Source organism: Triticum aestivum, chromosome 6D (genome assembly GCF_018294505.1).
Source record: "Triticum aestivum cultivar Chinese Spring chromosome 6D, IWGSC CS RefSeq v2.1, whole genome shotgun sequence".
NCBI classification, from domain to species: domain Eukaryota; kingdom Viridiplantae; phylum Streptophyta; class Magnoliopsida; order Poales; family Poaceae; genus Triticum; species Triticum aestivum.
The window spans coordinates 8,792,991-8,865,079 of record NC_057811.1 but is presented as its reverse complement, the minus strand read 5'-3'; the positions used below and the strand labels follow the sequence as shown (position 1 = coordinate 8,865,079).

At 47.6% G+C, this 72,089-nt stretch overlaps 2 protein-coding genes and 1 long non-coding RNA gene across 3 annotated transcripts; 1 reads left to right on the top strand and 2 right to left on the bottom strand.

Annotated features, from left to right (window-relative positions):
- Window positions 1–25,899: 25,899 nt before the first annotated feature.
- Window positions 25,900–27,431, bottom strand: LOC123142999 (transcription termination factor MTERF5, chloroplastic). Its single transcript, XM_044561737.1, has one exon. The coding sequence runs from the start codon at window positions 27,316–27,318 to the stop codon at window positions 26,161–26,163; it is 1,158 nt and encodes a 385-aa protein (XP_044417672.1). The 5' UTR covers window positions 27,319–27,431; the 3' UTR covers window positions 25,900–26,160.
- An 8,123-nt stretch (window positions 27,432–35,554) lies between these two features.
- On the top strand, window positions 35,555–36,657 carry LOC123142998 (uncharacterized). The gene is made up of 3 exons (XR_006470664.1): window positions 35,555–35,856; window positions 36,265–36,394; window positions 36,482–36,657. It is a non-coding gene; the product is annotated as an uncharacterized lncRNA (long non-coding RNA).
- A 4,588-nt stretch (window positions 36,658–41,245) lies between these two features.
- LOC123142997 (uncharacterized) lies at window positions 41,246–42,860 on the bottom strand. Its single transcript, XM_044561736.1, has one exon. The coding sequence runs from the start codon at window positions 42,756–42,758 to the stop codon at window positions 41,604–41,606; it is 1,155 nt and encodes a 384-aa protein (XP_044417671.1). The 5' UTR covers window positions 42,759–42,860; the 3' UTR covers window positions 41,246–41,603.
- Between the last annotated feature and the right edge of the window lie 29,229 nt (window positions 42,861–72,089).

Sequence of the window (72,089 nt, the reverse complement as noted above, 5' to 3'; positions counted from 1 at the left end):
CACAATAAATCATATGTGTTTTTAGTTTTACTAGATATCATATTGTTACTTATAATTATTCAGTTTGCATACATTAAAATTGCCTTTGAAATGTATGGCCAGTATCATCTACCGCGCGGGAAAAATCCCGCCCTTTCCTGTTTAATCGGGTTTGTATCGATGGATCGTGCGAAACAGCAAAACTATAGTACTATACAGTACTACAAGTGACAGTTCACTGGGCCGTCGTGTCGTCTACTCCTCCGTCGTAAGAGTGGAGCGCTCGCTTTCATAAATCTTCTAGTCCCTTTCGCCGACATGTGGGACATCAAGCTACCGGGTCCACGTGCCATACCGGAATACAGTGCAGAGCAGCCGGGGTGAAGCACCCCAGTCATGGCGCCGGCGTAGTAATGAGCAATGAGGCGTCAAATCACAAAGCTGCACCTTTCCCGCAGTTAAGTTGGAGGGACGAAGCAACCATCATTTCACTCGTTGCTGAATCCGCTTCTCCCTCATCTTCTTCAACTTAACCACGTGTTGCTTCTGCCGTTGTTCTGCCTCATGTGGGACGCGGATCGGCTTGGTAAAGCACTGACACGTGGGACCGCATGTTAGCAAACCGCCAGGACAACGTCCTCCGAAAATAAGAAGCCTAATCCTAGACTTACAAAGGGCTACGTAGCTGCTACGTATACTTTCCATCTAATCTATATATGCCCCCCTGATTTTCAGGTGGGGTGGGCCTAATCCTCTCCTTTAATCCAATCAAATAGTCCCACATCACATCAGTTCGTAACTTTACGTAAACCATTACGTGGATGTAGCATTGCTCAAATAAGAAACCTCCCCCGCCATCCGCGCGGCAAAATCACCTCCTTTTTACTAATCTTGATTCTATAATTTTTTAGATCAATATAATTGAGATTTGTATAGATAGCACACAGGAGCAAAACCAAGTGGTACGGTTAAGGGCATCCACAATGTGTAGCCAAATGTGAAAATAGCTTTTGGCATCGTGGGAACCATTGTGGACGGTGTTGCCAAAGCCAAAAAGATGGAACCGAAGCTCCCTGATTGATTGATTGAAGGAATAGAAAAATGCAACGTCTCTCCTCTTTCTCCCATGCTTGGACGCATGTAGTACAGTATAGAGCACAGAGTCTACTCCCCTGTCCCTTCTATCACAAATCACAAAGCAGTGAGGCGTCAAATCACAAAAGCACGGACGAAGCAACCATCATTTCACTCTTCGCTGACTCCGCTTCTCCATCGTCTTCTTCGAGAAACCATCTCACCGCACTAGTACTCCTAGTAGTACTAGTAAAGGACTTCCTGGATGCAAATAAGGCGGTTGTCTCGGCTTGCAGGCGGCACTTGCGAACGACTTACCGTGGTCTCCCTCAATGGTGTTCTCCGTCGAACGCACTTCGCCAAACCACCAAAAAAAGATATCGTCGACGTCACCGCAATGGGGAAGGAAGTCAAATATAGTTACTACCTCCATTTTTTTGTACACAAGGCCAGTATATCAAAATTACAATTTGCAAAGGGCCACTAACACTAATCGAGGCAAAATTGATGGGGTTAGCAACCAAGGACATTAATATCCCCTGCATGCATGCGGAAGTGAGAAGGTTGGTTTGCATGGCGCTGCATTAATCAAGCGATGAGGAGTGAGATGGTTAGCTCTTTGGTCTTTGGAGAAAAAATACGCATTAATTGACACGTGAAACGAGGATTTGTATCGATTAAATCCCGCGAAGGAAAACCCCGCCTTTCTTTTTTAACACTAGTACTCCTAGTACGTACGTACTTATCCTGTTTGGGTCTAGGCCTTGCATTGCCAAACTTCGCCACACATTTTTGCCAAGCTTGCCTAAAGTTTTCAAAATGAGAAGGAGGTACACTTGCGCACGGCTGTCGCGGTCGCACCGCACCCTCACACGGTCGCTCCTGCACGCCGCGGTCGCACCGCACCCTCACACAGTCGCTCCTGCACGCCGCAAACCCAACCAAGGGAACGCACCCTCACTGACACGTGCTGTCGCATGTGAACAAACCAAACTCAGCCATCCTATCGCTGACACATAATTTTCGTTCATAGAGTATGTTTATCCAACCGCATGTTGGGGAGTATCCGTACGGCCCGTGCGGTGGTCTGTTGGGGAAGAAGAAGAGGTGAGGAAGAAGGAAAGAAGGGTTAGGAGACGTAGGATATTCATCCAACCGCCTGAAATGGTAGACTGACCCAAGTCAGGCGACTTGCATAACAAATATATGTTTTTACACAGCAAAAGATCCATAAAAACAACAACATAAAGAAAAACTATCACTGCTCGCGGAAAGAGACGGCCTCGTCGTCTTTGGCTGCCGGCGCGAACCAGCCGTCGCTGCCGACGTGTGTCTCCGCACCGTGGTTGTCCTCGGCCTCCAGCTACTCGTTCAAGCGGAGCGTGCGGGCGCTCTGCACGGACGAGAGCACAGCCCGGTTCAAGTCGAGGACGTCCGGTTCCGCCTGCAGGAGGGCCTCGATGGCAGCGGCATCCGCGCGCTCCGCGTCGAGTCGAGCCTCCGCCGCCCGGTTCAAGTCCAGGACGTCCGGTTCCGCCTGCAGGAGGGCGTCGATGAGAGCGGCATCCGCGCGCTCTGCGTCGAGTCGAGCCTCTGCCGCCCGGTTCAAGTCCAGGACGTCCGGTTCCGCCTGCAGGAGGGCCTCGATGGCAGCGGCATCCGCGCGCTCCGCCTCAAGTTGAGCCTCCGCCGCCCGGTTCACATCCACGACATCCGGTTCCGCCTGCAGGAGAGCCTCGATGGCAGCGGCATGCGCGCGCTCCGCGTCGAGTTGAGCCTCTGCCTCCCGGTCCTCCTTTAGTATCGCCATGTTGAACCGCTGGTCCGCCTGCACCATGGGGGACTCGGACGCCGGCACGAAGTCGACGTCCATCGTCTCATACCCATCGGGGGCCTTCTGCGCCGCGACCTCCGCCATGAACATTGGATCGGCTTCCTCCTCCTCGTAGCTTGGCTCCAGAGAACTCGGGGATTGGCCCGCCGCAAAGCGAGCTTGGGAACGGAGGTCTGTGGCGCCGACCGCCGCCGCGATTTCTGCGCGGCGCTCCGGCGTCAGCATCTTGTAGTAAGTGATCTTGCGGCGCACCATGGCTTTCCGGCGAACTAGGGGACGCTTGATGCGGGCTAGGGGATCGAAAGGTGGGGGAATGGGCTGGAGATTTGGTGTGGTTTTAGGGCAGTGGCTGGCGTAGGCCGAGCAGCGAAGGTTCTGGTGTGAATAGTGGTTCCGGTGACGACCGGTCAATCGGTTTTGACTGTACATCGCTCTTGTCGCGTTCGCGTTGCAGCCCGGCACGCTGGACCCTCCACGTCGCTCACCGAATGGAACGCGCTTCGTCTTGCGTTTTCGCTCGCTTGTGGGACCGCAGTTGAGAGCAAACCGACGTCCCTCCCCCTCCCCCGCCCGCGTCATTTATTATACCACCACTCCCTCCGTTTTATGCGGAGTAAATAAAAACAGAGGGAGTATACTACGGATGAGGATCCCCTGACGTGGCCGAACCCATTGAGTAACTGACATGCGGGGCCTAGCAAGCATGGGGTCCGCCAGTAAGTGACCGAAAGGGAGGGTAAGGCAGGGATACCTACGTCAGAGGATCCACTTCCACTATACTACTTTGACCAAATGTTAGAGTAATAATATATGACATGCAACTTACACAATGTTAGAGTAATAATATATGACATGCAACTTACACAAAGCATACAGGGTCTAATGCGTTTTTCGAGGCTAACTTTGACCAAATGTTAGAGTAATAATATATGACATGCAACTTACACAAAGCATACGGTCAAATTCGTATGTGAAAGGAGTTTCCAATGATATAATTTTCACATTATACATCTCATGTACTATTAATCTTGTCAATAGTCAAATTGGAAACCATCTCGAGTACAAATCTAGGAGTACGTACGAATCTAACAATATTGATTGGGCGTTGTTGAATGTTGATACCTTTTTGATCAAAGTAGAGATACTTTGACTACACATAAAACTTATATGTAAACTAGAAAGGATAGGAGGGAGTATATTGTACGTTCAAAAACGAAACGAACATTGAATACCCTTTATATATGATTTGCGGATGCTATGATCACCGGTTCAAAATTTTGAATCCGCCTTAGGTATCACGTGCCCCCACTCGTTCCCTCTCGATTTCATCTCGGGGTCCGGAGATCTATTGAAAGAGGACTAGGGTGGGTACATGCGAATGATACTCGGCGGAATGTTCAAATGAGGCATGCGGGAGGATGGACTCGACTGGAGGGCGACATGATCGATGGAGAAGAGGGTTGGAGAGGAATGAGAAATAAGCAAACGCCACATGATTATACTTGAACGGCTCAAATAAACAATAAGTTGTCTCGCTTGGCCTACATAGTGAAAGGCCTAATGCGCAACGCGGAGCACTGACGCTCGAATATGGCCGGGAAAACAGGGAAACCGACATGTGGGGCACACCCGTCGGGACGACGTAGCGCAGACTAGTCCAATGGAGGAGCTGGCCCACGACCTCCTCGCCACCGACAACCGTTCATGTGGGTCGTTGGGGCCAACAACGGGGCGCAGCTCCAGCACCGCCTCTGGACACGGCGACCGCGGTGAGCGACACGCTCATATCGTCGCTAGACACGGTCGGTTTCAGTGTGCCGAGGGTGGCGTTAGTGCTGTGGCACGACCAACGGTATGTTTGGTTTGTGCCCAAGGTTGCCCCATCAAAGCATTGGGTAGCCAAAATTTTGGTTGAGGTATTGGTTGCCCATGATTTGGCCGACATTGGCAAGAAAAATGAACTAGAGTTGGCTAGAGTTCATTGGCATGCCAAAGAAATGGCAACCATCCAAACAAAGACCAATCTTTGGGTCATGACCAAAATTTTGGTTGAGGTATTGGTTGCCCATGATTTGGCCGACATTGGCAAGAAAAATGAACTAGAGTTGGCTAGAGTTCATTGGCATGCCAAAAAAATGGCAACCATCCAAACAAAGACCAATCTTTGGGTCATGACCAAAATTTTGGTAAGGTGCACTTTGGCCACAATCCAAACACACCCCAACACCCGGCTCGTCGAGGATGCACGGGGCGCCGCGACGCGTCCGCGGAGTGGTGTAGCGCGGCCAACTGCATCCTCTGGACCTGAGACCATGCCGGGTCGTCTTGCTTTTTCAATGACATGCGGGGATCGCATGTGAGCAAAGGGCATCTCCAACGTTGCCACGACCGCAGCTGACTACCCTGGCACACCAAAACCCTCGTCCCTCGCGCCGTCGCGCGGTGCGTTCCCAGCCGGCGCCAGCTGCCCGCATTCATGCCGTCCGTTCGTATGTCGTCGTTAAGAGGCTCGGTGCCCGAGGAACCAACTCCGGCGACTTAATGACGCACCCGGACGCTTGGCCTCACCGGAATGCGCTACTTAAAGCGGCAACGCCCAGCTAACCTCCACACCATAGCGCATCGTCCTCCTACCTGGCACCACATCCGCCATGACCGCAAGTGCGAACGCTCTGCGGGAGAGCTTGTCTTCGGGGATGAAGCTCGAGGTCGCCGCCCTCGCTCAAGTCGCCTCTCGCGACGCAATAGCGGCGTAGCCGGACGCGGACGCGACCGCACAAGCGGTGGCCACGCTGGCGGCCGACGACGGGAGCACCGTCAGCCACGCGTCCTACTTGCCGCCGTCCAACGTCCGGCACCGCCGAGGTCGGGGACTCCTCCGAGGATGAGTAGGGCATGGGAGGCGGCAGGGCATGGTGTGCCAACTGGCCGGTCCGTATCCCGTGTTCTACTCTTCCTCGCCGGAGACCGCACCTTCACTTCACGGGTCTTGAACCCCGCCCCCGTACATAGAGATCGCAGATGGAGGACGTCGGTCGCCGCCGTAGAATAGGTTTAGGGTCGGGTTTCTTTTATTTTTCTGTCCTATAAAAGTTCGAAATGTAATGAAAATCTGCCGTGTTTGCATTAATCTCGGCCGGTGTATATGAACTTTCACAATAATATACATATTGTAGGAGTACTAGCAAGATGCCCGTGCGTTGCACGGAAGATCAAGATCTTGTGGGAGAAAAGGATGAACGAGGGAAAGCCTTATCTGCAAATGTGGAGAGGAGTGCGGGTAAATTGTCATAGTTTCCTTCCTATCCGTTAGATATAGATCGGACGGCCTATATTGCAGGATGACAGGCACACCATCATCACCAACTCTGCTTTTTATTGAACCGAGACAAATCTAACATGCGAAGTAAAATAAACACATAGGGTCTATACATACACAAATTATCTTAGGCACTCCAATAGTACGTCCACTACACATTCACGCATTTCACATCTTTCTACATCTACGGGAACCTACGAAAGGGTTAACGTAAATTGCCTCTCTCTCTCCTCCCCTGATTTTCATGGTGGTGGGCCCCTCCCTCCCCCCAATCTACAATCAACAGCTCACACGTTTCACATTACGTTAATTACGTAACTGGGATTACGTAGGTGTAGCATTACTCGTCCTAAAAAACCCAACTAAGCCAACCTCCCAGCATATCGCGCGGGAAAAGACCCGGCCGCGCCGTTTTAGTCGGGATTACCGGATTACTAGTAGTAGTATCGATGGATCGCGCGAAGCAACAATTTTTTTTGAGGGGGCGAAGCACCTAGTTTAAAAGGAAAAAAGGCGGTACACTCACAACACTCCTGTCGCGGTCGCATTGCACCCCACACACGTTCGGTCCTGCACACGGCTCACGCAAACGGAACGCGCTTCGGCTTGCCTCTTCACTGACACGTGGGACTGCACTTGGAGAAACCGACCATGCGCCAAACTCCCCCCGCCCACCGCGCGAAAATCCTCCCCCCCCACACCCAAAAATTCCCCCCAAATCCGATTCAACCGCCCTTCGGCCAACTAGCCAATAATATTCCCCAAACCCCCTCCCCCTGTCCCCCTCCACTCCATTCGCTCCGCCAAAGCCGCCCTCCCCGCCGCGCCGATACGTCGGCGCCGCGGTTCGGCGATCCTCTCGCTCCCACAGTACGCTCTCGTAGACTGCCGTCCTCTAGCCGCGCCGCCACCTCTGGCTACGTTCTTGTGGAGGCGCACGGCGGTCAGCGCCGCCACCGCTGGCGACGTTCGTGTGGAGACGCACGGCGGTCAGCTTCTCCCACGGTACGCGCATTCTAGACTGAGGCCCCGTTCATGTCGGTGTAGCGCTGAATGTTAGCTGATAGACGCTGTTAATCTCACTGTTTGCCGAAGTAGTTTACTGTCAATATGCTCTGCTTAAGAAGCTTCCTTGCCCTGTTCTGCACTCAATCTGCTTAGCTGAGATGGCATGCCAAGGCCGATTAGTTGCTAAAATATCCTGCCATATATTTATTGTGACGTAGATTGCCATGGTCTAGTAGCCAATCTGTTAGGTGAAATAGCTCTACACCGTTTTATACTCGATCTTTGTTGCTGCGATGGCCTTCGATAGTTCGATGGCTGTGTGCTCGGCCTCATTGACTGCTGAAACAGCCTGCCATAATTTGGCACTCAAATCTGTTTGCTGAATTAGCTTTACATATATTTCGTTACTTAGATCTGCTCGTCCAAATATCTTGCCATAGCTTTAGACATCGACCTAGGTATTTTTTTCTGGACTTCATAAAAAAGCATATATGTTTTTCCTGTAATATCTAGTAGAAGAACTAATTTGTATGTCTAACAGATGGACAGGACTTGGATAACTTCTGCTCGAAGATTCTCCGCTGCATATGTCGAGGGGGTTGAAAACTTCATGAACTTTATCAGAGCTGAGTACGGTGGTCCGAAATCAGATGTGCTCTGCCCGTGTAGCAGTTGTATGAATTCAGTTACAAGACCCCAGTCAACTGTGCAAAATCATCTACACTTGTATGGGATGTCGGTCACATATACTAGGTGGGTTCATCATGGTGAAGCTGTGAACGTCAATGTTATTGACTACGTGGAAGCAGCAGATCACCATCTTGATCTGCCTGATGCTCAGGTGGAAGAGGAGGAGGAGGTGGTGGTGGCGGAGCCAGTGAGTTTGACCAACATTGAAACAATGCTACGAAATGCTCGTGCATTCCGTGAACTTTCACCTGCAGAAGAAAAACGGTGGGCCCGCATGTTGGAACAATGCAACGTTGCTGTCACCCCAGGAAATAAGCTGTCAGTATTCTCAGCTATGGTCACCTTTCTTCAGGTGAAGACATCTGAGCGGATGACCAACAAATCATTCGATGCGATGTTGGCTGCTTTCCGCAAATCTTTCCCAGATGCGTCTGAGCTGCCACACACCTACAGTAAAATGAAGAATTTCCTTCGTGCAGTTGGAATTGGATATGATATGATCCATGTTTGTAAGAATAATTGTGTTCTGTTCCGGAAGGATTATGCCAACTTAAGTGAATGCCCGAAATGCAAATCATCAAGATGGAAAGATGGCGATGCTGTGAAGAGGATTCCTCATAATGTTCTGAGACATTTTCCAATTATACCAAGATTGCAGAGGTTGTTTCATGATGCTGAAACAAGAGAGGATGTACTGTGGCATTCTAGGAACCAGGAGTACAGAGATCAGAATGTAATGAGCCATCCATCTCATGGTAGTGAGTGGAAAAGCTTCAATGATAAACACAAAGAGTTTGCTGCTGACCCGAGACACATTAGACTTGGCTTAGCTTCAGATGGATTTAACCCATTTGGCCACCAGAGCGCCACATATAGCATGTGGCCAGTGCTTGTTATCCCTTACAACATGCCTCCAAATGTCTGCACCAAAGAATCAAACTACATGATGGCCTTGCTCATCCCAGGTCCAAAAAGTCCTGGAAAGGATTTTGATTTGTTCATGGAGCCTCTTGTGGAGGAACTTCAACAGCTATGGAAGGGTGTTCTCACTCGAGACCTATATAGCAGCCCACCAGCTGATTTCTTTCTGCGTGCTGTTATAATTTGGTGCATCCATGATTATCCGGCTTTGGGCACTATGTCAGGGCGAACGACACATGGTTACAATGCATGTGTTCGCTGTGACAGGAATCCGCTGTCATACGCAATACTTAGCAAGATCTGTTACATTGGACACCGCCGTTTCCTTGCCAAGGACAAGCCGCATCCTAGAAAATACCGAAGACATGTGTTCAATGCAAAGCATGAAAACCGTGATGCGCCAAAGAGGCTCACCGCCGATGAGTTGCAAGTGGAATTAGAGAAGGTCAGGCATATTACACCAGGAAACCATCCTGGTAATGGTAGCGGGAAAAGGAAGCGTGGCAGGGTAGAAGAGAGATTATTGTTTACCCGCAGGTCCACTTTGTGGGACTTGGAGTATTGGAAAGATTTGGATCTGCGGCATAATCTTGATGTGATGCACATCGAGAAAAATATATGTGACAGCATTATCGGCACACTTCTTAATATTGAAGGCAAGACGAAAGATACCTTAAAATCTAGGATTGATTTGACACACCTGGGTATCAGAAAGGATTTGCAGGTGCAAGATGAAGGTAAACCACGGGATATGGCACCAGCTGTGTACGTCTTGGACAAGGTAAAAAGAAAAGAATTCTGCGAGGTCCTGTCACGTGTGAGATTCCCACATGGATTTGCTTCCAACCCTGAAAGGAGAGTCAGTGCAGATGGAAACAAGGTACAAGGGTTGAAAACTCATGACTGCCACGTCCTACTTCAAAGGGTTTTACCTGTTATCCTTAGAGGATTGGGCCGCCCTGACTTATACAGAGCAGTTGCAGAGTTGGGACAATTCTTCAGGGAACTCTGCAGTAGGAATATCAGGATAGATGCTTTGGAGCGTCTTAGAGACAAGATACCAACTATCCTATGCGACCTTGAGAAGATATATCCTCCAGCCTTCTTTGATGTGATGGTGCATTTGGCTGTTCATCTACCTGATGAGGCACTACTTAGAGGTCCAGTACAGTATGGCTGGATGTACCCTATTGAAAGGCGGCTAGGCACTTTCAAGGGCTATGTTAGGAACAGAGCTAGACCCGAGGGTTCCATTGCAGAGGCCTACATTGCTACAGAAGCGTTGACATTCTGCTCAAAATACATTGAAACAGCTGATCAGCTTAGCAAAGAGGTGGGTGAAGACAATCCCGGGCTCAATGTTTTCGATTATTCTGTTCGAGTTACAGGGAAGAGTCGACAAGAGGACAAACCTAAAGATTTGGACAAAATGGTTTGGTATGTGTTGAATAACTGTCCTGAGATACTACCTTATATCAAGTAAGTGCAGTACTGCAGCTTATACATCGTAATCTACTAAACTTGCAGCACATTCTTATATATTTAGATGTTTGACGCGATCACTATGTTGTGCAGCATCTACAAAGAGGAGTTACTGCCGCAAAATCCAAGAAACATTGACAAACTGGTTATGGCAGGATTTGCGAAATGGTTCAAGAACCATGTAAGCTTTTGAAGTGCACTGTCAGTTTTTTTAATATATTGAGTACATAAGATGATCAGCTTGTCTATTTTCTAACCATAGGTTAAGAAGATGCGGGAGGATGGGCAGGCAGTTGATGATGCCCTTTACTCACTAGCAATGGGTCCTGATACTCGGGTAAGACATTATGAATCTTGCGTTGTTGGAGATGTGCGCTACAACACCCTTGCACGAGACGAAGGCAGGAAGACACAAAACAGTGCCATCATGAGCACGGATACGTATGACAAAGAGACAACTGAAATGTATGCTAACATAACAGACATTGTTCAGTTGCAGTATATCTCCAGTTTCGAGGATCATCGGTGTGTGGTTCTGTTGTGCTGTCGTTGGTATAACCTGTTTTCCAGGATCGCAAAACCCAGAGCTGATGATTATTTCAAATCCATCAATGTCAAGGCGGCGTACCAGACCAACGAGCCTTTTATTTTGGCAAATCAAGCAACACAGATATTTTTCTTGGAAGACACATTTGCACGTAGCGATGACTGGAGAGTATTGCAAAGGTTTGAGCAGAGGAATTCGTTTAATGAAGTTGCACAACAAGATGATGCTTACACTGCTCCTGATGTACAAGATAACACAGATGTTCCTAATATCTTTGAGAACCATCACGTCAATGACGCCGGCGAAAAGATTGCCTGTCGTGCTGTGGACATACAAGAGTTGATCAAGAAGAAGCCAACGTTCGAGGACGTTGAGGACGAAGAAGAAGATGACACCGTGGGGAATTACGATTCAGACTGATACACATGGCGAAGATGTTGACGCTGCTGCTGCGGATGATGATTACATTGCTTTTGTCGTATTTGCCTGTCAGAAGACGTTTTTTATCTACTATGTGAAATTGTGTTTGCTATGACAACTGAAACCTGATGAACATGTTGTTTAGTATTTTGCTGTGAGAACATCACTTGTTATGTATGCTGATTTGTGTTTGGTGATTGTATGACAACTAAAACATGATGACATTGTTGTTTAGTTGTACTCATATTTGGCTGTGAAACTTGAATTTGATGACATAGTTTGCTGTTGGACTGCAATTTGCTCGACGTCTTCGAATGAGAACAAAGCTGACCCGACAGGGCCTCTGCTATTTATTTATTTATATGAGCAAAAGGGGATACCCCCTGATTTCCGTTAATAGAAATCATTAGATGTTCACAACACTACGCCCAGCCTGCTACACAGGTTTCATTCATTACTAGTTTCAGCAAAGTGCTCATGTCGTAGCCACTGAATACATCACGAGTGCTACATACACTGCAAATAAAGAGACAATCATCCTACAGAGCACATCGATTTTGCCCATTATCTTCACAAGCTCTTTCATCTCCTCATTGTTGTCAAGGCCGTTCAGCAGCTGTTGCTTGGCCATGATCAGAGGAACTGCATCTTTAACCTTCTGCTCTGCATCTTCCTCTTCTGCCGTTCCTTCAGTTACTTGTCCAACACCCCAACCTGCTGGTATTGGGATTCCTCGGCTAACCAAATAATCAGCGTAGTTGCATTCCCCCACATCAGCAACTTCCCAGAAATACAAATCACACGAATCTTCCCTTTTCTGCACGAATCAAATTGGAAGATCATCAACCAAACTATTAAAAAAATCAGCAACTGAAAGCAGCAGAACAACACTTAAACATATTATTACCCCATGATTCGGGCATTTGTAGAAGACTCGGCCAGGGTTGCGGATTGTGGTTGAGACGCGACGGATGACTCTGCGTGATTTGCAGCAGTGGCACCACACCAACGGCAGCGGGTTGCGATGAGCAATCGGCTGCGGTGCGCGTGCCGGCGGGGGTGTGATGAGACCCACAGGCGATGGTACGGGTGGCGACTTGGCGCATATCTGGTTGTTGCGTGCTGAAGAGCAGGTGGACGAGCAGCCATCGGACATGGTTGCTGCGGCCAGAGCTTCTGATGCTAGGCAGAGTAAGTAGAGAAGAGGAGAAGCGAACGTTGGATATGTCAGTTTCATTACTTGCAGAGTAGCATAGCACCATATATAGTCATAGTCTAGGTTTGGATTCGAACCAGCTACAGGAGGGACCTCCTTGTTTTGCGAAAAAAAATATTTCTCCACCTGACAGCTGGGACCCATCGGCTGTATCTTCGCACGGAAGGAAGTGCCTCCTTGTTTTGCGAAAAAACATATTCATCCCGTTGACAGCTGGGACCCGTCAGATTTGGTGACTGACTTGTGGGCCTACTAAGCGGACGTGTACGCACGGTTTTGTCAACTTAATCAACAAATGATTCTAGCAGCTGGACCGTTGGATGTTAATCCAACAGCCGTGCTCCTTCTTCAACCTCTGTTCTTGCTCCTGTCTCCCGTGGGCGGCACCGCGGCTGTGCTGCCGCGCACCCGAACCAGTGAAGTTTCCCACTCCTCTCCATCTGTGACTCCACTGCCCCGTCTTCCCCATCTCCGGGTCGTTCCAGTCTGGGTGCGCTCGGCACGGTGTGGTCAACGTGGTCAACAACCAAGAGTCGTAGGAAGATGACTGTACGTGAGAGGCTGACAGTGGGGACGCACCACGCCCATGGACGCATGCATGCAACGGAACGCGGCGAGGTCAACGTGGTCAAGGAACGACTTCTATCAGAAGTATACTGTACGTGGAGAGTCTCAGCTGGGTCCATGGCCGCAGCAAGTAAGTGCCTCCTTATTACGCGGAAAATAATGATTCCTCCAACTGACAGTAGGGACCCACTGGACGGGCCACCGTATTTTGCGAAAAAAACGTTTGCCCCCTGACTACTGGGACCCACCTGATGGGCCACCGTATTTCGCGAAAAAAACGTTTCCCCCGCTATCAGCTCGGACCCAGCGGAAGTGCCTCCTTATTACAAACAAAAAAATGAATACTCCCCCGGCTAGCTGGGACCCACCTTGGTGGGAGGCTGACTTGTGGGCCTACTAAGTTGACGGGGACGAAGGGTTTTGTCAACTTAGTCAATATGAACGATTCTAGCTCCAGTGACCGTACGATGTCCATCCAACGGCCGTAGTGCTTCTTCAATGTCTGGTCTTCTTGCTCCAGCCGCCCAAAGCAGCGCCGGTCGTGCCGCATGCTCCTGCCTCCCATGGCCGGCTGTGCTGCCGCGGAGGCCTCACCTCCCCCCTACTATTCCCACCGCTGGCCAGGCCCTGCGGCGACGGCAGCCTCACACCGCAGCCGAACCAGTGAACCCTCGTACTCCTCTCCGCGCGGACTTCCACTGCCGCGTCTTCCCCGGCTCCGCGTCGTCCCCTTCCTAGGCATCGCCGTCGTCCACCGCCGTGGTGCTTTCCGCGTGGCGTGGTCAACATGGTCAAGGAACGACTTCCATCGGAAGAGTACTGTACGTGGAGAGGCTGACAGCTGGGTCCACGGCCACAGCCCAGTTTTTTTGTGATTTGCCAAGTAAGTCGCTTTGTCAGGCCTGTTGGGCTGCAAATCTTTCAAGACGAGGAGAGCTTTCATTCGGCTGGTCGAGAAAATGGCCCATCAGTAATGAGAAATGAGCTGTACATTTTTAAAACACATCAAACCGGCAATTAGTTTCAAATATCTTTTTTTTCATTTCGAGATTTTAAATTACATTAATTTTTATGCGTGGAGAATTTGTTGGATTTTATATTGATATACATTTATTTTGATGTCCATCCAACGGCCGTCGTGCTTCTTCAATCTCTGCTCTCCCTGCTCCAGCCGCTCAAACAAGTGCCGGTGGGACTGCCTGCTCCCTCCTCCCCCCGGCCGGCTCTGCTGCCGCGCAGGCCTCACCGCCCCACCGTACTCCCATCGTTGGCCTAGCCATCCCTCTACTCACCCACACCTGCTGTTATTCTCCGGCGACGGCAGACGAACCACTAAACCCTCGTACAGTCGTACTCCCCTCCGCGTGGGAAACAACTGCCGAGTCTTCCCTGCCTTCGTGTCGTTCCCTTCCTAGGCCTCCTCGTCGTCCACCGCCCTGGTGCTCTCGGCGCGGCCTGGTCAACGTGGTCAACGGTCAACGTGGTCAACGACCGACATGCATCTGAAGTGGACTGTACGTGGAGAGGCCGACAGCTGGGTCCATGGCCGCACGCAAGGAAATGCCTCCTTATTACGCGCAAAATAATTATTCCTCCACCTGACATCAGGGACCCACCGAAAGGGCCTCTGTATTTCGCGAAAAAAAACGTTACCGCCGATGACAGCTCGGACCCACCAGCTATATCTTCGCACGCAAGGAAGTGCCTCCTTATTACGCACAAAAAAATGAATACTCCCCCTGTTAGCTGGGACCCAGTATAGTGGCAGGCTGACTTGTGGGCCTACTAAGTTGACGGGGACGGAGGGCTTTGTCAACTTAGTCAATATGCACGATTCTAGCTCCAGTGACCGTACGATGTCCATCCAACGGCCGTAGTGCTTCTTCAACCTCTGGTCTTCTTGCTCCAGCCGCCCAAACCAGCACCGGCCATGCCTCGTGCTCCTGCCTCCCGTGGCCGGCTGCGATGCGGCGGAGGCCTCACCGCCCCCTACTACTCCCACCCCTGGCCAGGCCATCCCTCTACTCACCCACACCCCCTGTTATTCTGCGGCGACGGCAGCCTCACACCGCAGCGAACCAGTGAACCCTCGTACTCCTCTATGCGTGGGCATCCACTGCCGCGTCTTCCCCGGCTCCGTGTCGTCCCCTTCCTAGGCCTCACCGTCGTCCACCGCCCTGGTGCTCTCGGCACGGCGTGGTCAACATGGTCAAGGAACGGCTTCCATCATACGTGGACTGTACGTGGAGAGGTTGACAGCTGGGTCCACGGCCGCAGCAAGGAAGTGCCTCCTTATTACGTGCAAAATAATTATTCCTCCACCTGACAGCGGGGACCCACCGGACGGGCCACCGTATTTCGCGAAAAAAACGTTTCCCCCTAACTGCTGGGACCCACCAGCTACATCTTCGCACGCAAGGAAGTGCGTCCGGGCAAAAAAAATGATTCGCCCCCCTGACTGCTGGGACCCACCAGCTACATCTTCGCAGGCAAGGAAGTGCCTGACAGTCGGGACCCACCTGGTCGAAGCGTACGTAGCGTTGTCATTCTGGTCGCGAAGGTGTACGTACATATATACTGGTGGATGTAGAGGCGCGCACGTGTCGTAGTAGAGGCGCGTACGTGTGGTAGTAGAGGCGCGCACGTAGCATGTACACGTACGTACAGCGGCCAGGGTGCAGGAAAGAAAATACGGCCACGTATGTGTACATACGGGCGGGGTCTCGAACGCCTACTCGCGCATACGTACGTCCAGGGCTCGTGTACATGGCTGGGTCGGAACGGAGAAACAGCGTCGTCGTCGTGTTCATGGGGAGGCAACAGAATGCGTCGTGTTCATGGGGAGGCAACGGAATGCGTCATGTTCATGGGGAGGGGTGTGGCGTACCGCAAAACGGAGGAAACAGACCTCCTACAGTCGAAACGGGGGTCCTGTTGATCGGGAGGAGTGTGGCGTACCGCAAAACGGAGGAAACGGACCTCCTACGGTCGAAACGGGGGTCCTGTTGATCGGGAGGGGTGTGGCGTACCGCAAAACGGAGGAAACGGACCTCCTATGGTCGAAACGGGGGTCCTGTTGATTGGGAGGGGTGTGGCGTACCGCAAAACGGACGAATCGGACCTCCTACGGTCGAAACGGGGGTCCTATTGATCGGGAGGGGTGTGGCGTACCGCAAAACGGACGAAACGGACCTCCTACGGTCGAAACGGGGGTCATGTTCATCGGGAGGGGTGTGGCGTACCGTAAAACGGGACTCCACGGAATACTGTTCATCTCCACCGTCGACCTCCTCCAGCCTCCACGGGCTACCGTCGACCTCCTCCAGCCTCCACGGGCTCCTGTTCATCCAGCCTCCATCGCGCGCTACTCCACCGGCTACTATTCAACCACCCCTCCACGGGCACCCCTCCACCGTCTACTGTTCATCCAGCCCTCCACACCACGGGGTCCTGTTCAACCACCCCTCCACGGGCACCCCTCCACCGTCTACTGTTCATCCAGCCCTCCACCACACCACGGGGTCCTGTTCATCCAGAGGCAACGCCACCGCTCACTGTTCATCCAACCCCTCCCCCCCCCCCCCCGCAATGCTCACTGTTCATCCCAGAGGCAGCATCGATCGGCTTCAGTTAGCAGCAGTAGCGAAGGAATCGCTCGATCGGGTTCAGTTAACAGCCATCGATCGATCGCTCAGGTTCAGTAACGCGTAGCCTGCAGTGCAATCGCTCGGGTTCAGTTAGAGCCCAACGCCTCCCTCGGGTTCAGTTAGAGCCAACGCCTCGCACACACGCGCGTACGTGTACGAGAGAAACGCGCATCGCTCGGCCCCCGACCTCCCACCGTAACCGGGAACTCCCCGAAATTTTCCTCGCCCTTGCTTCTACCACGGTTTTTTCCGTCATGGACGGCCCAAAGAATGTCATGCAACTGCGTCTCCGGCCCGCCCAAGACGAAAAGCCCATTTTCTATCATGATTTTTTGTCATAGAAGTAGGAGCCCACCACATCTATGATGATACTGGGTTTTGTCACAATTATCGTCATAGAAGTGTCATATGTATGACAGAAAAAAAATTCGTTCGGCCCAAAATGTCACGGATGTGTCTTTTTTTTGTAGTGATTCCTTTAGTTCTGGCCCTCTAAACCCAGCATTTTAAAAAATTTGGTAAATATGTCTAAGGCAAAACCTTTGTGCGCAATTGGGGAATACTATGTTTATGAATTTTATCAGACCCTATATGAAAGAACTACAACTAAATGAAAATAAGTACAACTAAATGGCACATGCGTGTTAATAAGACTAGAGAAAGTTATTACCTTTTGCCTATCTGAAATGATTGTGTATTGTCCAACTTTGCCGGACTGCCCACCAATTGGTACCTTCAACTGGTATGGAAACCAGGTCCAGGAATCAGTGTCCTCCTTGTCTACAACTCCAAAAGCAATGGGAAAAATATTGTTGTTCCCATCTCTTCCAGTAGCAGTAAGAATTTGTCCAGTAGTGAGCTTTATGAAACATCCATCCAAACCTACAATATGAGCACAAATGATAAGTACTTGAAAGAGCATATAAGTAGCAGAAACAACAATACAAGGCAATTACTATGAATGGTCAGCAGCCACTGAGGAACCGTTCTTTGCATCCATTCAGTCAGATAAATAACCCATGAAACCTTGGGTTCTTGCTAGGATGCTCCTTAATATATTTTATTGTCACAATACAGAACATGGATTAGTATCTAGCACAGCCTGCAAATAATCCCTAATCCTGGTGTATTGGGCCTTCTGATCTCCTAAAACAACATTCTTTGCTGCCTTCCTAGCCCTGTAGGCCATGTGGGTTGATATCTCCACTCCATACTTGCTCTTTGCACTATTAATAATTGTTGTTATTGTTGTGCATGGGTCATTCCTAACTGCCTCCTCATAATGTTTTGCAACCCACTTGGCAGTGACTTTGGTGCTCTCTGACACAGAAGGGCATGTGTGCACCAAATACTGCTTCCTGATGGTAAATGTTTTCTCATGTGCAATCTGAGAAGCTGCTATATAAAAAGGGCATTGCTCATCTATGCACTGTGCTATAACTCTGTCATTGCAGTTTCTATGGTACTCAAAGTTCCTGTGCCGGGTTTGGAGTGCAGTTCTGAACTAGTACACATCAATGAAGCAAAGATGCTTCACAAATTGGTCCTGTGGGTGAGCTCTCTCCTCATCATACCATATCATTGGCTTCATCTTCTTTGCTATGCTCTTCCTACCATTGGGCAACACATATGCCATTGCCTGGGCACCATCATCATCTTCCAGACCCAAGTCTAGTGGTTGACTGTCCTCGTCAGATGATGGTATCCACTCCTCCTCAAACAAGTAATCTATACTTCCATGTGATCTACTTGTTGGCCCTTTTATGTGTCTCTTGGCTTTTTTCTTCTTCTGAACATGTTGTCCAACCTCTTGCTCCTCTTCATTGTGTTGCTCTTGTTGCTCCTCTTGCCCCTCTTCCTCCAATTTCGCCTCCTCTTGATCATCATCGTCCTCTTCTTCACCTGGTGGCTCATCAGTTCTTCCTCCCCATCTGTCTCCCACATTTCCTCAACATTTGTGTCCCCTCCAAAATGCATTAATGGATCATCCCTCAGTTTTTTCATTTCCTCAAGCCTAGCAAGGATATCACCATATTCTATCAAAATTTCATCATCACTGCCCTCTTCATCCATAACTGCAGATTTCCTATTCAAAGGAGTGGCCTTCTCTTTTTCTTTCTTATTCTTCCGAAACATTGGAATTTCCTTTCTCCTTGTCTCCTCCATAATTTTTTCTATTTGCATGCATTTGCTCATCTGAATTGTTTGTGCTCTGCTGTGTTTGAAACTGTATTGGGAGTGGTTGTTCTTCTGCTGCTGCATCTGAATTTTCTGCCATGAACAAAACTCCTTCTTCATCCACCTGATACAGTTGGGGCTCTACAATTTCCTGCAGAGGGATCTGCTGCTCAGTAACATTGGCACTGCTATTTATATCTGCAGGTTTGGGGGAATAGGCCCTAACAACTGTCACATTCAATATCTTCTGCTTCTGCATGACTATGTGGTCTAGAATTTCCTCTAGCTTGTCATCATCCTCTATTTCTTCCATTCCTTCTATCCCTAGGCCAGGATCCTTCACATAGTACATGTAATCCCTCAAACCATATCCTTCAGTCTCTGTAAGTGCTACTAGATTGAAACATGTGATGTATGACAACATCATAGTTCTCTCAAGATTGTCTTTGTCATGAAAATGCATCCTCAATTCCCAAACCTCATCATCCAGGATGCAAATTACAAAAGCAACATAGCAGTGATGTATAAGTGTACAATTATAACACTTATGAAAAAGCAGAACAACAATAAAACAAAGCAATACAAAACATTGAAAGCTTTGTTTACTTAAGAAAAAATGCATGCAGAGCAACAAAGTACAATAACCCTAGCTTTGGTTAATTAAGAAACAGTGCAATACAGAGCAACATAGTACAATAACCCTAACTATGGTTAATTAAGAAACAGTGCAATACAGAGCAAAACAACACAATAACCCTAGCTTTGGTCAATTAAACCTTTGGTACATTACAAAATAAAACACAGAGAAAAATTCTTTGTTAATTAAACAACAGCTTAACATTAACTTAGTTGACAAGCTGGGTAATTTCAACTAAATAAAACAAATACAAAACCCAATTTCAAATTAATCTACTAATTTCACAAACAAATCATCTCTTCCACAACCATAGGCCAACATTATGAAATACTTATCCTACACTAACCCTAGAAACAGATCGGTACGGGATTCAGAAAGTAATAGAGAAGGGGAAGGGATCTCACTATACGCCGCCGAAGGATGAAGCGATGTGGTGGCTTCCTGTCAGATTGGCCTTCACCACCGCGGCGAAGGTTCTAGCCACCGCGTATTCCAAGGAATACTACAGCTTCGCATTCGACGTTGCCCTGCTAGGGTTCGAGCTCCCGCAAAGCTCGCCTGGGTCGGGATCCGTGTCGCCTGCGCCACTTCAGGGGGGGCCTGCCGCCGCCACCACCGCCTGCTTTCGCCGGAGTAGCCATCTGCGCATGTACTATGACACGTGGGGGGAGAGCAGGCAGGAGCGGTCAGGGGGAAGAAAGGAAGGGGAACAACGGGGCAGCGGGCAGACAAAGACCAGAAGAGGGGGAGATGGATCGAACGGCGTCGTCTTACGCCGTCTAACGGCGGTCGGGACGGCCGACAATGCCACATACGCAAAAGTAGGGACCCACCTGTCATAAACTCACTTAACTGAGCCCAATCCGCCGATCAGTGTTTTTGTCATATCCCTCAAACCATATCCTTCAGTCTCTATAAGTGCTACTAGATTGAAAAATGTGATGTCTGACAATATCATAGTTCTCTCAAGATTGTCTTTGTCATGAAAATGCATCCTCAATTCCCAAACCTCATCATCCAGGCTGCAAATTACAAAAGCAACATAACAGTGATGTATAAGTGTACAATTATAACACCTATGAAAGAGCAGAACAACAATAAAACAAAGCAATACAAAACTTTGAAAGCTTTGTTTACTTAAGAAAAATGCATACAGAGCAACAAAGTACAATAACCCTAGCTTTGGTTAATTAAGAAACAGTGCAATATAGAGCAACAGAGTACAATAACCCTAACTATGGTTAATTAAGAAACATGCGATACAGAGCAAAAAAACATAATAACCCTAGCTTTGGTCAATTAAACCTTTGGTACATTACAAAACAAAACACAAAGAAAAATGCTTTGTTAATTAAACAACAGCTTAACATTAACTTAGATGACAAGCTGGGTAATTTCAACTAAATAAAACACATACAGAACCCAATTTCAAATTAATATGCTAATTTCACAAACAAATCATCTCTTCCACAACCATAGGCCAACATTATGCAATACTTATCCTACACTAACCCTAGAAACAGACCGGTACGGGATACAAAAAGTAATAGAGAAGGGGAAAGGATCTCACTATACGCTGCCGAAGGATGAAGCGGTGTGGTGGCTTCCCGTCAGATTGGCCTTCACCGCCGGGCGAAGGTTCTAGCCACCGCGTATTCCAAGGAATACTGCAGCTCCGCATTCGATGTCGCCCTGCTAGGGTTCGAGCTCCCGCAAAGCTCGCCTGGGTCGGGATCCGCGTCGCCTGCGCCACTACAGGGGGCCTGCCGCCGCCACCACCGCCTGCTTTCGCCAGAGTAGCCATCTGCGCCTATACTGCGACGCGTGGGGGGAGAGCAGGCAGGAGCGGTCAGGGGGAAGAAAGGAAGGGGAACAGCGGGGCAGCGGGTAGACGAAGAAGAGAAGAGTGGGAGATGGATCGAACGGCGTGGTCTCACGCCGTCTAACGGCAGTCGGGACGGCCGACAGTGCCACATGCGCAAAAGTAGGGACCCACCTGTCATAAACTCACTTAACCGAGCCCAATTCGCCGATCAGTGTTTTTTGCAAAAACATTACTAAAGACATGGTGTTTTCTGCAACGATTGTGTATTGTAGTGATTTTCGCAAACCAAACCCTCAAACTGGTGGTTTTCTGCAATTTACTCTATAAGGGCTAGTGGCGGAGCTTGCACCAAATAGTTGGGCAGGCCGGGCTGTAAGGATTGCTACTGGCTGGCATTTTGTGACCCACGAGCTGGTTATAATGGGAGGAGAAGCTCCAGAGCTGAGCGGACCATGGCCCATTTGGCCTTGCCTAAGCTCCGCGAGTGATAAGGGCCACACGTGGAATTCAGACGCTCTGTCCTGGCAACAAAATGGCAAAAGGTGAAGGGGCTCATGGATGATTCGTAAGGGGGAGGGGGATGCAACGCGTGCCACCATTGGGGGCCTAGATGGATCTATGGTTTCTCTCGGAGACTGATGGACAAGGGATAGTGTCACAATTTTAGCTTGGGGTTTGCTCGAACAAAGAGGAACAGCTTGGCCAGCCGGAACACGGCGGCTAGGGGGAAACCCTGATAGAATTCTAGATACCCACGCAGGGCTTAGGATCCAGGCTTTATAGCCATTACAACAGTGAAAGTAAAAAAAAGAAGAATAGAGCATGTGAGGCGAGCTGGCGATCAACAGCGATAGGCAATGATAACATAGCTATCCAATTGACGATCGACACACGAGTGTCAAGGCCAAAAGGCGCGAAGTGGTAAGTATCAAGGAGCGTCGTTGGTTGAAGATCTGATGGCGGAGTTTAAATTCCCGACTGAAACGGTAACCTTGTGACGATAACTGAAGGAGAGGAAGGTGTCAGATTTCTTCAGTTAAGGGGCCTGGCACCTTTGCGTTTGCAGCGGTTTAACCCGGTCCGACAGCAGCAGTGGCTTCGGTCCCTGGCATTTGTTTTGCTAGATCTCAAAGCATCATCATTTATTTTTCAAACCATGCAGATGCACAAGGATTGCATGTGAATCTTATAGATAGGAGAAAAAAAAAGGGGAACCCCTACAAAGTCCAAACGACCAAAACAAACCCCAAACCTAAACAACAAAGACCTCTAAATGTCTTGCAACATGGAAAAACTAAGTAACATGATGATGATAAGAAATTACATGCATTAGCTGCTGCTAAATCCAACTGCCAACTGAAAAGCAGCTTCATTGGTCAAGCGATAACCCGTTACACAACAGTGCTCACAAAGGTAGAGTAAAAATAAAGAATATTTATAACACCAGAAGTCTCTCTGTGTATAAATGAAAAGTCAGAGCATGAGTTTCTATTCCAGGGTCGGTGCAGAGAAAAAACTGTTCTAGAGTGAAAGTAAATTACCATGCAAGTATCAGGTTCAGTGCTGATACCTGCAACAAAAACTAACACCATTTAGCCTTTTTTAAGCAGATCTTCAAATTTTCACTGTATTTGACTCGATCTGCCATGTTAAACGACATTTGTTGATGCCCCTGATTTTGGCTGCAACTAAGATAGTTGTGTAAGTCCACTCATTGCTTATTTTGGATTTGCAATTCCCAGAATGAACCGGGTATATTATTCATCCTTTTTAGTACAAATTATAATATATATCAAGTTTAGTTGGAACATTTGGTAATGATGACTCGAAAGGAATAGCAATTACACGAGCACATTGGGTTGTTTAATTACCTTCAAGCATAGAACAATACATGAGCCTAGGGTAGCATATTTAGGAGTTTACATACAATCTCTAGGGCAATACGAGAAGGAGTGCATAACTTTCAAAATTCAGAAGGAGAAAAGTAGGAGCTTCTCTGAATAAAACCCCAGCATGCGTCAGGTCATAAATACTTGATACAGAAGGAAGCTTCAGGGCATCATCAACTAACAGAGCCTTTAGAATCACGTGTAGTACAGCAAAGCCCCAGCCAGCATACTTGGTCGATTTCCTGGAAAGAAGAAGAAAGAACCAAGCATCTATAGCCAGTTTCATCACTTCTTCTCCAGGAAGAAAGAAAGCACCATTGATCTATAACATTCAGTAAATCAATCAGCATGCTCCTCTTTATTTCCCAGCCAATTCTTACTTCAGGAAAGTAGTTTTTTCGAAAAAAATGCATATATTCACATGGCAAGTCACTTCGTTCATGAATCGACCATTCCCCTCGCCTGCATTGCATTAATCTTGTTTCGATAATTCCAAGAAGCTAAACTAGGCACGAGAGAAGAGACACACAACTGATCTTCATTCCAAATACGAGCTCTTCGCCAATAATAGCATGTGCCCATCTCCGTTGTGTTACAGGAAGCACACAGCTGAGATCTCATTTCTTCCGATTTCTATAGCATAACATCAGGAACAAACAAATGTGCACCATTGTCTCCTCACACGACTTGATTCTTAATTTGAGGACCACCAGCAAGTCTACAATTTCTGTGTTTGAAATTCTGCAAGATTCTATAACTACGCTATATCTGACAGATAGTACTTGCATGCCTAGACTGAGATTTAACTGAAAAGAGTGTACCAAGAGATGACATTCGGTATAACTGAGAAAAAAAAATACTGCATTACCTTAAATGTTAAGACCAAGCTTGGTTACTCTTGGCTAAGGTAAGAGTCTTCAACATCTTCATTCTGTTTCTTTTCCAATACCAGCATACATATCTTCACAAAATATTGTAATCAACACAACTAAAGCAAATATAAAAGAGCATTTAAAAAAGCAAAATATCAAACAGAGGATAGTACATAAGACAGAGAGTGACTTGCTATCCCAAAAAAGAATGCCAATGGATAAAAATGTCCTGAGCGCCTATATAGATAGTGCTAATATAGATTAAAACTAGCTAAAAGGTAAGGCAGAGAGTATCATGGTAATGCCATACCTTTTTAAGACCACCTTAACATATTCCTGTATTGTCTGAATAGCCCTTTGCTTTTCAGCACCATACCATATAAGCATCAATTTGCTTCTCCAGTACAAATACCTGGGCCTTCGATATATCCGTTACATAGTGCTATATGGGTAGACAGAAAATTTAAATGATTGTTTACAACTTATCTCTTGATTCTTTGCAGCTCAACTGCAAGATTACCTATTTAATCTAAGGAAAAACATTACATAAAGCTCTAGAGCATTATAGTGCATCAATCAACGACCACATAAAGACATGGGATTTTGCGGAGGACAAGCATATAATTTTGATGTCATCTCATAACCTAACAAATATCAACAAAAAAGTAGAGTTAAGAAGCACATTCATGCCTCAGTGCAAACTGGAATTCAGAAGCCTACAAAACATGGAAGCAAAGCAATGTATGCAGAAATTGTTAAACATGCAGATAGATTTAGTGATCTGTTCTCGGGACAGTAAAACACCATAGTTAATAATTCATGTCGTCCAGTAGTTGTAAGTTTTGGTACAAAGGTCAGCAGTACAAGCTTGATATAGTTGCGAAGATATATTTTTACAATGCTCAGAAATAGAAGCCATCTAGAAGATATATTCTTGCAGCTAAAAATAGCTAACTCTGGTTTGCATAAAGCATAGCCTGTAATGTAACACCCGAGATTGTAACATCAATCTAGGCAGATTGGGAACCACACCAAAGAGATGTAAATATTCTCACCATTTTCTAGCATAAATCATGGTACAACAACATAGCTTTAGATACATGTAAACCCTTATTGGTGCAAAACTGAGGAGGCATATGGTTTTAACCAGCCATAGTAAACCACACAAAACAGAGGTAAATGTTCTAGCCATTTTCTAGCATAAATCATGATAGAAAAACATAGCTTTAGACATATGTGAACCCTTGATTGGTGCAAATCTGAGGAGTCTTGGTTTTAACCAGCCATAGTATTTGGACTAGATGATAGGCCATGTATACAAAATGTACAACTGTATTATTCAGTTTTGAGATCATTTGTCCCTTCAATTGAAAGAATCTGCCAATAGGCCATTATAAGAAATACAAGACAGACTAGTAAAGCATGGATTACTTTCACAACATTTAATCCCTTCAAACAAATATATTGCAGAAAGAATGGATATTTCATCAAAACTGCACCCTCAGATTGATCAACATATTATGAACATCGACAGGTCCAAAATAGCCCCCCCAAAAAAGAGAGAGGGGGGGGGGGGGGGGGGGGGGGCAGCAGAGCTGTCGTTCAAAGCAAATTTATGGTGACATGGACGTATTAGTACTCATGAATCTAATTATTAGCTTCATCAAGCGATACCAACGAACAAACTAGCATGGCACATAGCTTGCCACAAAGAACAACATCTAGTTAGGCAACCACACTGAAACAAAGCTTGCCAGCTTACTGCGCCAACCAAAATCTTTGTGGTGCAGTAAAGATTTTAGAATTTTAATTTCATTAAGAACCTTTACAACACAAAACTGGGATTTCAGCCAGCCCTCCAGGCCATAATGAAGCATTGACAGGCTATAAGCAATGTAAGCCAGCACGGAAATTTTAATGCATTGCAGACTAACAGAGTGGAAGACCGACATCCAGTTAGGCAAAGTACACCCAAATAGGAATTACCAGCTTACCACACAATGAAAACTTTGTTGCACCGTACAGAGTTTACCAAATTCATAGACCATTCTTGTTTCATGTAAATCTGAATCTAGTTGGCACTTCCCCTTTGCAAGCAGCTGCATAGTCTTCAGCAAGGTGTGGTGCAGCTTCCTTGTAAGGGCATATGAACTTGTCCAAGAATTCCATCTCGGTGGCCTTGGCAAATGTATAGTAGCACGTGTGACGCTTGAGCAATCTGTTTTCCGTAAGAAACTTCATAACATAGTACCGGGGCCTGAGCCGGCCCTCCAAGCTATAACTGAGCAATGATGGGTGGCGAGCAATGTACGCCGGCTCCAACCCCACCTCAGAGATAAGGAACTCAGACCTGCGCTTCAGCAAGTCCTTTGACGACACGAGCACAACTGGACCCTTGGACACAGCAATGCCAACCTCAGCATCCGACCACCTAAACGTCTTCTTCAAGTAGTCCGTTCTGGCGGCGATCTTCTCCTCGCTGAGGAATGCAACAGACCGCAGAGCTTGCCTGAACATCCCAGACCCGCGAGGCACACCTAAGCCTTCAGCACTGGCCACCATCGCCCGGATTTGCTCCACATTGGCAGTGAGCATCCTTGGCAGAGTGGTGCACAGCTTGCCAATATCGCAAACACCTAGCGTGCACTCCTGCAGTAACCCGACGTTCCGCTTGACCACCGTCTCGAGGTTGTGCGAGAGGAGATTGTGGTTATGCTTCAATGCCCGGAGGAATTCCTCCAAGGAGCCGAAGAGGCGCAGGTAGTAGCGCACCTTGGAGACGACGGATTTGTTGCGGAAGTGGGTGTTGGCGGCGAGCGTGAGGAGTCGGGCGATGTCGGAAGGGGACAGCCCGAGGCCCGTGAGCTCGACGACGATGGGGGACAGGGTCGTCTCCACGCCGGCGCAGAGGAACTTGGGATCCCGCGCGACGAGGGCGGCGACGTCGGCGGCGGAGAGGCCGAGGCCGGCGAGGAAGGCGAGGACGGCGTCGGGCTTGGCGGGGGACTTGAGGTGGGAGAGCTTGGCGGAGGCCTTGAGCGCTTGTGCTCGGGTGAGGCCGCAGGTGTCGACCAGGTACTCCTCGACGGCGAAGCCAGGGTTTGCCGGAACCGGGACCGTGGTGGAGAGGAGGCGGTGGAGAGGAGGGATGGAAGACGCGGAGGGGGGAGAGATGAGGCGGGCGACGATGCAGCAGCTGCGGAGGCGGAGCATGGCGGCCGCGCCGGTGCCGGCGGCGAGGGGGTTGGGGTCTTGGGGAAGGAGCGGCGGCGGCGGCGGCGAGGGGATTGGAGAATAGAACAGGCGCCGGCGAGGGGGTAGGAGAGAGAGACTCCACAGGCTTTTGCTGCGTGGCCAAGTGGGCTTTAGCCTTGTCACTCCTTTTGCGCTTCCAAGCCCAATTTGTGAGTGAAGCCCAGCTTTCGGCGCAAAGCCCGTTCATTCCTCACTAAAAACAATAGCTTTTTTTTTGAAATATATATGTCAATGAACATTTTTTGTTGATCATGAATACAAATTCATCAAGTGTGCACTATGCCTACCAGTCAGCAGCTCTTCTATATATGTCGGCTACTACACATTCAGAAGATCAGGGCGAGGAGAAGGCCGCGGGGAGATTTGATCAACACGCTCCCAGGCCGGTGGCACGGCCCACTCGTGCGACAAGGCTTCCCCAATGGCTTGCAAGCCCAAAACGTGCGAGTTTGTATCTCTCGGAATGTTGCCTTGACTAAGTAAGGTTCAGGCTACAACATACTAGATGAGAACGTAAACCAAAACGCAATTCAATTCAGAACAAAGCAGATGCAGCATTGTCATCCATAGGTGCTGAATTTTGACAAGCTGGAATTGCTGGACCAGGAGGCCTCGTTAAACTGAAGTTCAATCAGCAATAAGACCGAAGATTTCCAGCTCACGCGAAGCAGAGTACGCCAACCAACAAAATGGACCAAGCCTGCATCCTCCTCGAACTGAACGACATCCAAACAAGTTCATTGATAGATAGCAGACAGAGGGCCAAATCACTCTTCTTCAGCCATTCCCAGAATGCCGAGGTTCGTCCCAGCCTTGAACAACATCATCACTTGCCACCACCTATAGCCAATGAAAACAGAAAAAAATTCATTTTCCAAATCTAACATATAAAGCCTCAAGAAGTGCCAGGCACAACCGATGCCTCGAGCGCACGGCACCACGCGAGGCGAAAAAACCACCACACCGCGCCCGCGCGTGGGGGTGCAGCACACCACGTGAGGGGAAAAACCACCGCGCCGTGGTGAGCCCCGCGCCCGTCCGCTTTCTCCTCCCGTTCCCTCAGTCTCCAACCCTAAATCTTTTCCCCCTACAGCCGCCTTCCCAAGCTCCTCATCCCCTCCACTCCCTCGACAATGGTGGCGGCGGCGCCCTCTGGTGGCGGAGGAGGAGGGGGGAGATGGTGGCGGCGGCGCCCTCTGTTGGCGGAGGAGGAGTGTGGAGATGGTGGCGCGGCGGCGACCTTCCCCTCACGCATCCCATCCCCCATCGTCATCCCGGATCCCACCGGACCCGAGGCGTGCGGGCGCGGCAGCGACCTGCAAGGGAAGGGCAACGCTCGAATCGATCCAGCCATGGATCGGTCCCTGCGGGAGAAAGAGAAAATGAGGGCCTCCGTGCTCAACAGGAGGGGCCGGGGTTGCTGATTCGGCCGGCCCAGATCCACACGCCTCCTCCTTCGGCCACCTCGCCCCACTAGCTTCCAGCGCCATGGATCCGCCGAGGATGGAGGGCAGCAAGTGAGAGGGAGCAGGAGAAGAGGTGAATCGAGGGAGTGAAAGAAGGATCTCACAGGGGAAGAGGAAGAAGGAGTCTGGCGGTGTATCCTCGCCTCATCCCTGGCTGCACCTCTTCTGATGCCATGGCACCAGTGGTGGCTCCTCGATGGAGCACCTCCTTCCATGACGGCACCACCAGCGGCTCTTGCTCGACGCCACGATACACAACATCGAGGTAAGCTCGACTCCCTTTCTCCCCTCTTTCAATTGATAGTCAGTGATTTTATTCTCTCATTTCCATCTCATGATGGATTCCTTCTTTCAAGACGAATTAGTAACTTTAGCACCAAATATGAAGTTATTTGGACAAAGAAAAGAGCATATGGCAAAATTCTAGGCAATCCCTTGCTAGCATTTGTCTCTCTGAACTGTTGTTGGTTGATAGGCCAATAACCATGGCGATTTGCACTTACATATGCATTCTGCCTATGTTTTTGGGGTGGAATTTCGCCTTCTCTTAGGTTGTGTTCTGCCAGGTATAAGTTTGCCTGCAAATTGTTTGTGCTAATGTCTGTAAGAGCTGTTGTACTACACCTATATTCAATTGATGGCTAGGCACTATACTGTGCATAAGTAAAATTTCCAGTTTTTCTTTTCGTAGTTGCAGCAGTTATTCTGTACCAACTGCTTCCTCTCTTATTGGTGACTTGAAGTTAGAAGAGAAGATTTGGTTTTCTTTTCTTAGGTTTTGACAAAGCAGGTGAGGCCAACAAAACTGCTGCACCAGAGTAAACCTGTGCTCCAGCAGCCGAGCTGTATATACACATCTTTGCATTCTGATCCGTTTTGTTTTGCGATTCTAGCCACCCCTAATGCTCAGGCTGATGCTTCACTACTAGAAAAAGGCTTACTAGTGGCGCACCAGTTTTGCCGACTAATGGCGCACTACTGGTGCGCCACTAGCACCACGCCACTAGAATATTTTAGTAATGGCGCACCACAGGTGCGCCATTAGTATCTGATACTCTAATGGCGCACCGAGCAGTGCGCTATTAGTATAGGCCACGGTGCGCCATTAGTATGCCTCCCAGGGGGCCATATATACCCATGTGCTTTGCCATACTAATGGCGCACTGCAGTGTGATGCGCCATTAGTATCCTTCGGCATACTAATGGCGCACTGCTGGGTGATGCGCCATTAGTACCCTCTGGCATACTAATGGCGCACTGCTCTGGGATGCGCCATTAGTATCCTTTGGCATACTAGGGATTATTATTATTTTTCTTTTCTGATTTTTGCACAGATTACAAAATATATTATTGGACAGAAAATAAGCATCAGGACACAGCAACGGCAGATTCATCGAATACAATAAAAGATTAGTCTCCGAATACAATTCATCATATTAGTCTCCAAATTCAAAAGACCGAACGAAGATAGAACATTACAAGTCTCGAAACCGCGAGTAGCGAGTTTGTTTTCACATTACAAGTCGATATCGATCATCTAAAATACCATCACATAGAAGAGAGATGCGGTCATCACGATGAGCATCATCGCGATGAAACTGGTCTTCATCCGGTTCCTCCAACGCTCCCTCCTCTCTCCCGCTAGATAGCGCGCGTATCTAGATTCCGCCTCCGCCCTAGTGGTGTACCCTTTGTAACTGTTACCGCTGAAACGGTGAACCTGTCTCCGACACTCCTCCCAGTCGTCGTAGACTCCGGGAACCTTACCCTTGTACACGACATACGACGGCATCTCTATGCACAAGCCAAACAACAGACAATACATAAGCAATATATAAGTATGCAACAAAAGGATCGAAAGAGAAAAGCAAGACATCCATAGCACGATTCATGGTCCTACTAACAAATAGCATCGATTACATCTAAGTTGAACGACTGTCCAAACCAAAGAGACATACAAGTTCACTACAGTTTAATTACAACATGAGCTAATGAATGTTTCAGAACTACACATAGCATCACAACTTTCGACTCGACTCATGGGACCGGAGCGTGGATGAAGCCGCCGTCTGTCGTGATGGTCATGAAGTCGCGGGCGTTGTCAGCCTGCATTTGTAGCGTTGTGTCTATCTCACTGTTGGACGGTTGAAATTTGAGGTAGAACTGCCCCGAGGTACGAAGGACATCTTGATGGATGATTTCTGCAAACTCCGACTGGATGCGAAAGAATTCTTGTCGGATGTCCGCTTCCTGGATTGCCGCCAAGCTTGCGGCCCAATCTTTGAGATTATTTGGTAGCACAAGGTGATTATGGTCCCGCACGATCGCCCGCATGTGATGGAGGGCGTAGTAGGCATCCTTCTGACCGCCAGGCGGCTGCTTGACGCAGGGGAACGTCGTATTGTGGGTGAACACGTGCCTGCCGTACCTACGAACTGGCCTCTTAAAGGTGCCTCCAGATGCGGCGTAGCCGGGGAGAGCATCATCAAGAACTTTCTTGATATTTGTGTAGTCTATCTTGGAGTCACGGTCCGGGTCGAGATACGTGGCCATGGAATATTTCGGGCTTAAGAGGATGAGTGTGCAATGTGTGTCACTGCACAGAACACGGAATGTTAGAAAAAAAAGAACGATCGAAATCTAAGAAATCATATGTTACGGGGCGGTTAGGAGATGACTTACTCGGGAAAGTAAGGCACGAGGAAGTTATCCTTATATGGGTTTGCCAGAATGACGCCTTCGAGGTGTGAACTCGCGACTTGCCGGTCCCCAGCGCTGCCCAAGATCTTGGCACGCATGTAGAAGGGGTCGACTATCACAATGTCCGGGGTCTTGTCTCTAATGATCCGCATCTCCATACTCAGCGAAAACAGCCGAACGAAGGTGTAGTGCAGCGGATGAAGGTTAAGCATAGCAAAGATGTCATCAAATCGCAGGACGATCGTACCCCCGACGGCACTATCCACAAAGCCCTTGCCCTCTGGCACCTTGGCCACGAAAACCGGGTATGCCACATCATTCTCTCTGAGACGCCGCTTCTCCAAAAAAAGAACACTGTCATGCAGACTCCGCATAGCACCGGTTGCAGCATTGAGCATATTTGTCGGTAGCATCGGCCTACCCGCCACATGCACCCTCCTCGAGATATCCTTAGGTGAAGGTGGTCCGTCCTGAGCACGGATCGTACTCGGTGCCGGTTGGCTCGCACTGGCGCCCTTGTTAGTCTTTCGTTTCCGTCCCTTCTTCTTGATCTGCTGTAATGGGATCGAGTTCTGCTCACAGACCGCCTTCTTGAGCGTGTTGGGGCTGATAATATTTGGCACCTCAGCTATCCGAGGCTCGGTGAAGGCGGCAGCTGGAGGCGTCTCCTGAGAACTGAACGCCAGACGACGCCTGTTGCAATTGGGTTTCTCCGCCGTACCAGCTAGATCGCGGTCGTCTTTTTGAGGGTTGGGTTCTTGAGAAGGAGGCCCGCAGAACTCATCACCGTACCCATGCTCGGCAAAGTACTTATCGACGTTGGTAAATGTACCGTCGTCGTTGTCGTCGTCGTCCGGATCCTGTGCCATATGCATGTTCGGATCCTGTGCCATAGGGATGTCCGGCAGGTCCGGTAGCGTTGCGGCGTTCTTGCCATGGCTTGGCGCTGGCACGACTGGCGGTCTTGTCTGTGGGGTGGTGTCCTCCGCCCCCAAACGAATCTGGCTCTTCGGCCAAAGCAGGGGCCAGCTTACACAGGCGCTGAGGGTCATCACATCATCTTCGTCGGCCCCAGCGGGTCGAATCGGAGGTAACAACTCGTCGCAGCCTGGCAGTACCCGAACCAGTTCAACCCTATAGAAGGTGGGTGGCATCGGATTATCGTGGAACACGCGGTTGCCCGGTTGAACGATTCTGCCCTTGGCGACATCGACCAACTCGCCGCCCACGAAGTGCAGGAGAGTGCAAGGAACATCGGTGGCGCCCTGCGAAAACATGTAGGGCGTCAGGGATGCCCAGTCAAAGGCAAGGAGATGAAGTCATCGGCCGAGAGGCTTAGTTACCATGATGCCGTCGAGCTCGGCTAATGTCGAGGCACCGCCAACGGCGGGCGTGCGCGTGCAACTGACGGAGGGGCCGCTTGCTGGCGAGGTGCCGGCCGGCGTACACCCAGGTGCATTAAGCTCCAATGCCCGTGCCGGCGCACCGTTTGTCTGGTGCGCCATTAGTGTCTTTCACACTAATGGCGCACCAGCACATGGTGCGCCATTGCTATATAGCAATGGCGCACCACATGTCTGGTGCGCCATTAGTGGCCATTCCATCTATAGCCCTTTTCCTAGTAGTGCTTCTTCGCTTGATGCCGAAGAAAAGGATGATCAGATTCAGACGCCCAAGAACAACAGGTGCTGGTGCTGCATCTTCTCTTATATGTTTATCTATGTACTTTCAATTCATATAGTCATTCAAATTGCCTATATACACATCTTGAAATTAAGAAACTCTGGTGGTTCAAAGCGAGTTGGGCCAGGGAAGAAATCAAAGCAGTGACTGCCCTGCACTAACTGTGCAAGGATCAAAAGCATATAGGTGTAGCAATAAATTCCCCTCTTATGCTCAAGTTTAATTTCTTCACTGGAGATATGGTTGGAAGTTACGTTTTGAGTTTGATTCTTTAAACTATAGGCCAATTTGCATAATAATCTCTTTATTTATTTTCTTACTACAGTAGCACACTTGACTAAATCCCACATAAGACTGAATGGTACTCTGCCATGGTGTTTAATCTCAGTAATGTGTCTTCTTTTATTTTGTCCGCGGTGACTATGGATGTGTTCTCGGCTTTGCCGACAGTAAAAAGAAGGCATACAAAACATTAAATTTTTGCCTTGGTTGAATGCCGCATTTAATTGTCGCTTATGTATTCCAAGTTATTCAATTCTCATTGAGCTTTCCTTTGCTAAAGAAATTTAATACCCAATATTTTTAATATGTGAGGAGGCGAGAGAAGAAAAGAGGGGTTGTTAGGTCAGACTTTGGTGCGTCTCTGGTCAGAAATGGCTGGATCCGTCCGACGCTCTTCCAAACAATGTAGTGTAGATTCGCTGACCAGTACAACATCTAAACCTTCACTACTCTAGCTTCTTCTTACATTTCTTAGTATCAATAAATAAGGTGGTCACAATATATACTTGAAGATTGCATCCCGAGCCAGCTCGGGCCGCTGCTACCTCTTCCTCGTCGCCCAACAGGCCGTCGTGCTGGGGGAGCAGGGTAGCATCGGGTCCACAGGCACTCTAAAGCCGAGTAAAATCCTTGCATTCGTATTATTCACTTTCAGTATACAAACTTCTCTTTCCAAGTTTGAGAGAACAAGAAGCCAGCGTCGAGGAAGCCTTGGGGTGTGAAAAGCATAGTAACAATATATCTGGGCTGCGACATATATTGTTATGAAACTTTACTGTAATTACAATTTCCTATTATAGCTCATATGAAGAATTATTTGCTGCTTTTACATTTGCTTATTTTATTAACTTTTACTAGGATATGAGTAGCATTACTCAAAATTTTGCTTTGAGAAGAATCTAATGATGTATCCAATTTCACATCCAAGCTACTATGAATATTATGATTGAGCGACTGCTTGGCGATGTCATCGTCAGAGGCTCAGGCCTCCTCCCTGGACAAGGCACTCGTGCTAGGCGGCGGCGATCTGTGCGCCGGTTCAAGGTGAGGCATCTCCTCAAGCCACATTCAGTTTTTCCCATGAGTTCGTGCTAAAAGAATGAGTGTTCTTCTATGACCCATGCATTCTGAATTTAGGAGGAATGACAACAAAGAGAAAAGATCTTTTTGAAATTCTTAGTAAAGTCTGAGCTTTACGTAAATCTCAGTTTCCTTAGCAAACATATGTCTGCAGTTTTTAGTTTGATATGTGGCGTGAGGTTGGGATTTGTGATCAAAATGGTTGGATGTTGATTCAAGAGTGTAGAAAGGTGAATGAGATTCAAGAACGATTCAGGCAGCTTATGAGTATGTTACATTCTGATATTGGCTTCAGATTACATAATTTTATTTCCTTTGGATCGTTGCTTTGGTTCCCTGTGGCCAAGTATCATGGTTTTAAAGATAACATGTGTTTCATGAAGATAACAGGTGTTTCATGAGACTAGGATTCATTTAGGAATCCTTGTAGCACAGATCTCCATTCCTAATTTGACTAGGATATGAGTAGCATTACTCAAAATTTTGCTTTGAGAAGAATCTAATGATGTATCCAATTTCACATCCAAGCTACTATGAATATTATGATTGAGCGACTGCTTGTTACACTACACCATGCCACCAAACCAGTGCATTTGAGTGCGAGTTCAGTTATGTGTGTAAATAGCTGTAACATAAATAATATGGAGTTGGGCATGTGCAACTCTAATTTAGACAAGGGTAGTCATATGTCAACCTTAATCCTACAAATGTGACACAAATAAATAAGATTTGCTTTTGTGCCTTATCAATTTTCTTTCCTAATATTTCTTGGCTTGTAAACAGAGGCGGTAAGACGGTCGCAAGAATGCCAAGCTCTTCAGCTGTGGCATCATGCAATAATGGAATTGAGCATTCTGGGCAAAACGTAAAGGACAACGAATATGCAAGGTTGGTGACACCAGCTGAACATGCAACAGCTGACAAGAAATTTTTCCTGAGCAACCAAAGTTAAGACACTTCATTTGGTGAATGAAAGATTTGCTTGGATGCTTCCATCTTATATTAGCATCTTATATCTTCGTGAAATTTGGAGCCCCTTTGCCTTTGAAAATGTGAGGCGTTGATACTTCCTGTGCAAAAGAAAATCTCTTGTTAGGGATTTTTCCATTTAACATGTGCTTGTTCTAGGGTAGCGGTACTCTCTCTGCTGTGGCTGCGTGTTCGACCGGCCAGCCAAGGATCTCCAGCAAGCATGTGCGCTTACTCTCCTTGCCCTTAATTCCTGCCACAACAGCAGCTCCTGTGTAGTGTGAGCCAGAGAACTACTACACTAATCATGTTCCTGGTATTTTCTCACTCTTGCTTCACAGATGATGTATTGTAGTTAGTTCAAAGAAATTCCATTACATATTTTGCACATTTCCTGATTGGTGACCATCCATTTTATATGATGTTCTTCACCTGCAAGCGTTGAGTGTTTTTTCCTTTCAAGTTTTTGTCTCTTGCTCTATTTCATGAAATACATTCCTCTTCTCATTCCATCATTTAGCCTTGTTGATTACTTATGATTAGTGATTACATGCAATCATCCGCCTTAAATTAGAATAGTTAATTAGTTATGCCAGGTTGCTACATTTCTATCTCCTTTTTGCTAAAATAAAATTAAAATATGATGGCATGTTATTGACCCAGCCTCGCCGTCCGCTGTGGCATCACCCTTCTTGTCCACCACCCTCACTCCGTCGCGCTTCAGGCCTAGCATGTGACAGTGGTGCCGCGAGGATTTGCTGCCGTGGGAGGAGGGGCCCGACCCAGATGGCGGCCACCAGTAGGTCACACACTTATTCAGCTCGCCGTCTGGTTACTCTGATGGCTTCTCTAAGGTATCTTCTCGTGCAGCTTCACTCTTGCTTGTGTGTCTCGTGTGAAAAAGTAAGCTACCTGGCACTTGCTCTACTCTACTTTAGCAGGCGCTCGCAGAGGAGGCCAAGGGATACATGATACTGGTAATTTACTAATGATCCATCTTAGTGGAATGCTTTTGTTGTAGATATTTTCATTGGTTGTCCTTTCATTTTATTTATATTCATGGCTGGATGGTGACTTCCACTATGCTTCTTCACTGAAAAGGTGTTTCGCATATGCGTACTTGCTTGAGAATGGAATAATCTCAGAATTCTGTTGAAAACAGAACTTAGTTATTTCAGCATGCATAGTGTTTGGCTAAGAGATTGAGTGCTTCACATATCCGATGCCATCTCAGAATAATCTCAGACCTGTTTAAATAACTTAGTGTTTGGCTAAGGAGTCCACATTGAACGCCACATATCCGATGCCAACACACCGAGGTGAGCTTCAGCAAACTCTCTCTCTCTCTCTCTCTCTCTCTCTCTCTCTCTCTCTCTCTCTCTCTCTCTCTCTCTCTCTCTCTCTCTCTCTCCATGCGGCCTCCTCACTCTGTAATCTTTCGAGATTGATTTTGTTTCCAGGTTATACTCCAATCAAACATGTGAATATTTACCAGAGTGCTTCAAGATCGATCCGACGAAAGCCGTCCACTGTCGCTCTGCTGTTGGGACTAATTTGGACGGGAATGGTGATTTCATGGTTGATTATGATTACTTGGTTGTTGCTCTTGGAGTTACTGTGAATATATTCAACACTCCTGGTGTGATGAGGCATTGCCACTTTCTGAAGGTCAAATCCTTATTGGCATTGTGTGTCTCTTTACTGTTATGCTATTTCTCATGTTTCAATCCTAAGATGTAAGTTACAGTTTAATTTCCTGCAAAATCTTGAGATATATGGTATTGATACTTTAGGTTATTGTACCGTACAGTATTAGTCATATCTTGTGCTTACAGCCTCACATTGTAAATGTCAGGTCATGGAGGATGCCCAAAAGATTCGGAAGAACGTGATAGACTACTTTGAAAAGGCGTTACCTCCTAACCTCAGTGAAGAGGAGAGAAGGAAGATCTTTCACTTTGTGATTATCGGTGGTGGACCTACTGGGGTTGAATTTGCGGTGGAGTTGCATGATTTTCTTGTCGAAGATCTGGTGAAGCTATATCCTGCAATTGAAGAATTTGTGAAGATAACAATTATGCAATCAGGAGAACATACAATGAGGGTTGAACGTTCCTGCAGTAATAACCTTAGTTTTGGGCAAGATGATCAAGGAGTAGCGAAACTTTAGCAGTCATCTTTGGCTTCACCATCTTCCTCCCCTAATCATGCATCTATTTTAGATCATATAATTATGCTATATCATATATATTGTTTAGTTCAGACTTGTGCATGTGCGGCCATTGGCATTGATTTATACAGAGATATTGCATGATTTGTACATAAAAGGAGTACGGATGATCTAAGAATAAATGTTCGAATAAAGTTAGTAGTGAGATTTAGGTAAAGGTTACCTGCACTGTTCTGTTTTATGTATATTCTAAGCTGCAAAATCATACATGGCCCTGTTAGTAGTTTGTCTGAGTTGTGAGTTTACGCATTTTCCCTTGGAATGTTTGTATGTGTGATCACTTGCTTTTAGGTTCCCAGCGTTATATCATGAGAAGTTTTTTACTTTGCACCGGGTGATCAACTACATATTTAGACGAATACACCATTCAGGACCAGGAACATTAGGATTTCCAATGTGTTTTTCCTCTTTCAAGATTGCAGTTTTCATTAGTCTTAGATAGCTAAGGTACATAGTTTTCATTTAACAAATTTTTTTACTGTTCTCTCATCTCCTATATGATGTCTAAGAAATACTAATGTAGACAATTCAAAATTTTAAAATACCTTCTGGCCAATTATGTGGGGAAGGTGCAGCAAGCCGGCTCTCGCGTCGCAGTAGAGTGGAGCCGGCAATTTTATGATCGGTCTCTAAATATTTCAACTTGCATAGTTTGAATTAGTTTCACATGCTAAAGTATATAGTTTGAACATAGGTATTCCTTAATTTTCCATATATAAGGTTTAGAATTATTACCCTCAGTGCTTGCTAAAACTCGAAGTTACTAACAAATGCAAAGGTTTCTGTTACAAAAGGTTTAGAATCATTACCCTTGATGCTTGAATTTGGACCTTGCACCTTACTTGGGTAACATAGAGCCAAATGGCACATTGTCCAACTACACGTTCAAAACACTTAGGGTTTGACATGGTCTCTATCCTTGATCAAACATAAAGTTACTAAAAAAGGAAAATATTTCTCAACACGAACATGGTTTCAATTGGGTCTCTGCGCCATTTGGCGCACCGGGTCATCTAGTGATCCAGAACAACGAAGCTAACACTTGAGATCAATTAGGCAGATTGGAAACCACACCAAACAGAGGTCAATATTCCAACCATTTGCTAGCATAGATCATGAGATAACAACATAGCTTTAGACACCTGTAAGCCCTTGATTGATGAAAACATGAGGAGGCTTGGTTTTAACCAGCCATAGTATTTGGACCAGATGGTAGGAGCTACATAGAAAATGCACAACTCTATTGTTCGGTTTTGAGATCACTTGTCCCTAGAACTAAATGTATCAGCCAATAGGCCATTAAAAATACAGCAGAAAAAAAAAATCTGATACAGAGTAGTAAAGCATGAATTACTTTCATAGCACTTAATCGCTTCAAAAAAAAGATACTGCAGAAAGAACCAAGATTTTCAGCTCACAGGAATGAGAACAAGCAACCAACAAACTGGATCAATACTGAATCCTCGGATTGATAAACGTACTGCGGCCATCAACAAGTCCAAAATAGTAACCCATAAAAAAGAAGGCAGTAGTGGCTGTTGTTAATCTTCGTTTCATGGTATGGTTTGCAGTTCTCTCTTCGTAATAGTAGCGTGCTCATCTCAAGTATTCTACTAATAACTACTCTGAATCATGTATACTTATGCTCTGAATCATGTTTAAATGGCATACATGAATGTTGGCGCCTACAAAAGGATATTTGTATGAGTATTGAGTGATTTGAGACAGGAAGAAATGAAAATCTCCCTAGGTTGAATTGAATTCTTAAGAGTTTGTCTCGTACTACTAGACAGAGTGCTCAGGATTTGAAAAGTTGTGAAGTCACAGTCACATAAAAAGGGCATAAAAAACAATACAGACATAGAATTACACAAAAGAAATCAGCACTTGGTCAAAGGGATATTTACTCATCATGGGGATGTGCGGGTGCATGCCCACAGATTCCAAAACTCCTGCAGATAATGAGAATGCTAATATAGCAAGGGAGGATGGTCTTGCAAGATAACCACAGTGGCCTGTGACAGGAAATGTAAATGATTGTCTACAACCGGTCTCTAAAATCTTAATAGCTCAACTGCATCATTACCTAGCGAATCAATGGACCGCTACCTAATTAAAGCTCTCAAGCACTGTAGTTGATCAATCAGCAACCATATAAAGCACGGAATTTTGCAGAGGGCAAGCAGTAAGATATGATTTTGCTGTCATCACATAAGCTAGATAATATAATAAGAAAGTATCGAGTTAAGAAGCACATTCATACCTAAATGAAAACAGGAGTTCAGAAGCCAACAAAACATGGAAGCAAAGCATAATGTGCACAAAAATATGCAGATAGATTCAGCATCTGGTATCGGGGTGGTAAACTTCTGGGTAGCTGATAATTCATGTTGTCCAGTATCACATCTTGCATCAATAAGTTTTGGTACAAAGGTCGGCAGTACAAAATTGATATAGTTGTGAAAATATACTTATACAACACAGAAAAACAGATGCCATCTAGTGCAAGCAAGCTCTGTTAATGCCTAACTCTGGTTTGCATAAATCATAGGTAAAGATTCCCTACGATGTAACCAGTTACAGACTAAACAGAGGTAAATATTCTAACCATTTGCTGGGCATAAATCATGACAAGCCCTGATTAAGCAAACCTGAGATTGGTAGACTTATATAAAACTCTACAACTGCAGTGTTCAGAGATCAGTTGTCACTAAAACTGAAAGTGTCAGTCAGTAGGCCACTCAAAAATTACAGGAGCACAATAAAGGAAAAAACTGCTACAAGGTAGTAAAGCAAGAATTACTTTCACATCATTTAATACCTTCAAAGAAAGATACTGCATAAAGAAGATATTCAGCTCACACAAACTAGAGCAAGCAACTAGATCAAAACTGCATCCTTGGATTGATCAATGTGTTGTGGCCATCAGCAAGTCCAATTTGTTCCCAAAAAAAGGGTCCAGAACAGACAGTCAGAAAAAAAAAAAATGATGACACGGACATATGAGGACTCATGGAAATAATTTCTTGCATGCGACAGACATACCATACTGGACAACCAACATCTTGTTAGGCAAGAACACTGAAACAAAGCTTGCCAGCTTACAGTGCCAAGCAAAACCTTTATGGTGCACTAAGCATTTAAATTTGTTAATTGTCGTAAGAAACTTTACAGCAAAACAAAGATTTCAGCGCGCCTCCAGGCTATAAAAGAACATGGCTTGGCCATAAGCAATGTACAAGCCTGTTCCAACCCCAATCAGAGATGAGGAACTCAAACCTTCGCTGAAGCGATTCTTTGGACGCCCTCAACAAAATCAGAACCTTAGACACAGGAATACTCACCCTCGGCATCACTCAACCTGAACGCCTTCTTCAGGTACTCCATTTTGGCAGTGATATTTTTCCCGCCAAGGAATGCGACAATGCACAGGGTGTGTCTGAACATCCCAGAGTCACAGGGCACACCAATGCCATCGGTGCAAGCCAACTTCGCCCAGAATGCATTAGATTTCAAAATAGAAATTTTAATACAATGCAGAACGGCATGCTCTCACTTAGTTCCAAGTTATAAATAAAATGGCATGAGGATGAACAAGTTCACAACCAAGTCATGGTTTCTGCTCTACTAAATGATAACACTAACATATCAGGATTGAAATTATCAGTTTCATTTCATCAAGCGTTGGCAATGACCATACCAGCATCTAACAGAGCAGACAACCAACATCCAGTTAGGCAAAGTATACCAAAATAGGAATTACCAGCTTCCTGCACAATGAAAACTTTGTTGCACCGTACACGGTTTACCAATTTTCATAGCCCATTCTTGGTTCATGTAAATCTGAATCTAGCCGGCACTTCCCCTTTGCAAGCAGTCGCGTAGTCTTCAGCGAGGTGTGGTGCGGCTTCCTTGTGTGGGCAGATGAACTTTTCCATGAAAACCTTCTCAGTCTTAACCAGTGTTGTATAGTAGCCCCGCCCGTGCTCTAGCAATCCATTTTCCTTGAGAAATTTGACAACATAGTAGCGGGGCCTGAGCCGGCCCTCCAGGCTGTAGGTGAGCATAGCCGGGCGATGAGCAATGTAGGCCGGCTGCAACCCCACCTCAGAGATAAGGAAGTCGGACCTGCGCTTCAGCATGTCCTTTGACCTCGCCAGCATAAACGGCCCCTTGGACACAGCAATGCCAACCTCGGCATCCGACCACCTAAACGTCTTCTTCAAGTAGTCCACTTTGGCAGCGATCTTGTCCTCGCTGATGTATGAGACGGCGTGCAGCGCTTGCCTGAACATTACAGAGCCACGGGGCACACCTATACCTTCGGCGCACGCAACCATCGCCAGGACACGCCCTGGTTTAGCGCTAAGCATCCTTGACGTACGGATGAACAGCTTGGCAATATCACAAGCACCTAGCCCGCACTCTGCTAGGAGCTTGACACTTGGCTTGACCACCCTCTCGAGGTCAGAGCGGAGGAAGAAGTGGTCATGTTTGAGCGGCCGGACCATGTTCTCGATGGAGCCGAAGAGTGGAAGGTAGTACTCTAGCTTGGAGATGACGGATCTGCAGCGGAAGTAGCCGGGGGCGAGCGAGACGAGGCGCGCAATCTCAGCATTTGACAGGCCGAGGCCGGTGAGCCCCGCGACGACAGGGGCCAGAGTTCTCTCCACGCCGGCGTAGAGGAACCGCGGGTCCTTGGCGACGACGGCCGCGACATCGGCGCCGGAGAGGCCGAGGTCGGCGAGGAAGGAGAGGACGGCGTCGGGCTTGGCCGGGGACTTGAGGTGGGAGAGCTTGGCGGAGGCCTTGAGTGCCTGGGCTCTGGTCAGCCCGCAGGTGGAGACGAGGTAGTCCTCGACGGCGAAGCTAGGGTTTGGGGAAACGGCGGGCGCGGCGGCGGTGGAGAGAGAGAGGAGTGGGGAGGTGGAAGGATGGGGAGCGGCGGAGAGGAGATGGGAGAGGACGCGCTGCCGGAGGTGGAGCATGACGCCGACGGCGGGGCGGCGGCGGCGGTGGCGTTGGATGTGGGATGCGGCGTGTGTCTCCTCCGATGGTGTGGTGTGTGGTGGGGGATTTTCTCTAATTAACTTAGGCTGAGCCACTAAGTAATCATCCAATCCCTGCCATCCAAATAACATCCAACGGCCACCAGAACATGTTTTATCTCATAAATAACAAAAGGAATTCTTGTCTTTTTCTAATATATAAAAATTCTACATGTCAAAAAGTGTTCTTATCTTCTACCAAAAAAGTATTGTTGTATTGTAAAATAGTGGGATGCTAGCAAACTATAGTTATTGTAATAACTTTTCTTTTAGTTAGATAATGACCCCCCTGTTTGTCTAGTCAGCAAGCTCATGGATAATATAACTATCATATGATATAAATAAAGCTAGCCATGACGATCTTCTTTTAAAAAGACGAGTTACCCAGTTAGTATCGACGCCACCACAACATTATCATCATCACCCCTTCGATGACACATCGGTCGCAGGTAGCCAACAATGAAAATGACATAGTTGTGGCACTAAATCATTGTTGGCATGAGACATACAATGAAAAGGAAGCTCTGAATTCGGTAGAAGAATGCAATCCATCACTCGGCACCGTCATGGTTGTCGTATAAGGGCCAGTGGCGGAGCTTGCACCAAAATAGTTGGGCAGGCCAGGCTGTAAGGATTGCTACTGGTTGGTTTTTTGTGACCCATGGGCTGGTTATAATGGGAGGAGAAGCTCCAGAGCTGGGCAGACCATGGCCCATTTGGACTTTGCCTAAGCTCCGTGAGTGATAAGGGCCACACGTGGAATCCGGACGCTCTGTCCTGGCAACAAAATGGCAAAAAGTGAAGGGGCTCATGGATGATTCGTAAGGGGGAGGGGGATGCAACGCGTGCCACCATTGGGGTCCTAATGGATCTATTTGTTTCTCTCGGAGACTAATGGACAAGTGATAGAGTGTCACAGCTCCAACAAACAATACCTTCACCGAGGTGAGTGCCAACCCCATAGAAGTTTGAAATTATTGGGGAAAGAGACAAAACAGTACCCCCCATCCCAATATTAATGAATCAGCATAGTCCTAAAACAGAAATGAAACCTACCGTACTACAACAGGTTTTACACATAGTTTCACCAGCGCTTTGACGACAGATGGTGTTCATGGATCATGCAATTGGTTCGGTCCGGAAGGACGGCGATTAATATTAATGGCGAGGTGGGACCATTCTTTACGTCCTCTGCAGGAGTGAAGCAAGGGAACCCGATCTCCCCCTCCTCTTCAACCTCGTCGTTGATGCTTTGGCTGGCATCCTGGATAAAGCTAGGAGATTTTGCCACCTATCGGGGGTAGTTGGCCACCTGATCCCGGGGGGAGGAGTCACCCACCTCCAATATGCAGATGACACCATGATCATGGTGGAGGGGTCAGACCTTGACATCGTGAATCTTAAGTTTCTCCTCCTCTGCTTCGAGGCTATGTCGAGACTGAAGATCAATTTTGATAAGAGCGAGGTGGTAGTCCTAGGGTTCTCCACGGTAGAGCAACAACGCATTGCGGATAACCTAAACTGCAGGCTGGCCACGTTCCCCATCACTTACTTGGGGATGTCAATGGCTGATACGAAGATTCTGATGAGTGCATTTGACCCGATGCTAGGACGTATGGCGTGCCGGGCTGAGCCGTGGCGTGGACGGTTTACCTCTAAGGCGAGTAAATCGGCCCTTATTGCTGGGGAACGTAGCAGAAATTCAAAATTTTCTACGCATCACCAAGATCAATCTATGGAGTACTCTAGCAACGAGGGGAAGGGGAGTGCATCTACATACCCTTGTAGATCGCAATGCGGAAGCGTTGCAAGAACGCGGATGAGGGAGTCGTACTCGTAGCGATTCAGATCGCGGTTGATTCCGATCTAAGCACCGAAGAACGGTGCCTCCGCGTTCAACACACGTGCAGCCCGGTGACGTCTCCCACGCCTTGATCCAGCAAGGAGAGAGGGAGAGGTTGGGGAAGACTCCATCCAGCAGCAGCACGACGGCATGGTGGTGATGGAGGAGCGTGGCAATCCCGCAGGGCTTCGCCAAGCACCGCGGGAGAGGAGGAAGAGGAGGTAGGGCTGCACCAGGGAGAGGAAAACTCATGTCTTTGCAGCCCCCAATACCTCAACTATATATAGGGGAGAGGGAGGGGGCTGCGCCCCCTCTAGGGTTTCCACCCCAAGGGGTGCGGCAGCCCCAAAACCCATCTAGGGCGGCGGCCAAGGGGGGAGAGGGGGAAACTTGCCCCCCAAGCAAGGTGGAGGCGCCCCCTCCCCAAACCCTAGGCGCCTTGGGCCCTGGTGGGGGGGCGCACCAGCCCACCTGGGGCTGGTCCCCTCCCACACTTGGCCCATGCTGCCCTCTGGGGCCGGTGGCCCCACTTGGTGGACCCCCGGGACCCTCCCGGTGGTCCCGGTATATTACCGATATCACCCGAAACTATTCCGGTGACCAAAACAGGACTTCCCATATATAAATCTTTACCTCCGGACCATTCCGGAACTCCTCGTGACGTCCGGGATCTCATCCGGGACTCCGAACAACATTCGGTAACCACGTACATACTTTCCCTATAACCCTAGCGTCATCGAACCTTAAGTGTGTAGACCCTACGGGTTCGGGAACCATGCAGACATGACCGAGACGTTCTCCGGTCAATAACCAACAGCGGGATCTGGATACCCATGTTGGCTCCCACATGTTCCACGATGATCTCATCGGATGAACCACGATGTCGGGGATTCAATCAATCCCGTATACAATTCCCTTTGTCCATCGGTATGTTACTTGCCCGAGATTCGATCGTCGGTATCCCTATACCTTGTTCAATCTCATTACCGGCAAGTCTCTTTACTCGTTCCGTAACTCACATCATCCCGTGATCAACTCCTTGGTCACACTGTGCACATTATGATGATGTCCTACCGAGTGGGCCCAGAGATACCTCTCCGTTTACACGGAGTGACAAATCCCAGTCTCGATTCGTGCCAACCCAACAGACACTTTCGGAGATACCTGTAGTGCACCTTTATAGCCACCCAGTTACGTTGTGACGTTTGGTACACTCAAAGCATTCCTACGGTATCCGGGAGTTGCACAATCTCATGGTCTAAGGAAATGATACTTGACATTAGAAAAGCTCTGAGCAAACGAACTACACGATCTTGTGCTAGGCTTAGGATTGGGTCTCGTCCATCACATCATTCTCCTAATGATGTGATCCCGTTATCAACGACATCCAATGTCCATGGTCAGGAAACCGTAACCATCTATTGATCAACGAGCTAGTCAACTAGAGGCTTACTAGGGACATGGTGTTGTCTATGTATCCACACATGTATCTGAGTTTCCTATCAATACAATTCTAGCATGGATAATAAACGATTATCGTGAACAAGGAAATATAATAATAACCAATTTATTATTGCCTCTAGGGCATATTTCCAACACTTATTAGTTCTAACCTTGCGAGCCTCCCCATGTATATGACGGGGATGTATATCTTACCGGAGGGCGTACATGGCTCGTTCGATAAGGAGCTTGCTAAGTTCTTCTAGCAGGCAGCCAATGGCCGCCAGAAGTATCACATGGTCAAGTGGGCGGACATCTGCATGCCCAAGGACCAGGGAGGCCTATGAATGTCGCACTCATGCTGAGATAGGTGTGGAGGATCATGCGAGGCCATGGGGGCTTGTGGCTTCAAATCATCCAAGCAAAATACCTAAGGGGAGAACCCCTGTGTAGGGGAACGCAGCAGAAAACAAAAATTTTCCGACCTACGCACCAGCCCAGGACCACTATGGAGACTGCATACATGGTTTGATCTTTTTCGTTACCGACTCGTAGCGCAGCGGGAAGTAGAGTCGATGACGATCGGCGGTGCAGATCCCCGCAGCTAGGATTTACAACCTCCCAACCGCGAGGATGTATACCCTCATCTGCTCCTCAGACAGCCCTCCAGGAGGCGGTCGAACAGCCCCCCGGACGGTGTCGCGGACAGCCCTTCGGGAGGACCTTCGAAACTCGAACGGTCACTCGGACAGCCCTTCGGGCCGACCAGGACCTTCGAAACTCGGACGGTCACACGGACAGCCCTTCGGGAGGCACTCACGAACTAAGACCGAAACTACGATCTCTCTACAGAGTTGCACACATACGGTGTCATCTATCCGGCAGGGCTTCGCCGTCCAGAACTAGTTCCTGCCGGAACCCAGACAGCCTTACGGCTCTACGAAACTCTTTTCGTGGGAGGGAGAGAAGAAGCCAGATAATGCATGGCATGTGTATGAGAGCAAGGGATGAGTGTGGAGGGCTGCCCCTCCACCTCTATTTATAGGAAATCCCAAGGGGGTAGGGTAGTTTCACAAAAAACCCAAAATGCACATGAATGAAGTCCTTCCACAAGGACCTAGGAGTGAAACCAAGGAACAAGAGGGTCCCCAAGGGGGGATACCCCATGTGGCCGGCCACACCCCCATGAGGGGCCCAAAAAATGGCTCCTATCCATCCATGTCATCCCCAAGATCTTTTGGAGCAAAGCCCCAAAAGGTGGCTTTCCATAAAGTAACCATAAAGCTGATTTTCACTATTCACGACGACATTTTTCAGCGTCTGATCGAACTGAAAATATTTATGTGGGCTAAGAACATTTCCAGTACCCACTAAAATGATTTTCAACGCGTTCCGAAACAATTCCGGTTTTAGTGATTTTCATCTGCGAAACGCATCTGAAGTGGCTCCGGCAGCTCCGGAACATTTCCGGTTTTTATCTCAGAAAATTCCAAAAAGCTTCCAGAATGATTCTGGCATCCTCCAAGAATTATCAGGCATGTGCCGAAACCAATTTGACTTAATGGTGTATCCCGAAACAACTTTTCGGTATCATCGAAACTTATCCGATGACCTCTCTCTGCGGTACGATTCCGCTGTCCGAAACTTTTCGGTGTCCGAAACTTTTTCGGTGATTTTCTCTCAGACTCCCTGTCTAGTATTCAGCAGATAGATGACCCTTAAGCGTGTGACCCTATAGGTTCGGTGAAGTATAGACATGACCCGGAACCCCTTCCGATCAATGATCAACATCGGAGCCGTGGACACCCATATTGACCCCTATACCCACACGAATAAATATTCGAGTGAACCTCCAGTTGCCGTGTGCTATTCCTGTTGCTTCGCGATATGTTACAAATACCCGAGGTGAGACATGTTGGCATTCCCGTGGATCAACAACTTGTCCACTATGCTAGTTACCTCGTTACCGGTATTGTTCTCTTTTCTCGTTATCGTGTTCCGGCATCCCCGTGATCAAATCACAAAGTGTCTGGCCAGACGATGATGGATACCGTAACACCGAGAGGGCCCAGAGATATCTCTCCATCGTCGGAGGAGCAAATCCCAATCTTGAGCTATCAAGTTACTTGACACACTTTTCCATGAACCCGTAAGCCGCCGTAATAGCCACCCATTTACGGATGACGTTTAACAAACCCCAAAGTTCATGAAGCAAGCATGAAGAAACTCGATACTCTCATGGTCTAAGGAATCATGCAAACGTTAACCATCTCTGTGTTATGTACCAATAAACTTGTGACGAATGAATCTCATAGCATAACATCATGCCGGGTCGATTCAACACAAATGTTCTCTTAACATTATGCCCTCAAGGTTGCTGACATAGACATGCCCATGATCAGGAAAACATAACCATCATGCAACACTTGAGCTAGTCTTAGAGGCCAGACTAGGAATACATTTTACCGTTTATTATTCCACACGTGCATATGAGTCTTCCTCCGAGCCTCGTGGTTATTGCAGACTCGAGAACCATAGCAGTTATAGCATGGAACATAAACATAATTATGAACTCGGAGATAAATAATATCATTTATTATTGCCTCTAGGGCATATCTCCTACAGACTCCCACTTGCACTAGAGTCAATAATCTAGTTAATGCTAATGCACTTTACACCTGTGGCACACCGGTGTAAATATGCTTCGCTTGTGGTATAGCCTGATGTCCAACGGATCTGACGACTTCAGTTCCGTGTGTATCTTTGCATGTCCTCGCGTTTTCACGTTTTCACAAAATTCATATTTTGTGTGGACTTGGCTTTGTATGTATGTGAATCACAGGTCGAACCTGGATTCCTCAGACTGAGTTATGGAGCAACTACCTGCAGTAGTGTCCCATTGTCAAAAGCCATCTTGGAACTATACTAAGTTCATGAATGAACTATATGATTCAACATCTTCTTTGTCGCTTCTAAAGCGTCAACATACTTAGCCCTTGTTATAGAATTCGCCACAGTAACTAGTTTGAACAAATTCCAACTAACTGTGCCACCACATTGTGTGTTACACAAAACCCTTAACTTAAATCGAAAATCGCACGGTGAAAAGATGAAGACTATCGATGTAACATTTTACAACGAACTCTTCATGATCTCCGCTTGCAAGAAAACATATCATCAGTACTTACTCTAGTACTCAATGACATCTTTCACTGTTGTCCCACGATCAGTACTTTGATCACTTTAGTATCCATACTCGCAACACCTTGGGAGTATCGGACATATCTGGTTGTTTTACATACCATGGAATACATGATTAATCCAAACACAAAAGTGTGTGGAATCTGCATCATGTATTTTACTCATCAGTGTTTTGGGACACCGAGTCTTGCAAAAACTCCTTCCATGTGACTTTGGCAAGAATCACTCCTTGGCGTTTTAAATGCTAAAAGGTTTTAGCATCTTGTCAATATGTATTCATTGCTTAGCCCCATTAGGTAAATCTATCTCCATAGATCATCATGCCTAATATTGAGGCTATTTAGCCTAAGCACTTCATCGAAAAACTATTTTCAAATGAAGTCCTAATTCGTGTCAAGAAATTTATTTCCAATTACCAATGTGCCAAGCACATAAGGTTTTTAGAAATATTATTACGCTCCCACTTACTTTCTTGAATTACAAGCATCTTCGTTACCCATTGATGAAGTCAAAACCCCTTTGACCATTTCATCAAAACACGAAGATTCCAACTCCATTTTGCTCTCTTCTGTCCATTGCTGGAACTCTGAAGTTTGCATACCTACTAGCATCCTCTGGATCGACAAATTACTTTGGACTGTATCATATACAAGTCCTAGCTTTCATTTCCATCAGATGGAAATCCTTTTATCATCCATGTTTCATATCTCATGATTGAAATATGTATTAATTGCTAGTTCAACCCGAACCGACTTTAAGCATCGCTACGATGAAAACAACCTCATCGTAGTCAACTCTTGAACTTGTTATTTCAACAAGTCGAGCTTTATGGATAAAACATTTTTATCCATATCAGTTTTAAGTTCCATAAATATTCGTTAGACTCTAAGTCTTCCGAAAGGTGTATCAAGGTTTTAATCTTGAATCACTTATATGGAAACTAACTTGGGTTGTATTGGCATTTAGCCAATTCCGGAGTCAGGGCCCATCAACGCTTCCTTGTGTATCGTAGGTATAATGTTGTCTAACAACAATATCTCGTTTGCGCACCTGAGAGGTTTGCACGAGCCTTGCCTACGTGGTTCAGCTGCAAGTTCGACCGAAGTTCATACATTTTATTGTAGAGACTTCCGTATCAGTCGCAGTAGGAAACTCTGGAATTACTTCCAAGGTCTCTTTCCTTTGATCTGATGACTTAGATACTGTTTATCTCGTCGAGTTGCACTATTCTCCCACTCACCTTTTTGAAAGAACCATTCTCTTTAAAAGCACACCGTTTCGCGGCAAAACTATTTGCCTCGGTATAGTGAGGGAGGAATACCCAACATTTTGGTATAACCTACAAAGTAGCACTTGTCTGATTTGGAATAGGTTTGTAACCTTTTACACAAGCCCCATATTCCAAATGTTAAGAAAAGATATAACATGGTTGGGCGTACCATACCATGGCTTCATTTCAACAGACCCGATGTAGCTCTTTTCAGTGTAAAAGCCGCAGTCTCTAAAGCATCACTTTAAAAAGGATAATGGCAAATTTATTTATGTCATCTTTGACCTTACCATGTCATAAATGGTTAGATTACATCTCCACGGACTTTTCACTTGCAGTGGTGTTCCGGGAGGTGCAAGTTATGAAACCCCTTTCACAACTCATCAGACATTCGCTAAACATGTAACTCAAATATTCCTTTGTGCAATCAAATTGCAGAAACATAATTTTCTTGTTACAATAACTTCTACTTCATTTTTGAAAACCTTTCGAATGATTTCAAAAGATCCAGACTTACGTCTCATCAAGTAAATATCCATATATCTACTTGAGTCATTTCTGAAGATAAATAAATCCACCACTAACAACACTTATCGGACTACACACATCAAATGTATGATCACTAATAAGTTTGTTGTTCGTTCCTTATTGCCTGTGAACGGTATTTTAGTCACTTCACTTTTCGGAGGAAAGTTGCAAGTGTCAGATGATTCAAAATCAAAAAGACTTCAAAATCCATCATAATGGAATTTTCCATGCGGGTTTCTCCAATGTGACCAAATGTAGTGCCACACTTGTGTGGTATTCTTTTAGTCTTGCGACATTTAGCGTCAGTGTTATGGATGTATCATATTACCCTCAATATTCATAACATACGTCCCATCTTGGATGGAAGCATGGCCCTTCATGTTATTCATAATACTTAACAACAATTGTTGTTTTTATGAACAACTCTTTTGCAACAAACATTGTGCAATGGGCTAGAGTGTATGAAACTCTAAAATGAATTATGAAAGTAAACCCAGAGGTATTGTATTATTATCAATATTCATAACATACATCTCATTCATAATGAAAGTATGGCCCTTGTGTTATTCATAACATCGAACATAAAAGGTTCTCTTATGAACAACCTTCTTGCAAGATACCTTATGCAATGGGCTAGAGTTTGTAAAACTCTAAATGAATTATGAAAATAAATACAGACGGCAATACACCGATGGAAGGTATAGTAACATTTACTATGTTCCCTGTGTATACCTTAACCTCATTTCTGGCTAGTCTTTTTAGGCCACAGTAGCTCTTACAGTGATTCGCAATTGAATGCAATCGAGCGGGTATCTTTGTGATTAACTCACAATACCCAAGAATTAGTGATTAACATGTTTAACCATAATTCCCAAGAACTATATCTTTGACCAGCCTACTATACAACAAAAACTTGTATGACATTCATACATGAGCTGGATATTCCAGTCATCTTTCTTTCTGCCTTTTTACTTCTAACAGTTTAACTTTTAGTATTTCTCCTACTCGCAAAAGAAGCACCCAACTTAAGAGTGGCGTTAGCCCCGGACTTCCTAGGCGTGTAAGTCATACTAACACCCTTTGGACACTTCCTTTCTCTTTAAGTTGTTGTTTTATTCACCTTTCATTATATGACAGGCGTTCTTCTGGATCCCTTTCCCAACAGTCAAATGCATAGTAAACACTTTTACTAATACTTGCAAACAAACATTGCTTTGTTTGTATCTGAAAATAATTTTCAGTTCCATGAATATCATATAACTATCCCAACTTTCGAAGTTTGGGTTTCATGGAAGCAAACATATTGCACTTGACTGAAACGGAATTATAGCTTTTGGATCGAAGGACGAGAGTCACATGATCCATAGCTTTAGCGGGAGGATACGGAAAGCATGCGATAGGACAAAGTCCTTCTCGGCACTTTTGAGGACAATCCTCATATTACGTTACCAATCGTAAAGTTTTAACCAGATATTTAACAGTTATTCAATTTTAATAGGGAAGGTGGAAACGCGAGCCATTATTCTACAACTATTTTGCAAGAAACACTTAGACAGTGTTCATAATTAATTGCACTGAGAATTAAACATGTTAATTCAACAGTGCGCTCCCACTCAAATCAATATCTCTCACAATTAATTTTGAGTGATACAAGATCCAGACTTCAATTCATCGCCATAGAATCATCATCTCATAACGGGAATTTTAATCGGTAGGCCAACTTGCCGATCACATCTCTATGTGACTCTTGCTCATCTTTCGATGCGTGTGTTCCGAGCTCAGGACGATCCTGCCATGAACGTCAAGACAACCAAGTGATCTTGCTGCGAGGTCTGACCTCACCCGCCTCACACTTCTCTAATCGTTCGTACCCATGCATCCATGGCGCACCCCGAAAAGATAGGTGCCGTGACGGTGCTACACTTGGGAGAACACTAACTACTTGATATTTTAAGTGAGAGATCACCCTAATAAAAGCGACTACCGCGCAATCAAGAAGGGTGCATCATAAGGGATAAACATCTCAGGCAATTCATAATAGCATGATATGGTATAGCCCTTTCTGACGGAGAAGTATTTCATTTCTTCGTCTTCGGCATTCGCGTCGGTGGTCACCTTCACGAAGATTGCCACCACCTTGTCGATGCACCAGATAATATTGCTATCTCTATAGCTAACAAAATAATGCATTACAACAAGGTTGACACGCAGGTCATTAAAATGCAATCATATGGCTCCAGCCATCATGCCGAATCATGACACGCAGGTCATGTTAATCAAATTACATCATATAGTCATCTCATACATAATCGAATTAGTATGAGCACTGCTATACCACATCACATGCACATCCTGCAAAACCAAGTTAGACGCCTCTAATAGGTTTATGCAAAATTTTATTTTACGTGGCTTCTAAGGTTTTGACTTAAACCGCAGCTACCAACGTTTTATCATCAAGTATGATTATTCAGGTTGCTAGATTAACATCTCGGGTGTATGAAACACGGGATAATTAAATCTCGAGCCCCATACTAAACTTCGTCATACGCATGACCCCCGTGCAGATCATATCTGCAATGCCCTTTCATCTGCGAATTTCATCTTTCTTTTGACTACGGCAGAACCCAAAGAACTGATAGCACTTCCATGATCAATCAGGATCACGGATTGCCAGAACTTTGTCAAATTCCACCATGCTGTCTCGAGATTGAGCAAACGCAAATTCTAGGGAAGCAACAAGAACCTCGGGCAACAGATTTCATCTGTCACCCGCATAAATAATTTTCAGCAATAGATCTAATCTACTACCTAATTATATTATGCAATACCCATACATCTCCATGTATTCTAGATCGAAACCTGCATCTACGCATAGCACGGCTCTTGATGCCACTGTAGGGGAACACAGCAGAAAACAAAAAATTTCCGACCTACGCACCAGCCCAGGACCACTATGGAGACTGCATACATGGTTTGATCTTTTTCGTTACCGACTCGTAGCGCAGCGGGAAGTAGAGTGCCTGGGCTGTGGTCAGCGCGCAGGTGGAGACGAGGTAGTCCTCGACGGCGAAGCTAGGGTTTGGGGAAACGGCGGGCGCGGCGGCGGTGGAGAGGAGGCGGTGGAGAGAGAGGAGTGGGGAGGTGGAAGGATGGGGAGCGGCGGAGAGGAGATGGGAGAGGACGCGCTGCCGGAGGTGGAGCATGACGCCGACGGCGGGGCGGCGGCGGCGGTGGCGTTGGATGTGGGATGCGGCGTGTGTCTCCTCCGATGGTGTGGTGTGTGGTGGGGGATTCTCTAATTAACTTAGGCTGAGCCACTAAGTAATCATCCAATCCCTGCCATCCAAATAACATCCAACGGCCACCAGAACATGTTTTATCTCATAAATAACAAAAGGAATTCTTGTCTTTTTCTAATATATAAAAATTCTACATGTCAAAAAAAGTTCTTATCTTCTACCAAAAAAGTATTGTTGTATTGTAAAATAGTGGGATGCTAGCAAACTATAGTTATTGTAATAACTTTTCTTTTAGTTAGATAATGACCCCCCTGTTTGTCTAGTCAGCAAGCTCATGGATAATATAACTATCATATGATATAAATAAAGCTAGCCATGACGACCTTCTTTTAAAAAGACGAGTTACCCAGTTAGCATCGACGCCACCACAACATTATCATCATCACCCCTTCGATGACACATCGGTCGCAGGTAGCCAACAATGAAAATGACATAGTTGTGGCACTAAATCATTGTTGGCATGAGACATACAATGAAAAGGAAGCTCTGAATTCGGTAGAAGAATGCAATCCATCACTCGGCACCGTCATGGTTGTCGTATAAGGGCCAGTGGCGGAGCTTGCACCAAAATAGTTGGGCAGGCCAGGCTGTAAGGATTGCTACTGGTTGGTTTTTTGTGACCCATGGGCTGGTTATAATGGGAGGGGAAGCTCCAGAGCTGGGCAGACCATGGCCCATTTGGACTTTGCCTAAGCTCCGTGAGTGATAAGGGCCACACGTGGAATCCGGACGCTCTGTCCTGGCAACAAAATGGCAAAAAGTGAAGGGGCTCATGGATGATTCGTAAGGGGGAGGGGGATGCAACGCGTGCCACCATTGGGGTCCTAATGGATCTATTTGTTTCTCTCGGAGACTAATGGACAAGTGATAGAGTGTCACAGCTCCAACAAACAATACCTTCACCGAGGTGAGTGCCAACCCCATAGAAGTTTGAAATTATTGGGGAAAGAGCCAAAACAGTACCCCCCATCCCAATATTAATGAATCAGCATAGTCCTAAAACAGAAATGAAACCTACCGTACTACAACAGGTTTTACACATAGTTTCACCAGCGCTTTGACGACAGATGGTGTTCATGGATCATGCAATTGGTTCGGTCCGGAAGGACGGCGATTAATATTAATGGCGAGGTGGGACCATTCTTTACGTCCTCTGCAGGAGTGAAGCAAGGGAACCCGATCTCCCCCTCCTCTTCAACCTCGTCGTTGATGCTTTGGCTGGCATCCTGGATAAAGCTAGGAGATTTTGCCACCTATCGGGGGTAGTTGGCCACCTGATCCCGGGGGGAGGAGTCACCCACCTCCAATATGCAGATGACACCATGATCATGGTGGAGGGGTCAGACCTTGACATCGTGAATCTTAAGTTTCTCCTCCTCTGCTTCGAGGCTATGTCGAGACTGAAGATCAATTTTGATAAGAGCGAGGTGGTAGTCCTAGGGTTCTCCACGGTAGAGCAACAACGCATTGCGGATAACCTAAACTGCAGGCTGGCCACGTTCCCCATCACTTACTTGGGGATGTCAATGGCTGATACAAAGATTCTGATGAGTGCATTTGACCCGATGCTAGGACGTATGGCGTGCCGGGCTGAGCCGTGGCGTGGACGGTTTACCTCTAAGGCGAGTAAATCGGCCCTTATTGCTGGGGAACGTAGCAGAAATTCAAAATTTTCTACGCATCACCAAGATCAATCTATGGAGTACTCTAGCAACGAGGGGAAGGGGAGTGCATCTACATACCCTTGTAGATCGCAATGCGGAAGCGTTGCAAGAACGCGGATGAGGGAGTCGTACTCGTAGCGATTCAGATCGCGGTTGATTCCGATCTAAGCACCGAAGAACGGTGCCTCCGCGTTCAACACACGTGCAGCCCGGTGACGTCTCCCACGCCTTGATCCAGCAAGGAGAGAGGGAGAGGTTGGGGAAGACTCCATCCAGCAGCAGCACGACGGCATGGTGGTGATGGAGGAGCGTGGCAATCCCGCAGGGCTTCGCCAAGCACCGCGGGAGAGGAGGAAGAGGAGGTAGGGCTGCACCAGGGAGAGGAAAACTCATGTCTTTGCAGCCCCCAATACCTCAACTATATATAGGGGAGAGGGAGGGGGCTGCGCCCCCTCTAGGGTTTCCACCCCAAGGGGTGCGGCAGCCCCAAAACCCATCTAGGGCGGCGGCCAAGGGGGGAGAGGGGGAAACTTGCCCCCCAAGCAAGGTGGAGGCGCCCCCTCCCCAAACCCTAGGCGCCTTGGGCCCTGGTGGGGGGGCGCACCAGCCCACCTGGGGCTGGTCCCCTCCCACACTTGGCCCATGCTGCCCTCTGGGGCCGGTGGCCCCACTTGGTGGACCCCCGGGACCCTCCCGGTGGCCCCGGTATATTACCGATATCATCCGAAACTAGTCCGGTGACCAAAACAGGACTTCCCATATATAAATCTTTACCTCCGGACCATTCCGGAACTCCTCGTGACGTCCGGGATCTCATCCGGGACTCCGAACAACATTCGGTAACCACGTACATACTTTCCCTATAACCCTAGCGTCATCGAACCTTAAGTGTGTAGACCCTACGGGTTCGGGAACCATGCAGACATGACCGAGACGTTCTCTGGTCAATAACCAACAGCGGGATCTGGATACCCATGTTGGCTCCCACATGTTCCACGATGATCTCATCGGATGAACCACGATGTCGGGGATTCAATCAATCCCGTATACAATTCCCTTTGTCCATCGGTATGTTACTTGCCCGAGATTCGATCGTCGGTATCCCTATACCTTGTTCAATCTCATTACCGGCAAGTCTCTTTACTCGTTCCGTAACTCACATCATCCCGTGATCAACTCCTTGGTCACACTGTGCACATTATGATGATGTCCTACCGAGTGGGCCCAGAGATACCTCTCCGTTTACACGGAGTGACAAATCCCAGTCTCGATTCGTGCCAACCCAACAGACACTTTCGGAGATACCTGTAGTGCACCTTTATAGCCACCCAGTTACGTTGTGACGTTTGGTACACTCAAAGCATTCCTACGGTATCCGGGAGTTGCACAATCTCATGGTCTAAGGAAATGATACTTGACATTAGAAAAGCTCTGAGCAAACGAGCTACACGATCTTGTGCTAGGCTTAGGATTGGGTCTCGTCCATCACATCATTCTCCTAATGATGTGATCCCGTTATCAACGACATCCAATGTCCATGGTCAGGAAACCGTAACCATCTATTGATCAACGAGCTAGTCAACTAGAGGCTTACTAGGGACATGGTGTTGTCTATGTATCCACACATGTATCTGAGTTTCCTATCAATACAATTCTAGCATGGATAATAAACGATTATCATGAACAAGGAAATATAATAATAACCAATTTATTATTGCCTCTAGGGCATATTTCCAACACTTATTAGTTCTAACCTTGCGAGCCTCCCCATGTATATGACGGGGATGTATATCTTACCGGAGGGCGTACACGGCTCGTTCGATAAGGAGCTTGCTAAGTTCTTCTAGCAGGCAGCCAATGGCCGCCAGAAGTATCACATGGTCAAGTGGGCGGACATCTGCATGCCCAAGGACCAGGGAGGCCTATGAATGTCGCACTCATGCTGAGATAGGTGTGGAGGATCATGCGAGGCGATGGGGGCTTGTGGCTTCAAATCATCCAAGCAAAATACCTAAGGGGAGAACCCCTGCTGGCATGCTCCCGCTCTGGAGGATCCCAGTTCTGGCGATCCATCCAAAGGATCAAGGAGGACATTCGTGTAGGAATCTCCTTCTCTATAGGTAATGGGAATGGGACCCAATTCTGGCTGGACCCATGGATGGGTACCGAGCCCCTCAGGATTGGATTCCCTGTCCTGTTCTCAATCTGCGTGGGCATGTTACTCCTCGTCTCCGCGGCTGCACGCTTTGGGCACTGGGATATACGGTTTCGTCGAACGTTTGGGCAGACGGAGAATATCGAGTGGTCTAGGCTACGTGCAGCCCTACCGCTGGTATTGTCAGATCATTCAGACACCGTGTCCTGGCGGCTATCACCGTCGGGAGAGTTCTCCGTCAACTCCACAGGCATTATGTCGGTCCCCCACCATTCCTTGGATTTCTCCCTTGTGGAAGGCCCCTTTGCCCTTGAAGATCAAGATCTTTGTTTGGCAACTCCTTAGAGATCGCCTCCCTTCGGGGACCGAGGTGCGTAAGAGGCAAGGCCCGGGAGATGGCATGTGCCCCTTATGCACGGTGCCCGAGTATGGGACTCACACCCTATTCTCATGTACCGCGGCTCGGGTCCTATGGACGTTCGTCCGTGAGGCGCTAGGGCCCGACTGGGAGGCCCCGGACCTCGCAAACTTCCTCCAAACCAGGGCTACCCAACCTGGGCGGCAGCGTCGCTTATTTTGGCTTATTTTTGCGGCCTTGTTGTGGACTTTTTGGACAACGCGTAATAAAATGGTGATTGAGCGGGTGTTTCCGAGGTGAGCGTCCGACTCCTTCTTCAAATTACTTACTTTTCTGCAGCACTGGCACCCGCTTACTAGGCAGCGCGACCGCGCTCGTCTTGACCTCATGCTGGATGCGCTCCTGGCTACAGCACGCCGTTTATCGTCTTCGTAGGGCCGCTTGTCGGCAGCCACTAGGTGATTTTTTTTCTTATTTCTCTTACGTTTCTTGGGCATGATTGTGCTGCTGCCCCAGCCGCTGTTATGTTGCGGATTTGGATATTGGTTATACGGATCTTTGCTATATTTATAAAGCGGGGCGAAAGCCTATTTCGAGATGTGAATGAGCTACAGTATTTCCCAGTACGGTAGTATGTTCATTGCAGTTAGTTTGTAGCGGATCTATCAGGGACGGTAGTATGTTCATTGCAGTTAGTTTGTAGTTCATACCCATGGTTGTTGTGTCATGTTGGAGCATGGAGTGTACAGCCTTGCTTGTTTGTGCGACGGCCCGATAAGCCGACCGTGGGTATCAGATCCCCTGGGAGTGGATGCAGGACACTCGGGTAGATTCAGTTTGGGCAGAATGTGTATTGTCTCAGTCAGAATTATTATGCTCTTAAATTAAGCAAGGATATTGATCTGCAAGTTTGGGGCAGAAAATTTTTATAATCTGTAACTGAACATGAGGCAGCCTGTTTCTATCGCTGGATTATCTGCAAGTGTTCTGTCGATTATGCGGATTAAAATCCAGCCCGTGAAATTAGCAACAGGGTGCCATGGTGTATTATTATTCTTTTGAGTGAATCCCTTCTTATTCTCAGCCTGTTTCGTGCAAGGAAGAATAATTGATCTGTACGTCCACACTATTTGATTTATCAAATGATAATGTGCAAGAAAGCTGTCGTCGACAAGGTCAACCCAGCTCCGATAGGGGAGTGGCGACTGCGGCAAGGTCAACCCAGCTCCGATAGGGGAGTGGCGACTGCGGGCACGTCAACGGCTCGTTCTGGCACCACCAATGGTTGTTCGGTGGTTTTGGAATCTCGGTGTAATTTTTATTCTGTTTGAGATGCTTTATACTTTCGGTGCACTTTGATAGTAGATCTGGATCATTTTGCAAAAAAGAAAAAAAACTAACACACGGATATATATATATATATACTACAAAAAAGGTTAATACATGGGACCATCAAAGCGTAGAGTTCCTCTCTCTCAAATTCATTGACATCAAAACACAAGGAACATCTGTGTTGTATGCGATTCCTCGGCTTGGATTACGAACACCAGGTAAAGCATGTATTTTAGAGGAAATATTAACCAGATAAAACACAAGTTTATGTGAAGGGGCTTCCAAGGAAGAAATTCTTGACCAAAGTAACAAATGTGGATCGCACAACATAAGAAGCTCAATTATATTATTTGTCGGTAACCAATACGACATTTGTAAGCATATGTGATGAAATTATTCCTCTAGCCAGAAACGAAGCATAATTCTAGGCACAACAACACTGATCCTGCTTGCAATACGCATGAGCCGAGGGCTTAAAGCTCAGGCCGCATACGGTCTGGCAACGATCGTTGCACTTTTCCTGATGGAAGCATGGAAGATTCGCTCCATCTTCAACTGCAAGTTCAATCCATGATCCATGATCATGCACGAAAAAATATATGAATTGATGTATGTATGCATGTACGGGAAAATAGTGACGATTTTGGTAAACTAAACAGGTGCAGTGACTTGAATACGAATGAAAGTAATCGATCAAGACTCGAGAGGACAACAAAAAATTGGCAACACATGAATAAAACAAGAAGAGATGTTATTACTTGTGCGAGCGTAGCAAGACGATGACGATAGGGTGGAAGCCATGATCATAAGAACCACGAAAATCACAGCCTTCCTGGTAGCGTTGCTCTGGGCTGCCATGACAAAGAGATCGACAAAGAATCGCTTCTTTCTTCCTTGTGTGCTTAAGGATGTCGTAAGCTTTGGCCCTTGCATAGTCGTTTATATAGAGGGACAGAAATCAAACCTTTGGCGTTGAATTAATGTATCATCGTGTGGATATACGCCCGATGTTTTGGCAGGACTTAATGTATTAATTGATATTTAAGGACACATTTACGTAAAGACAATAGATACCTCCTTTTGATATATTTTTAGCTGGAATTAATTGGTTTCCAAAGATTTAGCATCCTCCTTTTCTTGGCAACGGCCTCTTGGACGCGAGTTCAAGGAAATCCTCAACGTTTTGAGGCATGCTTGGTATTAGTTTTTCATGCAAAACGGTATCCTAACATTTTTATTGTTTACTAGTATAATAGAAGGTCAAGTTTGTTCCCAAAAAAAATAGAATTTATTAACTTTTTTTGCAATTACTAAATCAATTTCCTATATCCGGTGCATATACACCCGAGAGCCAAACGTCCGCTTTCGAGGCTAGTCACTCTAGTTAAGTGCAAGCACATGGCAGAAAAAAACTAAAAAACTTAAACCCTACCCGAAAAAAAATAACTTAAACCTAGGGCAATCCGGTCCCTTTCACGCAAAAGAAAAGCCCAGCCCACTAGTACATGCGAGAGACTTGCCCATGGGCTCCATTTGAGCATCAAGTAGTCCACGGTATACCTAGCCATCCGTTGGGCCGGGCCGGGCCGGGCCAGGCTTGGGTCCGGTCCGCCCGAAGCAGAAAACCTAGGTTCAAGCCCGGCCTGACCCGGCCATCGGGCCTAGAATTCAGGCCTAAGCCCGGCCCATCAGTGGAAAAGCCCACCGGGCCTTGGGCTGGGACTCTTCGCAAAATGACAAATATGGCAGGCCCAGGCCTAGCCCGGCCCGACCTTCGGGCTCAAAACCTAGGCCTAGGCCCGGCCCATAGGTAAGACCAGGTCGGGTCGGGTCAGGCTTTTTTGGCCGGGTCGGGTTAGGCCGGTCGGGCCGGGTATCCCATGGCCACGTATAGTCCAATACTTCCGTGTTTCCTATTTGGCGCGGAGGGCGCACCCATGCAACATAGCGTGTACCCCTCTAGCCTTTGATCCTCCAGCGGGCCAGACCATTAACGGATTTCTTGCCCTCCGATTTTGGGAATGTTCTAGAACCTTCCCTGAACCGGATTTTTTTTTCCTTTCGATTTTTCTATCTTTTCTTTTTTCTTTCTTTATCTTTTTCCTTTTCTTTTTATTTCCTCTTCTTTGTTTTCATTTTCCATTTTAATTTATTTTTTGTTTTTCTTATTCATTTTAAATTTGAAAAAAATAAAAAAATTCATGAACATTTCTTGAAATCATGAACAGTTTTCGAAATCATGAACATTATTTAATTACATGCATATTTTTTTGAAATCATGAATATCCAGTACATTTTTTACAAATTTGTGAACACTTTTTAAATTGATGAACTTTTTAAAAATTCCACACTTTTTTAACTTTGAATTTTTTTGCGATTTTTCTTTTCAAATTCATGAACATTTTTTTGTTCATCGAATTCAAAAGATGTTCACCGATGTAAAAAATGGTCAACAATTCAAAAATGTCCATCACATTCAAAAAATAATTATCACATTTAAAAAATGTTCATTAAATTCAAATTTTATTTATCAAATTAAAAATATGCTCATCAAATTCCAAATTTGTTTAATTTTAACTCTGTATTTCTGTTTGGGTTGAGTTATATACTACTTTAGTGATCTAAATGCTCTTATATTTCTTTACGGAGGGAGTATATGGTTTTGTAGATTTTTTGTTAAAAGAACACTAGTTACCTAGTTACAATTAGCTTTTATTCCATGTACTGTTTTGTCATCTCGCTCGCTGCTTGTCGAAAGAGCATCAAGTATGTATTTGTGATTAGCTTTTATTCTCCGCATTTTCTTTTCTCGTCTTGCTCGCTTTTTGTCACGTGCTTCTATGTATAGAGCTCCTATACTTCAATGGTATCTCCTCTTACCCTAAATAAAAAATAAAAAAATGGTATCTCCTCTCCTCAGATAGCCGGGTAATCACCAATTCATGTTCACGCACGACATATTCTACCCGAAACCGACTATGCATAGAATAGCTTCAACTGCCTCACTTGTTTTTCTCTCTTTTTACTGCTGCCCCGTGTATTTTTCTCTTTTCTTATCCACTCTGGTGGAGGGTGACAAAACTGGGCTGACTGATTCATGTATGTTCGTGGCCGGTTGGCATACGTAGCGGCTAACCTTTGTTGATTAGTTCTCCCGTGCATACAGTTGATTCAAACCCTCTAGTATATATAAACGTGGGTTCCCATTGTTTGGGGCGTGACACCAACTTCTATATATATATATATACATTCCCTTGTGTTGCTAAAGCGCTCTGTTAGCAGTATTTATAACGGGATTCAAACCTTGAAATATGCGAACTGAGCTCAAATGGTTAGGTTCTTTGTGGTGGAACCAACCTACCGGGGTTTAAATCTTTAGACTTGACATTGATGCTTGCATTTTCTTTTGGCGATGTTCATTTAGTGAGAGGATGCGCCCCGTCGACTAGGAGGCACCCGTGGTGAATGCTTCCTAACATAACATAGTTGGTGCACCCATTGGATACTCTAACCTTCGAAGTTGGCACCCACCTACAACTTGTGATGTATCTTCCTATGATGCTGCAACGAATAATCCTAAGTTATGATAACCGTGACATGAATTGAAATTCATAAAATGGCAAATACCAACTGTTTATGAAAAAGTGAACCTTCCGTGACAATCATGAAGTATAAACTCAAATATATTAAGTAATCTTCTTATAACAAAGGCACGAAGGATAAATCAATACATAATCAAAGGATAGATTTTAGAAAGCCACATAAATCTTCAGAAACATGTATGTTCTTCACCATACAAAATAATGACCAAAAAAATAGTTGGCTTTAGAACTACATAGCGATTCTACATATAGAGCTATGAATCCTTTGTTCATGTAATTACCAGTCTAGTGGGCACTTCCCCTTCCAAAGTGGCAACATAGTCTTCTGCGAGCTATGATGCATCTTCCTCGTGAGGACATATGAATTTCTCCATGAAATACTTATTGGTTTCCTTGAAAAATGTATCACGGGCCTCCCTTGTCCCCCGTCGACGCCGTCGCTCCTGCTCCGTCGCGGACGGCCTCCACCACCGCGCCTGGACCCGCGACCCTCGAGGAGCTCTTTCTCCGGTGGCCATGGTACAATACATCGAGCTCTGGCGCCGCCTTCAGCATACCACCCTCTCCGACGAGCCGGATCGCTTGAGCTGGCGCTGGACTAACAACGGCTGCTACTCCGCCAAGTCTTGCTACGACGCGCTCTTCGCTGGCTCCATCCGTGCACCGCACTGGCAGCTGACTTGGAGATCATGGGCCCCCCTTGGGATCAAGTTCTTCGCATGGCTGGCGCTCCAGGACCGGTGCTGGACCGCCGCGCGCCTGGCCCGCCACGGTCTCCCCCACCACGCCCTCTGCCTGTTCTGCGATCAGGAGATCGAGTCCATGGAGCACCTCCTGGCGGGTTGCCTCTTCTCGAGGCAGATTTGGCACAGATGTCTGGCTTGGTGCACCCCTCCAGTTCATGCGCCGACCGTTGGCACTCGGTTCCTTGACTGGTGGCACACTACCACGTCCAGCACCCCGGTGGCACACAAGAAGGGCCTCTCCTCACTCATCTTGCTCATCGCTTGGTCCATTTGAAGGCACCGCAACCATTGCGTGTTTGACGGCGGCACCCCCTCAGCCACACAGCTATGCCGAGACATCCGCGAAGAAGCGAGCTCCTGGATCAAGGCAGGAGCGACTGGGTTAGCCACCATAGCACCATGGGCGCTAGATGCTTGTACTGGGGCTGAGCATACCCATCATCTATCATGCTCGCGCTAGCGACTACGCCATCCTTGTGTACGTAGCACTCTAGCGCCCCACCCTCCTTGTATACTCTTTTCTACCTATAAATGAATGATATGCAAGCTTTGCGAATTCGCGAAAAAAATGTATCACGGCTGGGGCCACGACTGAGCAACCCATTGTCCTTGAGAAACTTTATAATGTAGTACCGAGGTCTCATCTGGCCCTCTAGGCTATAATACAGCATTATCGATAATTGAGCAAGGTAGGTCGGTTCCAAACCCACCTTAGAGATGAGGAACTCAGACTTATGTTGCATCAATTCTTTTGATTCCCGAGCACAACCGGCCACTTAGGCAGAGAAATGCTCACCTCGGCATCCGACCACCCTAATGTCTTATTCAGGCGATCTACTTTGGTTGTGATCTTCTTCTCATCAAGGAATGCAATAGCATTCAGAGTGTTCCTTAACACTCGACAGCCATGGGGCACTCCAAGACATTTGACCAATGCCATCATTGTCTTTACACACTCCAGGTTGGTTGTGATCATCCTCGGCAACATGATGCACAACTAGGCAATATCGCAAGCACCTCACCCGCACTCACGCAACTTTAAGATCCACTTGGGACAGGACTTTCAACACCCGGGTACCCCTACACCCTCTATGAACAGTAAATAAACAAAAGAAACAAAAATTAAAAAATCTGAAACTTTGGAACATAAAAAATGATCAAACATTCAAAAGTTTCAGCATCAAATAACATTTGAGGAGCCCTCACCTAAAAAAACAAAATTAGTGCTCAAAGTTTATGTGCACTTTTGAGCAGTAACTTTTTTTTGTGAGGGCTCATTGAGTGTTGTTTGTGGCTGAAAATTTGCAAGAACATCAAAAGTTTGATCGTCTTTGATCCCCCAAAGTTCCAAATTTGGTTGATTTTTGTTTCTTTTTTATGAATTTACTGTTCTTGAGGGTGTAGGGGCACCCAAGTGTTGAAAGTCCTATCTTGGATCGAGAAAGTTCTGAGCTATCACACCTTTCTCGATCCACTTTTGTCTTGCAACACAGGAGGGTACTGCTGAAGTTGATAGCCTAGAGCTACTTCTCGGAGGAGTCAAGAGGTGCAGATAGTTCCGTAGCATGGAGACGATGGATCTACAGTGGAATTTGTCTAGGGCATGCAGGAGGAGGCGTGCCATCTCAGAATTTGACAAACCTAGGTGACGAGGGTTGCGATGTCGACGATTGAGAGGCCAAGGACGGTGAAGAAGTCAAGAACGATGTCGGGGTTGGTGGCGGACCTGAGGTGTGACCCACGAGCCCGCGGCGGCGGAGCCGGCCACGAGAGGAAGGGGGAGGGGGCGTGGCCGAGGTCGCCGCGGCGGTCGGGGGAGAGGGGGACGAGGCGGCGCGATGGTCGTGCCTCCGCCAGCGGTGCCTCCCGCGACGGAGGGTCACGTCGCGGACCAGCCCCGCGAGTTCTTCATCAGGCTGTGCCGGCCACCGCGTCGTCGTCTCCGTCTCCCCACCCCCTTCGCTCAGGAGATGGAGCTCGATCAGTCCCAGACCCTCAGATTGCACATGAGGGGCTGCGGGACCGGCGGCACGCGGGTCGACGTTGACTTCCCCGCTCCTCATGTTATGTATCTCCGTCGCGGATGGAAGACATTTGCTCGCATCCATAGCCTGATGGTGGGGCTCGTCCTCTACTTCAAGTTAATGGAGGGCGGCCTGCTCTCCGCCTCTCCGTCAAGGTCTTCGGAGATCTTGGAACTTGCCTGAAGTGCTGCATGGAGAGCTCCTCCGACGATGAAGATTCCTCCTCGAGCGGGAGTGACGAGGAGGACAACGACAGCGAGGACGATGGAGTCGGGCGGCAGGATGCCGACCCTGACTTCGACTGACCGCGCCGCCCCTCCCTCGGCCTCGCGCCCTGCCGAGGGCCTTCCTCGCCAAGCTCTCCATCGGGGGGCTCCCTGTCGTCTCCTTGGGCGGCTGGCGTAGGAGGGCCGGAGAAGGCGAAGAAGGCGTGTGGCGGCCGTCAAGTCGGAGTACGCGGGCACCGAGGCCTTCATCGCATATTGCCGGCCCACTGCCTCGTCTTCCAGCTCCCTTCCTGGCACCGGGATGTTCTCTTGGTGCCTTGTGCTCCTCACACCGCGCCTAGGCGCCCCTTTTGCCCTCCTGCTGCCTTGTTCCACCTTCTGTGGAGAGGGACAAGAAAGGGATTATGGGCACCTTATCTCTTTTTAGTTTATAAGCCTGCGGGCACTTGTTAGATTTAAAGCTTGTAATCCCCTTGCTCATGTTTTTTTATTCCGTACGAACTGTATCTGTATGGGACGTTTTTAATGAAAAAGGGTGCTTGCTGGGTTCTTTGTGCGTGAGCGAGGCCCATGCCAAGGAACGAGTCCTTGTTATTTCTAAGATAAACATTGTCGCCCGGCAGTAGGCCTTGCCGTCCCCCCACTTCGGTCGACCATTCTCGCGCTCTTGGCGGAGGCAGGGGCGAAGTAGAGCTAGGCTCCTCGTTTACCTTCTTGCTACCGCGACTACGACCAAGTTCCGACCCAGTGGGATAGCTCTTGGGTACAAGAAAAGGGGAGCACGGTGATTTAAGAATATAAACGCGGTTTCACATGTCCCAGTTCCATACAGAAAGGCATAACAGGGGATGAAAGGCTTATCTGAATCCGCAGCCCCCGGCAACCTTGGCCTGCCGTGGTTGGATCCTTGTGTCTTCAGCCCCCGGCAGTCTTGGCCTGCCGGGGCCGGAGCGCCGGTCCGTTCTCTTTTTCCCAAGCGGCTCAGCAGAAGTGTCCACGTGTCCTGCGAACCAAAGAGGACAGAAAGACGCATACTCGACCTCTAGGCTAGGGGTTAGTCGCCGCTAAGCACTATCAACCCTAACCGAGGGAGAGACTCAACCTAGCATGCATGCTATAACTTAGGGCGCCAGCGCTTCGTTTATTTATGCTCAGGGTCTGCGCCTGGCTTTTGTACAGAGGGTTACATGCCTTGTCGGCAAAGCTTGTACAAAAGGTGGCTTGCCGGGAGGCCCGGCAAGCCGCGCCTTATGGGTAAAACTTGCGAAGATGCTCGATGTTCCAGGAGTTGCTCATTGGGACAACATCTTCGGTCTCCAAGCGAACTGCGCCGGGCCTGGTGACTCGTATTACCCGATAAGGGCCTTCCCACTTCAGTGTCAACTTGTTGGAATTCTTGGCCGACTGAACGCGCCGAAGAACAAGGTCGCCTTCCTCAAAGCTTCGGGCATGAACCTTGCGGCTATGGTAGCGGCGCAAAGCTTGCTGGTAGCATGCTGCTCTCATAGCCGCCCGAAGACGATCTTCCTCAAGGAGCGTTGCGTCATCTTGCCGCAATTGCTCTTGCTCAAGCTCGTCGTAAGCGAGCACTCGAGGTGACCCGTATATGAATTCCGTGGGGAGAACTGCTTCTGCCCCGTATACCAGGGCAAAGGGTGTCTGGCCGGTGGCTCGATTTGGCGTCGTCCTGATCGACCAAAGAACCGCTGGCAACTCATCAATCCAGCGCCTTCCGCTCTTGTGCAGCCTGTCAAAAGTCTTCGTCCTCAGGCCACGCAACACTTCAACATTTTCCCTCTCTGCCTGGCCGTTGCTCCGTGGGTGTGCCACGGAAGCTAAACAGACCTTGCTGCCGAGGTCTTGGATGTATTGCATGAAGGTGTGGCTCGTGAACTGTGTGCCGTTGTCGGTGATGACTCTGCTTGGCACACCAAAACGGCACACCAAAACGGCACACTAGCCCCTTGAAGAACTTGACGGCTGACTGAGCTGTCACCTTCCTCACTGCTTCCACCTCCGGCCACTTTGTGAACTTGTCGATTGCAACGTACAAGTACTCAAAGCCCCCGACAACACGGGGGAAGGGGCCCAGTATGTCGAGCCCCCAGACCGAAAATGGCCAGGAGAGTGGGATTGTTTGAAGGGCTTGAGTTGGTTGATGAAGCTTCTTTGAATGGAACTGACACGCTTCACACTTGGTTACTAGTGCCGTTGCATCCTGGAGGGCGGTGGGCCAGAAGAAACCCTGCCGGAACGCCTTGCCGGCAAGGGCCCTTGACCCTATGTGGGAGCCACATATGCTTCCGTGTATCTCCGCCAATAGCTCCAGTCCTTCCTCCCGGGGAATGCACTTCAATTTCACACTGTTCGGTCTCCTCCTGTACAGGACGTCATCGACGAACTGATACATAGCAGACCGACGAGCTACCTTCTCCGCTTCTTCCTGCTCCTCAGGAAGCTCCCCTGTTTGGAGGAATCAGACGGTATGCTGTGCCCATGCCGGAGCCTGGGGCTCGACGACAAGGACCAAAGGCATTTCTTCTGCCATGGGAGCGGCTGTCTCTGCGGCCAGGGCTTGACGGCCTGCCGGAGTCGGTCACTCCTCGGCAAGTTCAGCGTCCATGGCAACACCCTTGCCGGCGGCCCCTCGGGGCTCAGCGGGAAAGTACTTGCCGGGGCCTGATTTCCTCCGCTTGTTCTGCTTCGTTGATGGTTCGACGGATGGTTGAGTTAACCGAAGCAAAAAGGTACCTGGTTCCACAGGTAGCTTGAATGCAGCGCGCTTTGACAGGTAATCGGCGATGTCGTTCTCCGCTCGGGGAACGTGCTCTGCTTGTATACCGTCAAAGCGCTCCTCCAGCTTCCTCACCTCATCTACGTAGGCCTCCATCAATGGGCTATGATAATCTTTGTTGACTAGTCTGACGACAAGCTGCGAATCACCCCTGACGATGAGCTTTTTAACTCCGAGGTCTGCCGCGATCCTGAGACCGGCAAGCAACCCCTCGTACTCAGCAGTGTTGTTGGTGGACATCTCCCTGGGAAAGTGCATCTGGATTACATACTTGAGGTGCTCTCCGGTGGGTGCGACGAGCAGCACACCAGCACCGGCGCCTTGCAGCGAGAAAGCTCCGTCAAAGTACATAATCCAGTCGCAAGCTGTTTCCTTGCCGGGGAGAGTGGTCTCCTGGATCTCTTCATCAGGTGTTGAGGTCCATTCTGAAATGAACTTGGCCAGGACTCTACTATGGATTGTTGAAGTACTTTCAAACTTCAATCCAAAGCTTGATAACTCCAAGGCCCACTCCACAATCCTTCCGGTTGCGTCTAGGTTGTGCAGTATCCGTTGCACCGGGAGGCGGGTGACGACAGTGATCTCGTGGGCTTGGAAGTAGTGACGCAGCTTCCTCGAGGCCATAAGGAGGCCGAAGAGCAATTTCTGCACACCGGAATATCTTGACCTAGCCCCCTGCAAGAAGGAGCTGACAAAGTAAACCGGGTGCTGCATCATCTTCTTCTTCTGCACCACTCCACTTGACTACGCGGACTCTGTCCTGATGGCGTCAGATTCTGCTGGGAGCCTTGCCTTGCCGGCACCAGGCCCTGCCGGGGGAGTCTCTGACTTGCCATCTGCCGATCCTACCGTTGCCACTACCTCTTCGTCAACCTCCCTCTGCGCCACTAGCGCGGCACTGACCACTTGATTCGTCGCCGCTAGATACAGCAGCAACGACTCTCGTGGTTTAGGCGCAACTAGTATCGGCGTAGAGGAAAGGTATCTCTTCAGGTCTTGCAATGCGGCCTCAGCCTCTGGGGTCCACTCCATTGGGCCCGCCTTCTTCAAGATCATGAAAAAGGGAAGGGCGCGCTCGGCAGACTTGGAGATGAATCGGCTCATGGCGGCAACGCAGCTAGTGAGCCGACGCACATCCTTGATCCGCTTGGGCGCCTCAATCTGCTCGATAGCCTTGATCTTGTTTGGGTTTTCCTCGATCCCATACTATGACACAAAGAACCCGAGAAGTTTGCCGGACGGAACGCCGAAGACACACTTCTCAGGGTTCAGCTTGAGGTTGATCTTGCGCAAGTTGGCAAACGTCTCTTCTAAGTCTTATACAAGAGTTGCCCTGTCTTTGGTTTTGACCACTATGTCATCCATATAGGCTTCCATATTTCTATGTAGCTGGGGTCCAAAACCAATTTGGACTGCCCTTGCAAATGTTGAATCAGCACTCTTCAACCCGAAAGGCATCCGTAAAAAGCAATACATACCACATGGGGTGATGAATGTTGTCTTCTCTTGTCATGAAGATCTGGTGGTAGCCCGAGTAGGCGTCGAGGAATGATAACAGATCACACCCGACCGTGGAGTCAACAATCTGGTCGATGCGCGGCAACGGGAAGGGGTCCTTAGGACAAGCCTTATTGATATCTGTGTAGTCAATACACAACCTCCACTTCCCGTTTGCCTTGCGCACCACCACCGGATTGGCCAACCACGTCGGATGGAGCACTCCACTCACCAAGCCTGCTGCTTCCAACTTTCTGATCTCCTCCGTGATGAATTCCTGCCGTTCCAAAGCTTGCTTCCTGACCTTCTGCTTGACGGGTCGCGCATGAGGACAGACAGCAAGATGGTGCTCAATCACTTCCCTGGGAACGCCGGGGATGTCAGATGCTTGCCACACAAACACATCGACATTCGCCCGCAGGAAAGTGACGAGCGCGCCTTCCTATTTGCTGTCGAGGGTGGAGCTTATGGTGAAAGCCCCTCCCGTGCCATCCTCCCTGATGTACACCTTCTCGGTCTCTGGTGGAGCAGCTCTGGATTTCTTGCTCTTGTCGGTGGAGCTCTCTGGCACGTCCTTGACGGTAGCACAACACTCCTAAGAGGTGCGCTTGCCGGAGTGGGTGCAAGGTGGGTGCAAGAGGTCTTGCCGGTCTTCTTCTTCCCTCCCGGGGCTTCAACGGCAGGAGCAAGTGCCTTGGCGACAGCTGCTGCAACTTCTTCCCGGTAGAGTAGGTCGGCGCAGATCAGCGCGTCCTTCTTGTCGGAGGGGATGGTGATGATGTTCATCGGCCCAGGCATCTTCAGCGTGTTGTAGACGTAATGCGACGCTGCCATGAACTTGGCTAGTGCCGGGCGGCCGAGGATCCCGTTGTAGGGCAAGGGGATCTCGGCTACATCGAAGACAATCCTCTCCGTCCTGTAGTTCAACTCACCTCCAAACGTCACAGGCAATGTGACCTTTCCCTTCGGCTGGCTCCTTCCCGGGTTGACCCCTTGAAACATGCCCGTTTCCTCGAGGTCTCCATCAGGAATTTGCAGCCTCTTGATCACAACGGGTGAGATCAATTTCAGACCGGCCCCGCCGTCAACCAGCATCTTGTTCACCTTGAGGTTGCGTATCATTGGTGAGACCAACAACGGCAAGCACCCGACCGCAATTGTGTGGTCAGGGTGGTCCTCAGCGTCAAAGATGAGGGGCGTGCTGGACCACTTCAGCGGCTTCTGAGCGTCGAACGAGGGCTCCGCTGCTGTGATCTCACGCGCCCACTGCTTGAGCTGGCGGTGAGAAGTA

Coding starts and splice junctions, on each gene's coding strand:
- LOC123142999 (XM_044561737.1), bottom strand. CDS start 27,318: ATGCTCCGCCTCCGCAGCTGCTGCATCGTCGCCCGCCTCATCTCTCCC.
- LOC123142997 (XM_044561736.1), bottom strand. CDS start 42,758: ATGCTCCACCTCCGGCAGCGCGTCCTCTCCCATCTCCTCTCCGCCGCT.